Genomic DNA, 72,089 nt, shown 5'->3' with positions numbered 1-72,089 from the left:
GGCGTGAAAAATAAGGGAGGGAAAATGACGTATCTCTCTTTTATTTTCTTCAATAATCGTAAAATTGTAAATTTTGCGGAAAATATCTCCCTCTTGTTTAATATATTGAGATTTTGTACTTTTATTGTACATAGTTCAACTTTCAACTTCAAGGTTCGAGGTTTTTAAGAATAGTGAGACATCGGGATAACTTATTGTGCTGCGCTTGATTAACTTTTCAATCATCGTCCCATCAATTTTCAAATCTGATTCCCATGTAGTAGTCTGTAATATTTATCCTTTCTGTTCGTGTGTATTTCATATTATGGAGATGTCGATATAGTAGGAATACAAGATAAAACAACCGCGAATCGTAGTCTTGAATTATACTGGCGGAGCGTTAACACCCCAAAGTTCGTGCACGCCAACTGTCACAATTACTCGTGCATGAAACAAACACATCGTCGGTTGCGTGGTTCACCATTGATTGCATAGCTTCGCCGATCGCATGTATATATTCTGATACGAAGGAACGTACACGCGCGGCTGCTGGTTGCAGCTACAGTGGTTCAGTAAAACCGTCGGTTTGTTTCATGTTCCGAATTGACATATATCTTCTCTCCCACCCAGTATCAGCAGCACCAGCAGCTGCGATTCGACCGCGAGTCCGACTCGAGCATATACTTGAAACTATCAGCTCAACTGTCAAACTGGAATCGATAATGTAGTCGGCCACAATGGGTGCCTGCCCAGAGCAACTCTTGCGTACGACGAGGCAAAGAGATGGATTCCTAACTATCCGTAACTTTGCGGGAAGCTTGAGAATCGAAGAACTCGTGAGCGGGAGAGGCTTATGCTCTGCGAGCTTATAAGAGTGTTCCGAAGTATGTACACTAGCACATGAATTATGGACTAGGCGACGAGAGAACCGTATCTTCGAGTTATGCAAAATCTGGTTTTCGATGCAGTTCACTCTTCGATGACACGCTCGCACGTACTGCCTCGGCCTATCTATATAAAAGTTGACACTCCGGCTTTCTCGGAGTAGCATCACGGGTTTCTTTACTTTGCTTATAGATATATTTATAAATCCATCAATTATGAACATTATGCTACAAATATAATAAATTATATAATTTATTTGTATAACATGATTTGTTATTAAATAATATTACAAAAAATTGCGTATTATAAAATATTATATATTTCTATTATTGCGTCGTTATCTTCAATTCCGTTGCATTTATTTTTTCCTGATATGCTATACAACAAAAATATGTGTTTATATGTAAATATGTGCATACATATGTATATATTATATATATACACGTACAAAGACTTTCTTCTCTCTCTCTCTTCCTTTTTCTCTCTTTCTCAAATTGAATTAATGAAAATGTCACTGATTAAAGCAACTACAAAATTTCACCAAAGATCAGTATTTCATTAACCTTCAGTAAAAACACACACTCCTCCACTGCTCCTCCGTCTTATCTTTTTCTGATTATAGCAGTATAATTCACTATCAGAAAAATCAGTCGTTATCTCACTAATTCTTCTGAGTGACTTTTTTGTTTGCAGCGCTACTATTATAACTAAAACCTCTACGCATGTATATATACCAACATATAATACGATGTAATATGTAAATCTACGACAAGATAGCAAAACAAACAGAAATTCGACTTCTTCAAAAGTTTGCTACTCCTAAAGATATTATGAGTTCGTCGCGCATAATAAATCCACTAGAACATCGCGCGATACGTATTGAGAAGAAATTCGGGTCGTACTCGGAACGAAATCAGCTCAGGCGCATTAAACTAGAGTCGATAATATAGTCATTGATGGCATAACTTCGTCGCTCGAGAAGAGATCAGTAACAACTCGCAACTTCGCGGGAGAGCTTAAGAATTCGAGAAAGCCTGGGGCTTATAAGAGCCGTCTCGGCTCCGAAGTAAGTACTGTGATGCATGTATTATGCACCAGAAAACGTATACGAAATGTATCTTCGGGTTATGCAAAATTTGCTATACTTGGCATAGTCCTCTCACTCTCGCTCTTTCCCTCTTTACATTCCTGTCCCCGCTTATTCCCAATGAAAACGCGCAGACGTCCTTCATTCGTATTTCGATAAAAATGCACGTTTTTATTCGGCACCGTATCTGATATCAGCAAGATAAAAATTTAAATTTTTTTATAAAGAATTGTACTAGAGAAACTAGCATCATGACGTATTCTTTGTTGTGTATTTCTTCTTGAGTTGCGGATAAAAATCTTAAAAAGATAATTTTGATAGACTATCCTTTTTCTAAAAAAGCCACGAAACCTCGAACTCGAATATATTGAAACCTCTTTTCCGCGATGCTGATTGGCTGTCTCGCTTATGCGCTGCATCTTGCTTCATTCGTGTTATTTGCAACTATCAAATCATGCGAGTTTTGATAGTTTGACAATTTGTGAAAGAAAAAGTTAAAGTTAGGAAAGAAAAGTTAAAAAAATTGAAAAATGTCCATAAATAAAAGCGCGCGCCTGTGTTGTTCTAGTCATAATATAAAATGCAAAACAATGAATATATTGTGTATCATCTTTATACATATTTCAGTCTTATAAATTGCATAAAAAATAGAAAATAATACAGAATAATAGAGAAATATATATAATGCAGAATTTATTGCATTTCTTAACACATTGCATCTTCTTAATTATAGTATGTGTATATGTATGAACAAACATTAAATATTAAATTTTATTATACAATATTAAGTTTAATTTTTTTTACACTTTTAATTAATCCCACAAAAATTTACTAAAAATTTTAATTTCATTTTTTAATAAATTTACTGTTCAGGGAGAAAAAGAGAGAGAGAGAATTATCCGATTTAAAAATGTTACATACTAAATGGATAATACAATAAGCATAATACACATATTATTTTTTAATGGAATAGTAATTATCTTTAGTTTTCTCTAATATATTGGTATCAATCATAGTATTTGATTGTTTCAGCCACTTCATAGCATAGAATACACTCAGATCCCGATGAAATGTTAACACGATAGGATATGCATACCAAACTGTGCTCGAATCTCGACCGTTAACGAGACCGCTGAGTAGTAAATTGGAAGCTATCGCGCACGAATCGTTTTCACATATGTATAAATATATATATATATATATATACATATACATATGTATATGTATATCAATCGTTTCGTGTACATAATTAATACGCACCATAGCCTGGCGTAGCCAGTTGTCTACATAATAATTCTAACTAGACACTGCACTTTGATCGATAGACGTCGTTGATATTATAGGCAACGCAAACGTCACGGACACCAGAGACGTCATAGACGTCGGGTCACGTATCTAATGAGCAATCGTGGCTGCTAAGCGTTGCAATACCGTCATTATCTAACCGGGTTGTCTAGCTCGCAATATTCATCTAGTAAATCCAATCGCAAAATCTACCTGTTTTCTCTTAGGAGAAAGGTAGACGCACATTCTATTTCAATTGTCTCAATTCAGACGAAGCTAATAGACATTTTTGTTTGTAGACATGATCGAATCCCTAATGAACTGATAATTTTGCTAATGACGCACGATCGGGAACTGTTTGTTGTACATATGTCTATTGGCGCTTCTATTTGGAGAGAGAACAGTTTGATTAGCCGACAATAAGCATGCTTGTCATGAATATATCAAGAAATGTGTATGTCACAGATATATCGTAATATATTAAATAAATTGAAGCGACATATTAGATCGTATTCTCTCATTTATGTTGGTTAAATTATTACTTCGATCGATTATATCGCTTAGTCGATTTTCTAAATCGACTTATTGGCAGAATGGAATGGAACGTTGAATCAAATAAACCCAATTCGCAACTTAGATTCGATACGAGATACTCGTTGTTTCACCGCGATACGTGTAACAGAGTCAATCGAAAAATGCACTTTTCGACGCTACCGTCTAATCGATATCGCCGGAAATGGGCGCGTCCCTGCACTATCCTGAAATCTATTCACGCGAAGGGATGCCCGACGATGGCGTACGGTTACTGCACCCATACCTGCCTGCACTCGATGCAGAGACGAGTTTCTGGAAAGTTGGACAGGAGCGGCCAGTTGCACGTGCAGGCACGCAATCGAGCGGGAGATTTTTGCACGCGATTATACGCCGCGTCGGATGAATTCCCGAACGACACGACGTCCCTCCCAAGCCCATGGGATCTGATACGTGCGTTAATGCGACCGTAACCATTGCTTGTCGCGGATAAAAGTATTACACATAATGAAATCGTATCCGCGGGAATCGTAGGGACGCGGCTACTACTGATACCGTCAACATCGAATCGTAGAGACGAGGCTTGTTTCAAGATTGGAAAAAAAGCTCGACAAAATTGATCTGTAGTAAATGTTAATTCTCGAAAATTAAAATCAATAATTTTAGACATTTTTTGTACTATTTGTTTAACAAATTCCTTCAAAAGTTTAAATTTTATTAATTGATATTTGTTTAATAATTATTACCAATTTGTATTAGATTATATTTATATTAATATAAATGTAGCTTCTGGGGATAAATTGATTTTTATATTTTAGTCGGAATACACTAAACGTATTATCGATTGATGTACAAAATAACTCTTTCGATTAATTTAATCAAAATTTAACTATTCGTTTCCTAGCCATTTGTAGGATATTGATGGCTATAATTCATTAGAGCAGATGCCATATAGGCAAATACATCATTGCAGTATAGAAGAGTCAATATCTCATAAGGAAAGTATATATATATATTGAAGAGAGATTTGTGTGTGTGTGTGTGTGTGTGTGCTCATGATATTCACGCCGCGTTATTACCTTGTTAGTCGACCTGCATCAGTTTTACTCGCTCGTTCTCACGCTAAACTGAATTATACCTTAAGCTACAAATTAAATTTCCGCTGAGAAAAGTCAAATGCAAATTACTTCGCGTGATAAAACCATGTATTACGTACCGATGCTTTTTTTCGAAAACATCTCATACAGTTCATTCGACGGATAATTATAAACCAATTACGCAAAGATTAAAACCAGCTAGTTTCAAATGGTAAAATACGTAATGTATAATAGAAAGGTAAATTACTACAATGTCCGCCTTTCGAAACGCGCGCAGTTTTCTCTGAACCGTAGAATAAGTCGATCATCGAGAGCAATTACTGACCAGATATACACGGTTATATACGAACAAGTGATCGATAAGAGGGTGGTTTTCGTGATAAGAGTGAACCAGTCCTGTGGCCTCGGTGTGCTACCAATTGCGCACCTCCACCTTTAAATTAAAGTCAACGAAAGGGATCAAAGGCTCTGCTCTCGTTTGTCCACCGTGCAACTTTACTAGCTAGTTCTTTTCTCCGAATAATCTTATTTCCCATGATCCATATATTTTAATTCTTAGTAACATATGTGAGATCCAAACGGAAACCATGAATATAAATAACATACAAAAATTTAACCCGCGTTTCAACAAATAGCTGTTTAATGTGTCGTTCGATAATCAAAAGAATCGATTCGTTAAATGAAGTGTTTCGCGTTACTTATTCATTCATCCGCAGTATGCCGTGCGTTTAATCGCGTGTCGTATCGGTGCAGAACAAAATACTGCATTAATTAAAGTGTGCCGTAGTAATCAGTTGGTAGTAATTACCTGTGTGTCTCACATCACAATCCGAAGCTGCCAACTCTTTCTCGAGTTTTCGATCGAAATCGGATTGCGCGAGTCTCGCGAGTATTGAACGATCCTCTTATTATACATCGTCGTAACGATAGAAAAAAATAGTGTAACGTAACATTGATTATTGAATAAATTTACAAATTTCCAAATAATATATCGGAAACAAATTATTTCTGCTATCTGACAATAATACCTAACTAATTCTAATATCTCACGATGAAAAAATTATCTCAAACATATTATAAAATTTACGCTTGTTTAAAGGAATGAATTGTTTAAACAGGCGAATCTTCCTTTCGAAAAGATGATAGCTCTAGATAACATTTATATCTTTTACATTAACAACGTTCATATTTTTTTCATTTTTTCCCTATCTCATCGTAGAACTTCCTCTCGAATGTGAGACAAATCGCGAGTCGGTGATTTATCGACACTGCCGGACCACTCGAACGAATCGCTCGAGATCGCACCGACGGTAAATTAAGCGTTTCCACAGAGCTGTGTAGCCCGTAAATGGGTGACACTCGATTTGCTCGCGTGGCTTTTGGAGCCCAGCCGTAGATACGATCAAAGATACGATCCAAGATTCGGTTGAGGGTGCGTAGTACCATAGCTAACGAAGAAGCATCGTGCTTTACGTGGAAGAATAAATGATATAATAATGGAGTTCTTCTTTGTGATTAGTTGAGATAGATTATTAATTACAGAAAACATCTATATTTAATATCGTAATCTATCGTCCTTCCTTATAACGCTTAGAAGCACCGATCTTGAAAAAAATTGATATTAAGAAATATTGAAACATCTACGTGCAATAAACTCTCATAAATGTTGTAAATTGATAAGGATATGAAATTGTGATGTATCGGATGTTTGCACAAATTTATTTTATTTATTTAAGATTAAAAGATATTTCAACAAATTATGTTTTTAACAATGCAAATGAGTAGCAAAACATTGTTCTACACAGTAAGTTTCAATCGGACTTTAATGGAAATTTAACTAACATAAGACTCAGTTACCAAGATATTTCGTATTCAAATTCGAAAACTTACGACAAAAGATGGTGTTCAACTGTATTTTTACTGCGGAAGTATCGTCGCGTAAAATTTATCAGACAATGCAATTTTAAAATTTAAAAGGCAAACGTACAAAAACATACCTACCGTACCGCGCGACTTTACCGTCCAACTTATCTTTTATCATGAAACATAGATAAATAACTTCTTTTAAGATGGTTTCCAATATATCTTCTACGGACGAGCAATTTATTTCTGCAGGCATCAACCGGACGGCAATAGAGAACTGCTTGTACAAATCTGAGACGCGGTTCACCGCGCGAGTTTAACCGGTGGTTGAGCTTCTCCTCGTTGTTACAAGAATATATAACGAGTGCGGTGCCTAGTATTAAACCGACCACGCGCGTAACATTAATCCGCATTACGTTGTTTTACACGATCCTCAACGCTCAGCAAGAATAATGCGGGATTACGTTGTAAATAATTTCGCGCATTGTTACATGAATCATAACCACATAAGTGGGAAACTGTTTTCGATGCATTTTTATTGATGATGATTTACGGTTTAAATTATCAAGAAAATCTCAAATTTATTACACGACTTGCTTAAACGAGATAATGCCTGCAACGAGTTAATGTGCAATAAATTATGCAAAAGTTTTTTCAGTCATTAAAAAACTTCAAATTTTTCATAACAGAAACCTGTATTTTATTAATTTGCACAATACATGTCGAAGAGGATATTTCTAACAATTTTATTTGATATCTTTTGAAATTTTAAAAATCATACTAAATTTTTTTAAAAATTTTTGTACATTATTCTTGAAATAAGCATTGTAATTAAGCATTGTATCTGCAGCAACCGTTTTAACAAATAAATGCTGGATATTGTCCATGTTGTAAACTTAATGTCAAATGAGTCTCTTAATCTCGCCCTTTCTCACCCTTTTGAACCCTCAGCGAGACGAGAGCTGGTGCAATGACTATTATTTTCTTCAAATCGTAACAAATATAACGCGAGAGACTACATATACAAATCTCTTAATACCGGAACGAATCTTTCCTCGTGATACGACCGTTAAACGTTTAAATGGATTTCCATGGTGGCTTTAGAACGAAACAAGGAACACGGTGAATAGCGTAGAAGACAAGGTAATGCAAGGACGGGGGTGGAAACGGTTAGAGTTTCCGTAGTTTCGATATCTGCCTCCGCGAATGTTGCAGCGCTTAAATATTTATCGGACACGCCTTACATACCCAAACTAAAACTCCGGATTCCGGTAGTTACGACGTTATTAATGGGCCGCTACGAAATGCTCGTAAATTTTCGTGGAATTTAATGCCGACTCTCCCTTAAGCTATATCAGAGATCGCTGCCAAAGTTGGCAACAAAATTATTTATATTACTCATCAATCGTTTTTTCCTTACACACTTTTCTCGACGTATATAAATGCGATTTTTTTTCATGCTGAAAAATAATTTTAATCATTCTATTCCGATTAATTTTAAATCATGAATTTGAATATAAGAACGGTGTAAGAACGGTGCACACTTCTCTACAAACGCGCATAATTAATAAATCATATGCTGCTTGTGATACTCGGAACACTGCGCTTTCGCCGTTCCTTCATCGATCCTGCTACAACGAGAGCGATATAGAGTCTCTTATAAAGGTCGAAGACACTGGTCCCATCTACGTATAATGTAGCGTACAAGATTTATACGAAACACCGTACAGCTTGGTAGACTTATTCCATAAAACTTTTAATATTCCGATAATGTATGACGAAAAATTCATGTTGCAAGCAAACTTTGCAAAGTTTTAAATCTGCATTGAGAGAAATATAATTCAAAATTAGTTACGCAAGTTTAGGTACTATAATTAAAAGTAATAACAATTATGTAATCTTTTTTTTAATTATATTTATATCTTATATTTTATCCAGACTTATATATCAAATATTTATTTTAGACCACAAATAGCACGCGGTTTACTTTAGTTTTTAAATATTAACATAAACTGAAAAAAAGATGTTTTAAATAAATAGATAAAATAATAACATCCATAGTATAATAATATTATCTATCATTATCTGTCTTAATTTTTTTAATAATAATATTTTTTAGATTTTTATATATATATATATATATCAGCATTTTTTAAACCAAGGTGCCTTAAAGATCCTAGATAGTCCGCTGCAACTGTACTAGCTTTACGCTTCGCTTATTCGCATATTCCCAAGCGTTCCCGAGCATACACCAACGTAAAAGCATCGAAGACGAGACGACATAGGGGTTAAGCTCTTCTCCTCTCGCAAATAAAAAGTCGCTCTTCCAAAAGACGAACGTGGTTGTAACCGCGGATCCGTGGTTTGCAGTGACGAGTTGAAAGGGGAATCCTTGAAAGCTTCGGCTTGCTCTTTGAGAGAACGGTTAATTTGCAAATACTTTGCTGGAATATCTCCTTTCGTATTTATTTCGAGATATATGATAATCGTTCGGTTACTGTAAAGAGCGAATGCATCATCATGGAATAGAATTTAACCGAGCTAATTGTTTTTCCTGCATCTGCGCTTTCTTTTTGCATTTCCATGTGAAAATTTCTTATCTAATTCTTACCTACACCGTGTAATATCATCGAGAAATTACGATAAATTGGATTATTAATTACGATGGATGTGAGAGCAATGAAAATTTCTTACAAGCATGAATAATTCGCAAATGATTCTTATGTGCAAACCGTGCACATAAGAATCGCAAAGACGCTCCATATGCACGTTCTGAAGGAGGAAACACTCAAAAGTTGAGCCATCGACGTTTACCATCGTTTTCCCTTCCTGTGTCTCCGCGCGCTCTCCCGCCCCAAAATCACTACCAAAATCCATTAATAAAATGGAGCAAGCGAGGCAAAATGCGCCTGTACGTATAAACTGTACGTATTTATGTTTGCGTTCGTGTTTGTGCACGAGACGAAGAGTAGGATGCTGAGCTGGGGATGGGGGTGAGCTGCGGAGAGGGATTCGGAAGAGGAGAGACTGCAGGTAGACGCAGCGAGCCGCATAGCGCGAAACGGAGTATATAACGTGGATTGTATAGATACTTCCTATGCAGAGTATGCGCGCATAACACTTCGTATATATGTATATGCATATATGCGTTATACGCGTGGCACGATTCGCGCTATCGTGTTCTCGACTCGGCGCGCCACGTCGGTCCTTTCGTACTCGCAATATCGAAAACAATGCGATTTTACTGCTACGAGCGCGCGAGCAAAATGCACACCCCGTGTGCTCTCCTCCTCCACCTCCTCCTCTTAGCGACTACACTCCAAGGGCGCCACTAAAAAAACCGCATGCAGCTTTTTTTTTACGCACGAATAAACCGCGCGTCTCGCTATTATCGTAACACGCGTGTTTCCGGAGCACGGTCGGGGAAATTTTTGACGGAGACGGCCGCGATACCGCGCAAGTACGTCATTAAACTTAAGCGTTTCGTCCACCAGTTTGCATATAGTTGAAAATAGCTCTCCTCGCATAGCGCAATATTACGCGGATAACCGTGGATGTCTGCATATGTGCAATGTACGTATTAACCTTCCGCTGAAACTAAGCATAATTAGACGAGGAAAATCAGTTTAAGTATATATGTACGCGTGCTACTTTAAAATATTATATATGTTTTAATATTCATTAATGTATGTATATCTGCGCGTATATAATGGTTTTCGATTTTATTATTTTAACGCGTTAATTAAAATGGAATAAAATTAGAAAATATGAAAAATGCAGATGTAAAAACAGATATATCACGAAAAGTTTTTCATCCGAAACTTGTCTTCGTGTCTTTCTTGTTTTACATTCGTCATAAGATATTTAATTATAAACAATAGAGAATTACGTGTGATGCTGCTTTATCAAATATATGTAAAAAGTATTAGACGCAATCTTGTTTAGTTTCGCAAAATTATCTAATTCTGATTATACAAAACAACAATCATAATTAAAGACGATTATCATTAATATGACTTAAGGAGAAATCGTCTATATGTTGTCCTTATACTAGAAGAAAGACTAAAAACGCTAAAATGATAGCGGTGATTTCTCGGAGAAGATTCTATAAACGATGTCTATCTGCTGTCTATCTGCCACGGTATCCGTCAATCGACCCCATAAATTCCTCAAAGTATTCAACGAAGCTTGAAATCTCCTTGGTAAGTGACAGCTGCTCGCTCGAGCCAAGCAACGTGGTCTCTTTTTATGCCTGATTTGGTTTAACTTCGATCGAGCAGATAAGATTGAAATATGACGTCGATAATGCCGATATCTTGTTACATGGTTTGGCTGGTGTATCAAGTAAATTCGTAAACGTGGGGGGGGGAGGGTGAATGCAAATCATTAGACTAAAATGCATCACTTTTACGAAATCGAATCTGATAAGAATGATCGAGAATCAATTCGCAATTTGTAATTTTGGTAGCGATGATCACAATACACGTTTAATTATTACGCGTATCATTTTTCATCTATTACATGTAGCGTGATGATAAAGATAAATGTAGACTAAAAATTAAAATGCACTTTACATTAAATAGGAAAATTCAGACACAATTTACACGCAATATCTCGCTAATTTAGCTTTTTGCGTTTGTACCTTTGGTTCGTACTCCGTCACGAAAATTTAACGCGCGCATTTAGAACAAAGAGCGCTGTTATTCTGTGTTGCATGCGAAAAAGACATATCGCAGTTTTTTTTTCTTTTTTTACTCAACACTCGCAACACTCGCCATACGCGAAACATAGACATCCGTTACACGGACTACACGGCCAACCGCGCGCGGTAATTTTTCTTTCGCCGATCGGCGGATGTTTAATGATTAAAAGACCATTTCACGTGATACAAAGAGTTTTTCTAATGGAAGTCACACGGTGACGAGCAATATTGTTACCATCACCGTCGCTGGATTCGCGCCCGTGCCGAGAACGTAATTATTTCATCGGCGCTAACGACATCAAATAATGAAAGCTCCATCGATATATGGCACGCCCTTATATGTATATAACGTTAATAATTATGACGTCAGATGGAATATTATAGTATTGTATATTATTGAAAATAATATACAATAGCGTAGTATTGTATATTATCGAAAATAATATACAATAGCGTAAACATTTATGAAACGGCTCAACATTAAATATTGACATTCACGAGAGTTATAATATATGAATTTGTGCAAAATCACGAATATTCGATGAGCAGATAAAGTCATCAGATTTGTTATTTTATCTATTATTGGATTACAGACTAATCTGACTAAATGTTATATGGGCTAATAATGATATATTTTGATATGATATATCGCTTCTTTGCAGTTGATATTTTGTCGATAGCTTGCACTAATCTGCATCACGTATCGTTAAACCTGAACTTTTATGTTGCTGACATCAGACGAAAAGTATTATTATATATATATATATATATAAATTCTAGAATCTAAGAAGATAAATTAAGTAGGAAATTTTTTTATTTTATGCGTTTGCGCGCTACAATTTCTGCTCAAAAATCTCTCCTATATCTGTCGCTAGACTTAAAAATAAAAATAACAAAATATATTCTACCATTAAATGAGTACAACACGTTTCTATCGAGTTCTTTGATTCTATCAATTTTCTCTTCTGATTAATTTCAAAATTGAAACCTCTGCGTATCGAGCAAACGACGATTCAAGAGGATAATGTACATCCGGCATATTCCCGCTATTCAGATGCAAGGAAATCCGGTTCGTCAATAACCATCGCGAGAATGCAATACAGCAAATGGCGATGGCGTTTCTCGTGACCATCTCGTTAATTCGTTGAACGCGACTCTAAAGCATTTTCGCTTTAACATTCTCGTTAAAACGCGCTCAATCCGCGCTCTCTCGACGGCGCCGGCACGTATCGAGATGGGCGAAACTAATTTCCGCTTGGAGATGAAACAGCCACCGTCGTTTAATTCGTGCCTTAGTGTCAATGGGGCCATTAACGCTTTATCGAGGTGGTGGATATTTCGCGCGCCGTTTATCCGAACGTTACGCCGCCGTCGTTGACTGCGCTCAGTTGATTCCCGTTTTTTTTATAACGGATTCATTTCGTTTCATAACGCGCGATGTGAATCTCGTCACAAGGTCTGAATTTTGATACCGTAATGCCCCTCGTTCACGTCGAATGCGCCTCGTTACGCTCTCGGTTAATGATTCACTTCGCGCAAAACGCGGCTTCGAAATTCGAACACGTCCACAGCACCGGCTTTGTAGTCTACGGGGATTACAATTGGATCATTATTCGCCGTGTATAATAGCAAAATTACTAATTTCAATTAAGTTTTTACCAAATCTTTGATTGAATTTGTCGCCGTTAAATGAATCGATTGTGTGACTACGATATAGCTAATGTACGATAATCAATTAATCTAATTTTTTTATTTACCGTTACCCTTATGACTTATTATTGTTGAACAATTTAATTATGTCTCGAAATAATTAGTGCATTTTAAAAAACATCACGCAAAGAATTTAAATATAATACTATGATTTTGAATAATTATAAGTATTATACAATCAATCAATCTACTTCGATAAAAAGTCAATTCAACGTCCCTATGCGAGGAGAGGGTGATTATAATCTTTTAATCTAAGATACTTCAAGGATATGATGTTTTAACAAGCAAGGACATCGTTTATCCTATGCAGGAAGACGTCTTCGGGCGAAAGCGCGGCTTTTCCCGGTTGACGCACCGCATAAATGATACATAAACACTGGCATCGTAAGAATGTACATAAGCGGCGCGAAGCGTGAAGGCAATCTCTCTCCGTCCTACGTAACGAAGAAACGTCTACCGGAGCTGGGCAAACAGATGTGAAAATTGGAGCCGGGTGCTCCACCGCCACCGTCATCCCCTTCGCCCTGCATCCCCACGGTCAATAAACACCGACGCCTCCTCTTCTCCTTTTCTTTTCCGTATCATTCTCCTTCGGAAGTCGCGAATGATGGATCACCACGAAGTACGGACTCACTGCAAATTCGCTATAAGCGGATTTAACTCTGTTGTGATTACGTTCGTTGCGCATATTTATTCACGAGAGATGTTCCGGTACGGTGCATCTTGCAATGCACTTTATTTATCGGGTTATTTGTTGCGCTATTTTCTCCGAGATAGAATTGCAAAATGCATTTACGTATTATCTCTACGAATATTACCTATACATCGAAACATCGTCAATTCTGTATCATAATCTGCCGAGTTTCAAACTAATCTACAATATTTGCTTATCTATTAAATTTATCGTTTTTAAATTCGTCATTTTTACTATAATAATGCATAATTTTTTTAGATATATGCAATTAATATCTGATCTAATATTAATCTTTAATGCACAAGTAATACACGCATCTATCTTAATGTAAAAATCGTGTTATTACACATTTAAATATCTTTAAATAAAGAAATATTTCTAATTAAAATTGTTTTTCTCGTATTTCTACGAGATCATCGATCGGAATATTTCCAATACAAAGATATCCCAATACATCCATATTTTTTAACATTTTTTTTTCATTTATTCACGTCAATTCTCGGCGATGCGTTGATACCATGGAAATATGGTATCGATGAGATAGTAGTATGCGCATAAATATAAATATCCACTTTTTTATATATAAAGCAAGATATGTATGCTATATTCGTCTCTCGACGTTTTTATATTTTGCGCGATGCAGAGAGAACAAACGAAAAGCAATAGTGTGAAAAACAAAAGCCATGGTGACTTTAATGTTGCAAATTGTATTGACTTTTCATAGTCGTTACGATTGCAAAAAAGAGCTATGTTATATTTGACATTCTATGAAGTGATGTAATGAAACGTAAAAAAACTCGCACGTTTATTTTTAAAAACTTTGATAAAAATATGATACAGCGCACATAAAATACTGCACACATATATGTTAATAAAAGATTTAATATCTTGCGTTATTTTAAATACTTGAGATTTCTGATATTATTAATAAATTAATCCGGATAAAATTCGCTAAGTGCTTACGCGCGATGATCTTAAAGTTTTTTAGTCGCGATATATGTAATGCGCGAATTCTCCTAGAGTATAAATGACAGTTCCTACGATATTGCTTAAATGAGTTTCCAACTGTCTTTCTCGTTTACCGTATGACAGCGCGGGGTCGCTTCTAAAATAAAGCGGATATTGGGAAATGTCACAAGGCGACATCGAATCACATACTTCGCTCTGCCGATAGTTCTTCTGTTGTACTACTTTGCAACGCTATTCGACCGCTACTTCCTTACAAGAAGATCACTAACATGTGTTTCCGTCTTATGCCATTATTCTTATCTTGGTGTTCCGTAATTTCAGATATTATATTTTCTTGATTATTTGTTCGATTTTCAACTTTTATTATAAAATTTGTAATGATAATAGAAAGTATTCTAAAATTATGGACAAAACATGAAGAGAATTTCTATATAAAAGTTATTTCTCAAAGTCAAACAATTTAAAAAATTTAGCAGAATCGTGTTGAACGCGTAATTAGCGATAGTATAATTAAAAAGAAAGAAATCAGCACAATATTTAAATTATGAGTTACGATCAAATTTCTTCATTTTTAAGATACAAATGAGTTTATTTATTTTAATTTGAAATTTAGAATTCTCGCGATTTCTGTTTTACAATCTGTTTGTTAAGATTCTTATTGTTAATGCATCAACGATGAACTTCCCACCATCCTAAAACCGCTCACGACTCACGTTGCTCTTAGACGTCGTTCTGCGGTTTCTACGTCTCTTGGCAAACTCTGTAAGGATAATACTGAATACAATAATGGCAATTATATGGCTCGGAGTGCCGGTAATTGCCAGACGTAACTCACGACTGCCACGACATTCGCCGCACGCACCAAGTTCGCGAGCGGGTTGAGGAAACTTGCCTCATAACGCGCTTACATAAGGTTGTCCTGAACCGCGGACGAGAAATGTATGACAGAAATAAATTAATTTTCATCAAATGTGATACGCGGAGAACGTGAATTACGCGAAGCAATAGAATACGTTAAATGGCCGAAACAATGCCGAAAAGCCGAGTAATCTGCGATGTTAAAATATTTGACTGTTAATTGAGTAGTAATAAGCGAATCTACAATTTATCTATTTTTTTATATTATATATTTTAAATATTTGCACAGGTATATAAAAAATCAAGAACGTACCTTTAACGACGTATGCGTTATTATCGCACCATTAAAATCTTTAATTTATCAAGATTTTTAATAAAATTTCACTATTCTATTCTCTCAATTCATAGAATGTCCTTGGAACAGATATATGGACCGTTTATTTTGAAAGTGGTGTAAGTCCTTTTTTTAAAAAAATGAGATATGACGTAATTTATGCTTAATGTAGTGTAAACTTTTTGTTTATAACTAGTTAGTATTTAATATCTTAAAAAATGCCAATGCTTTGTTCAATTTAAAATTGGCCGGTAAAAGAAATTGCGTAACCATTGATTATGAAAGTGGTGTAAGTCCAATTTCCATCACGATGCCAGGCCTATTACATACGAAAAATATAAGAATATGCAGCAGCTATTACCTTATATATCTCCTGTGCATCATGAATATTTCAAAACACTGCCACATGAAGAGCATAAATAATTAATAATACCAATATCTTGTGTTAAGTTTAACAATATATAAATATAATTAACGTTCAAAATAAAAAATACTAATTCTATTTTATTTCTTGTTATTATTTATAAACAAAATTGGATTAATATGAAATATCTTTTAAGTGATATTTGTTATTTCAAAATTGAAATTAAATGATATTTACAATTGACTAATTATGAAAGTGGTGTAAGTCCATTTGCAGCCTGGAAATATATATTATTTTAGTTAAATTCGCCTAAAAGAAATTTATATAATCAAATTACATATTGATAAATTAGTACAAACATTTCCAGACTTCATATAATTAACCTATATTTTTTAATTGCCAGATCTGCTAACATTTAATTTTCTCGAAACAAAAGAAAATGGATTTGCACCACTTTCAAAATAAACGGTCCATATATCGCACATGATATTCGCAGTGTTTTTTAATGATTTTAAAAATGTTAAGAATAAATATGTAAAATTGTACTCTGCGTGCAGTTAAGTAATGTAATCTTTGATATATATTTTTGCAATCGAGCGATAGGAGAAATCACATATCTTGTTACATACAGTTACATTAATGCTTGTCATTTTATTATACGTCGCTCTCAAACAAGAATCGCATTCTCTATCGGTTGAAGGTCTCCGAGGCATTTAGATGAAAGTTTCACTTACGCGATAATCTTGTCATGATCCGCAGAACTTTCACTCGTATAATACTTTCTATCGAAAAGGTCTGTAAATATTTTTCAGATATTTGAGAATATTCCTTCTACATCTTTAGCGATAAAACTGTATCGGATTAAAATTTCTTTCTCATAATAGGAAAAAGATTATTTGATTATTTGATTAACATATTTCTCGCGCGTGTGCAATGTTTAAATTTCATCTCGTAAATGGCAGTCGAAAGGATAGTTTCTAGCTGATAATTTCGTCTATGTGTTTTGAATTGTTCCGGCTAAATGTCAGTGAATCTCAGATTATTCGACGTATGTACATAGTATGTCAGCTGCTACTTAGGAAGTACCGGCAAACTTGCACTCTGCGTTTACTCTGCTAAGATCGTGTATCCATCTACCGACACGGATATCCCTAGCTGGTTTAGCCGCGTGTGAGAAAGTCGCGCAAATCGAGTGTCTTGGAAGTTCTCATCTCAATGATCATAGCGTTTACATAAAAACTTTGAGAGATCAATTTTCACTTTGCTTGTGAAAAAAAGCTATGAGAGATACTTTCGGTTCAGTAAATCTTCCTACAAATCTGTCAAAAAAAAAAAAGATATTCACGTATAGTGAAAACACATTTTTTTCTTCAATATCGCAGGAAAGGATTTTCAATTAACGGTTAGTGATATTTAAATTGTTCGAGTCTCAGCAGGAAAAACTGTCGGAAGACCACGAAAGAAGGAAAAAACATCGAAAAGTTTAGCTTAACACGGCGTAGATGAAGCGTAATACGCTATCACGGTACGTTCATTTGAGAAAAGCACCTCCACTTAGAGAAACATTCACGGAATTTATCTGGATGAAATGTAATATTATTTCAATTCGAGTATCTCTGACTATCATTATAAATTGAAGTATTATATGATCAATGTGTTATAATAAATATATTATCCATCTGTATATTAATTATGAAAGCAATAACTGTTATTTAACAAACCATTTGTTAACGTTGAATATGATTTTTTTTTTTTTTTTTTTTTTTTGTAATTATACATATAAATATCCGTAATAATAATCATTTATAATTTTATAAAATAAATATGTGTGTGTGTGAATACTTTGATGTATTAAAGTCTTCGATTTTTATAGCGATTCGTAATATCTCTCTCTTTTACTGTCTTTCAAGTTTACAATAGAAATGACTTTATACAAGAAAATGCTCTTGTTATTTCTAATTTTTATTCTTTTTTGCTCGTTACCTCATTCATACTTAAGTATGGACAATAGTTGTTGCTTGTACGTAAATCATTTCTCCGCTACTCTTTTCCGTTGTTGCTACGAGAGTAAAACCATTTCTTCCTATGTTCTTTTTACTGAATATCCCCTACAGTCGGCTATACCTTCATATTTTTCTCTCCCTCGCATACGCGCTTTGTCGTTCTTTGTTAGCGTCGTCGACGCGCATTTTCTTCGCATATTCTTCCATCGTCGCTGGTCACACTAACGATAAATCTTATGTATGATTCATACTTAAACTGAGTTATAGCTGGATTTAAAAAAAAAAATCACGAAAGATTTATAATACTCTATTAAAATTTTGGGTTATTAAAGTTTGCGCAAGAGATTGGTGAAAGAGCGAAGAGAGGGAATCGTATGCTGATAACGGCAATGAAATTACTGCGCTCCAGATTATATCTATGCTCTTTAATCTGCTAGATTGGAAGATACTAAGGATGGTCGGGGTATATGCTTGTAAAGGAAAAGCCGTGCAACAACAACGGCGGGTTGTATCGCCGCAACCTGTTCGTATCCTTATTCCAATTAACCGCCACATAAATTCTACAACCTTCTAACAATGTTTTTTTACTATTGACAAAGAAAATATTTAGATAGCTTTTCAACAACTGAAAAATGTTATTTCTTCTTAAATTATTCAACACATCCCTTCTGTCTATCCTTTTATAATTACAAAGCAATTGATACAATTTTTATCAAATTATTTCGCGATTCCAAATCATTACAATTATTACTTTATTGATTTATTCTATAATTGATAAAAAATATTGATACTATAATTTTTATTTCCTTTTTATCCCAAAAGAATTTAACTCTCAAATATATTAAAATTAGAAATGTCGAAACATTGCCAAGCTAAACAAACGAAAAGAAGACGGCCGTTCCGGCTGCGCATTATATGCTTCCGCGATAAAACTCCTCGAATAGTCGGATAGTCGTCGTTTTTGTACTCTTTAAGAAGTACGTAGGGATAGCTTCGTAGCGAAGAAGATGTGTGCCAAGGGCCGAGAAAACTGGATCGTAGGGAACTAGTCTCGATGGTTTCCTTTGTCGCCGCGATTCTGCGACAAGTCTTTTCCATCCCCCATTCGAGAATTTTATTTTATCGCGGACGGTTAAGTCGCGTCGTGGTGCGAGCTACAAATATTACCATTAATTGGACGAGAGGGAGAGAATAATGCCGCGACGCTACGTTTCTATGCCGGATCTACGTTTTCCTTATTCTACTTGATCCTGAAACCATACACGACTATTGTATCCACCCATCGTGGTCGAGCTCGCGAGCCCCGACGTTACCAAGGAAATAGAATGGCTGCAATTAATCTCGTGTGGTACAATCGGACCAAGAAGATGCGTTTTACGTTTATTACTGCAATATCTCTCGCTGATGACGTTTGCCGTTCAAGCGCACCTCTATCATGTAACGTATCCGCCACATAACGTCATTATGGATTCCTTGTATATAGTTTGTTTATAATAATAAATTGTCGCTTGCAGTTTCCTGATTTAATTTCGATTAGTCGATAGGAAGAGAGAATCATTATCAGTGAAATAACTCTAGCCTTTACGCAACATAAAAATTTGCGTATACTTATATAATAAAATATCATGAACACAGAACAATCTGCAATTGTGTTTGTCAAAAATTCTTATATGTATGCTCTTTAATTTTTCTACGCGTATAAGTAATGATTTCGGAAGAAATATCATAAATATATTATACATATATGAATTAGTATGCAAGGTGTAAGAAAAAACTGGAAAATCATAATATTGTATTGCGCGTAAAGAATTATTTTGCTATTAGTACGGTTGTACATTATGACGAAGAAGAATAGAACCATTGTGCGGCCCCAGAACTTCCGTTTATTCCAGTCTCGCATCATTACGTGCGCATGCCATAAGAAATACGGCTTTTCAGTTTTCGGCGAAATTTCCGGTGAAATTGGAGCGCGTGGATGGTGCAGAAACACATCGGATAACTGCCGCTTGAGAGTTTCAACTACTTCAGCAAGCAAGAAAGATATCTGTTCAAGCTCGCGCAGCAGGTGAAGGCGAAATAAGATCGAGAACGGAAGAGGGACTCTTCCAGCACAGCTGTTAGAAAACTTTACAGACCTTTGGGGTAAATAATCTTGAAATGGTGAGGGGCACTAGCGAAAGGGAGAAAGGGAGAGAAAATCTCGTTTCTCAAAACTGTCAAGTTATGATAATTCTTGCAGTTCGATTGATCGCACGAATGCGACTAGAGACGATAACAGATAATTACTAGAAAGTTTAGAAACTCTAATAAATCGTATACCATTCGTTAACCGATTATAATTCGTGAAGCGATTAGAAAATATAATGAAGAGAATGAGATTTAAGTCTATAAAATATTAAGATATATAAAGATCGTCTAATAAAATATAAAATAAATGATATAGTTAGAAAATACAGGCTGTTTTAATATTAAATTTTAAAATAAAAATAAAAGTGAAAAACAGGTACATGGATATAGATACATATCAATATATGTGTTATCAATTTATATCGTGATATTTTTCTCATTTGCCTATCAACACTGTCGCAAATACTTTGTTTTTATTTATAGTTATTATAAAGTAAATAAAAATTGTTTTTCTGTTTATATCTCTTAGCAGTTGTGAATTTTCGCAAAACAATTCTATGGAAATATAAAAAATTGAACGAATTTACAAAGACCGCTTTGATGTTCTTTTCCTCGAATGTATTATCCCATTGTTCTAGGCATAAGTCACTTTTACAGAGAAGCAATCACGTACATATTTATTCGGATATATACATCTTATTCATATATCTATTAGAGTTAAATTGAATACGTATACCTGCTATGTTCCTTTCACTTTATCTCTCTCTTTCTTTCTCCTTTTTACTATTTTTCGCATTACTTTGTTTTTTTATCTAATAGTCTCCCCTTTAACTTCTTTTTTTCAGCTTCTCACCGACAGCGAGAAACTTCGTTTCGCGGAATAGACGTTCCCAATTATTATTATGAAAGCACAATTCCACCCACCACGTCCAATTATATCCCGCGAAACTAATCCGCAACTTTCTTTGCTAAATTTCGCGCTCGCAACTCGTAATAGGATTTTGAAAGCATAACTCGGCTCAAGCTCCTACGAGCTAGTCACGCGAACGAAATTTTTGCTGACAACGAAAAGCGGAAAAAATCGGATGACGTACATTATGTAGCGATGGGAATATTTCGCGATAGACGATCATTGCTCCAACTGTGTTATTACTATAGAAATGAGAAAAGAATTTATACGATAATTTGCATGTGAATTTAAAAATAGGAAAATTGAAATTATTTTAAATTATTAGAGATTTTTTTCAATGCGTTAATATAAATTTCATACATTTATGTAAATCAAGTGCAGACAGAATATATAATAAAAGCGAAAAAAATAGTTTCAAAGCTAAATCTTTTACATATATAATATAAAATATTATAATATACGCAATTTCATTATGTTCACATCCCACACACACATTCACATTTGCCTAATAACAATTTATTATAAGATATGCATCCTTTTATCCAAAACTGCTAACACAATAATTGTCACAAAATAATTATGCACGCAAATAGAGTAGAAACGTCTTTACATGTGTTCTTCTTTTTTCTTAGAGTTGCTTTAAAAATAAGCATCGAAATATTATCATTATGCTGCATTTTCGCGCCTGCGGCTTCGAAACAAAACGATCCTTATATCGCACATCGAAGAGTTTTCGCGTTTCTTTCTTGTTTTCAGAAGGAAATATACAAAATCTGTAAATAATATTCCCCATATTTCCTGTATCTTTCTCGATGTAATGAGTGCAAGTCAGCGCGGCGGTATTACATAAGAGAGAACGTGCCCAGAAATATGCCTTCGTTGATACTGCTATACGCGCAAAGGCGAATGGATTGTGGTGCCTGGAAACTTTCACTTAAATAGTATTTTCTCATGTAGACGTACGATTTTAACCAGATAGACTTCTAAAACTATGGGCTTCATAAATAGTTAAGATATTATTAATTTTTTTATACCAGAAAAGATATCAAATATGAATGATTCGTAAAATGAATAGATATTGTACTATTAATATAATGTTGACACAAACTATTAATAGATTGAATAAAACTACATGTAACAAAAATATAGAAAATAAAATTAAAATTTAAGAATGCAAAAATTTAATTTAATGTAATTTTAAACCGTACAATATATAGATAATTGTGTGTGCAAACATATTTATTAATCATATTAATTTTAATAATCTGTTATATAAATATTTTTTGATTGTTTAGATTACATATATATAAATTATATAGACGTTTCATAGACATTGTGTTCTTTGTATTAGAAATTTTTGCAAATTAAAAGCCTGCCTGTATCTATAAAGATATTCTGTATATATAAAAATCTCTCAATTATTTATGTAAATATCAAAATTTTATTCACGTGACAGCAACGTACGTGAGCCAATATATGCGACGACGAACATTACGGGCGCGTATAACAAGAACAGATGAATAATCCTAATGATTTTCAGATTGTCCTCGTTCACGCAGGACTTCTGGGTGGCGGCTGCAGCGCAGAGGAGATAAGCCTCGATGTCAACTTCCGCTGTGACCGGAAATACATCTCGATCTGTCGCCGCGAGACGTTGCTGCAGCAGGTACACGCGATTTCTTTTCACTGACCACGGTCTCGATGAAATTGGCTTCAGGGATTGAAGTGCATTACGAACTCTCTCGTACTCTGCGAGAATCCTAGGAAGCAGCAAAGGTTTTATCTCCATGACCGATAGTTTCTTTTTTCTTTTTCTTATCGTTAACGCTTGTCTCGCCTGATCTCGAACACTCGACTATTTGCGTCTTTTTTTCATTCCCTCCATAATGTAATATTTTTCTCTATTGTTTAGATCAAATTATATTTGTTTCCGGATGTATATAGACTCTATACATACAGTAGAACGAATGAGATATACTCAAGATTGATTTTCAAGTAGCCAATTCAATCGCAATCGAAAAAAAATATCGTAAAATACCATTAAGCGCGAGGGGGATCATAAAAAACTTTCTTCGTTCGTCGCAAACTATATAATTTCCAATCCAACTTATTACGAAAGAATCGTGGCAAACTTGATAGGAGAGCTGCCTTTCAAGGAAGAAAGTCCAAGTTAAGTTACCGCGCAAGATTTATTCCGTACACATCTGATAGAGTAAATGAAAAAGATCAGAAGAGTATTTGACAGATTGAATCCAGAAAGCGAAAATATTTTCGTTCGCATATCAATTTGCGAAAGGAATCGATTTCTATAACGGCCGTATTTTTCTCTTTCCTTGCTTGTCCTTTCTATTGTGCAAATAAAAAATAAATAGTAACGATTACAAAACTATTATATATATAGTTGAGATTTTATCAGTAAGAAAACTCTCCTGAAAAAGTACGAAAGTTAGAAAGTTAGTTGATCGTCACCGTTTGTCATTAACAAGTTCGTTGAAAATAATTACAAAAGTATGCTGGCCTTGCAAAGTAAATAGTAAGTCGATACGCCCGAATACCTTCCGAGAGCACGTAAAAAGCGATTTCGATGGGACATACTGTCAAGATTTCCCGAAAGTTTTCTCGTCGCGAATGCGGCATCAAACCTCATTTCTCAAAGCAATCAGGCATCGAGCAACTTTCGCGATCGAAGAAACGAGTTTTTCCATTCGAGACGCGATTTTCCTTCTCTCGAGGTTCACTCGCGCGCGAGCGAGAGCCGGTAAACTTGTTTATGTCGCTTGCGCCTAAAATTTCAGTTTCAAATAACTTTTACGAATTGCGACGCGTTAAGCGAATGTGTGAACGACAACAGCGGAAAGTTGAAGAGACCGAATATAAGCGTTGGCGATCGCGATCAAACTTGCACGCGGGTCTCATCATCGAAACTTACTCGCAAACGTGAAAGTAGTTATCAGCGTAGTTCGAAATTTCATGTATGAGCGGCTTTAACCGTTTCTTAATGCTCGCGAATGGAGCGAAAGATTATCTCCGAAATGCATCGAGGTTTAATACCGGCTGCGATCGTGATCCGTGATCTCTCGAATTTATAGTCGTCGCGATATTATTCGCTGAAAGTAGAACGTATATTCAACTGTAGATATCGCACGAGAACGTTGCTATAAATAATATTCTAATATTTCCTATAAATAGCATAGATAGAGTCGTATGAAGCTAACGTTTCTCATCAATTGGTTGCGAAAATAGCGCATAATTTCTACTTAAGGCTGCATATTTTAACGTGATATATAAGCTATCCATAAATTATAAATCGTGCCGTAATATAGCGTTATGCTTTCTTAGAAAATGACTTAATGTCTTTAATAGCGTTGCATTTTCTGCACGAGTTAATGTCGCAAGCAAATTTAATATTACCAGCTGTTGCAGAAGCGCTATGCGAAGCCAACTTTAAACTTAGACAATGCTCCGATGCAAGAGTAGCTTACTCGTAGCCTCTCGATTAAGTATCTAATATAAGAAGCACGTAATACAAGACTAATAGTGCAATATTAGACAAATATAATTAGCAAATTACGTAATTAATACGCCTTATTTACATTAAATAACAGTAAATTGCAAAGCAGCTAAGACTAAAATAAAAGGCGAAAAGAATCCTAATATTTTTCACATTTTTCTAGTAAAATTAATAATAGCGGCCAAAACATAAGGCTGTTAAATTTTCCGCGAGACTACGCAGTAACGACGACATTGACGAAACTATGACGATAAATTCGTGACTCGTGAAATTTTGCGATAAATTTCGCGCTCGTACCTCTGTTTTCTGCCGCACAGACCGAGCACTGTGTCGCAGAGTACGGATGGTAGCCATTCAAGAAGCAGCACCAAAATCCAGTACAACGGCCCGATGGATGTCATTCCGCGAATTCCGAAAGTCGGATAGGGAAATCTCCAGCTGGCCCGTCGATTATTTTTAATCAGGTCCTCCCACGTGCAGCCCAACGACACCGCGTTATAAGCTACCGGCTTCGAAGCGTTGGACCTGGGTGAAAACAAAAGCGAGAGTGCAACGATACCGGATACTTTTCAATCATTTAACAACGTACGATAATTAACTGCTCCATTTGCGATCAAGTGTAGCAAATGTTTTTTCTACATAGAGTGATATACAACAATATATTTACGTAAGTTGAGTATAAATATGTATGCATTTGCATTATTAATTTTACAAATCATCCAGTTTATAAAGTGCTGTTGTATACATATATGTAAGTGCTACCATGCATATATTTTCCAATAAGTTTTTTTAAGCAAACGTAAGCGATAAATCCGATACTTTGAGAGAGAGAGAGAAAGAGAGAGAAATTCGAATAATCAAAAATCGAACAGTGAAAAAATGCATTATATTGCAAAATTTGATCCGTTAGAGTCTTCGATTTTGTTCATATGTGCATGTGCATCGTTAATCAGTTTAAGTTTAGATTTGTTAAACAACTTAATGAGAATTTATACAGATAGCCAGATTATAACGCACTTCCATTTTCCTTATGGAAGATTATTTTTAATGATTATAATTAATTACATCTCTGACTAGTGTAATTCAAATACGAATAGGACAATCGCTAAAGACGAAAAAAAAAAACCATGAAAGGCAGATGTATAGTGCCACTTCTCTTTTATAAAGCGAATGGAATCAACTTATTTGCAGTTCAATCGTTTGGAAATATCACAAGACAAAGCAGAAAGATACACCTGATTGAAACTACTATTAAATATAAGATTTCTGAAAAAAGTCTGGAAAGACATAGCTATGAGTTTTATCCGATTGGTTTTTTATCGGCTGACTGAAATAAAGTTTGCAATTTAAGAAGCTTATCTTAAATCTCACTGTGCTCGTCGTCTAATTAAAACCTCGTATGAAGCGAATAAAGAAGTCTTATCGACAAGATGCATCGCGATTGTAATCGAAATGCTTTCTCTCGCGAGCCAATATTTTCATGATATTGCTTTCAATGTTCGTTTCATTTACCTTTCATTTACGTTGAACTTGTTTTCTCGTCGATGTGTCTTATATGAAAATCTATCTATATCTTCGGTTTGATAAACTGACTTAACATAATTCAATTTCTTCCTTCCAAGCATGGAGCACAATTTAACTATCGATTACCCGCTTTCGCGCGCACAATCTCTATTAACCGTTTCCTTCGAATAAAAAACATATTTTTCTATCATACTTTTTATAAAAGCCGAAAATATAACATCAGAAATATTCAAAAGTTCAGAAATAAACAGGAATTCTAAAGAATCCTAGTCAGCACATAACTCTAAAGGAACTCTGAAGCTCTCAGTCAACATCTAAAATTCAGCAATAAATTCAAACTCTCATTTGTTTAATCATTGTTTAAAATAAAATGCTGTCTATCACAGTATTTTAACGCGCTGTAATAGCGTACACGTGTACAATAAATGGGTTAGTTAAAAACAATGGAAATTAAAGCAAATAATTGCGAGTTTTATATATATAATATAAATATGTGTTATAAACTCAACTTGAAATAATAAATAAAATTATAAAATTATAAAACAATAATACATTATACAATATATTTTCAATACAAGAAGATACCTTCTTAAATAGATCAGATAATATAGTTTGTTTAAAAGAACTAATTGTTTCGTTTTATTAAGATAAAAAGTAAATTTAATATTATTAAACTATTAACTGGCTTAGAGCTCAAAGTAATTTAACTTTTTAACATAAGAAACTTATAATACATTATCAAAACAGAAGTAACAATCCTTTTAGCAAATTGCAGGATGAATCTCGAACAAAAACTGAAAGGAACGAATTCCGTTTTAGACAATTGAAGCGGAAACATCGGATGCGAGCAAAACAGTAATAACTGCGGAAACAGCGCGCACATGTAAAATGTGTTTGTTCGTATCCAATTTCGCATTGGAAAACTAGATAAGCCGTGTCTACAACAAATTTCAATTGCGATATGTTAAAAACTGCAACGGATTGCGAGAAAGGTTTCATCCCTTTTTTTATTAACAATTTTATTTACTTTTTTTTTTCTTTAATATATAAAACTAATCGTTTTTCACGGAGATCAATCTATAAATCGGGTATTAATCTATCGTACATGAGATTTTATACGGATCAGATCACGCTCGTTAATTTTTATTGATTTTGTATTTTCTACTTCTGATAAAAATGGATAGGTGAATAGAATTGTCGATACTAAAAATAGCAATACTACTTTTCTGTATAACAATTTTTCATTCGTATTTGATATCATTTTACTGATATTTTCTTATAAAAATGAAGAAGTATGGTAATAAAAATCTTTTAGCAACAAGATCTCATTAAGAGAAACGCATGTATCGATAATTATTTCCCCAAGTAAAAACCTTTACACGCTTACAGAGCAAAAGGAAGTACACAGGTTGCACAACTGTGAGAAAATAGAACGATATCGCTATATTCTGTTTCATGTCTCGTAATTAGACGATGTTGATTATTGCTGTTCCGTAAGATTGCATAACACCGTACACGTACTGTTAGACTTTCTCCTCTTAATTAAACATTAAACGAACGTAATATTTAAGCACCTCTTGATAACTCTTACGTAAATGAATATATTAATGCATTTCCAGTGCAGAAATTAATTTGCTACTTTAAAACAAACAACAAGTTAACTTTGATTAATGCAAGAATAAAAGAGAGAAAGTTCGCAGCAACGAAAAAGAAGCTTAAATATTTTGAATTTTGATTGCTAAATTAATGCTTTCTCTTTAAAGATTGTTAAATGTAATTATTTTTAATAAAATAATTAAAACTTTTAATATTTAAGTATAACACAAAAAAGAGAGAAGATAGGAATTATTTAAATATTTTTTAAACAATTTATAATTTATATCCTTTTCTTACGTACATCCCGATTTCCCATGCGGCCGCGATCATCGTGTTCACCGCTATGTCCATCGGAATAATCTCAGCCTGAAACGATGAGTTGCCGTACGCAAAACCTGCGCCAACCATAACGGCAGTGGGTCCTTTAAGAATCTCGACAAAGCCAGGCTTAGGTTCTTTGTATGCCGGTCCGACAAAGGGAAAGCGCACTAGGGCAACTGGTAATTCGGGAATCTTCTCGTTTTGCAGATTTTCGGTTACATCGCCGCGATGCCTGAAAATACTTGACGCTACGACGATGCTCTTGAGCTTCAGTAATTTCTGACAATATTCCAGGACAACTTCGTGCGGTCCGCCGGCATGAAAGGCCACGGTAACTTCCTTCAACGAGGCTTTGTCCTTGTCGCTTAGGCCGAGCTCCTCGTAAAGCAGATTGCCCTCAAACGTTTTCACGCGCGAGATCGCGCCCGGCATCTCCTGCTTCAGTCGCTCGTACCTGCCGGGCGATAATAACACTGGTGACACAAATCGGCTTTAGTATTTATTGCCAGGCCGCTCTATCAAAATAGGGATGCATCACGGCGTGAAAAAAGCGCACGTAATGGACGACATTAAAAATGTAAAGCAGTGTTTCAATGATATGCAGTCTTGAATTACGCAACGCATCCTTGAATTTATCTCCCAAGCGTATAGATACAATCAACATATTAATTAATTGAATAAAATTAACGAGAAAAATACGCGATGTTGAGAAAAATTAATTATGGATAATGATACAGTAATTAATATTTATCGTCTTGAAAAAGCAATATCATAAATGTTATCTCATTTCATTTCGAAGCGTTTGGCATATTAAATTAAGTTTATCTCATACACGTAACTTTTTTTATGTACCATTTTTTTCCAGCCATCCAGGCTCTATCATTTTTTTTTAAGTTTGATATATTCAAAAGATAAAAAGAAATATGCGGATTTCTAAAATAGTCTTCGATTCCTGCTGTGTGTTTGGCTGGACAAAAACGCAAACACAGCATAATATCTTGACGTTCCAAACTACGCTGCAGAGATTTATGCAATCAGATTTATACACCGTAACTATTTTAAACGGGGCTGTAGAAGGAGTCGCAAATAAGACGTGAAAAATCCGGCAAGCAACCGCAACCGAGAGCGATTTCAGCCAAATATAATAGCGTCGAAGTAGTTGCGCCTTGAACATTCGAGCTGTGCTCATCCATTTGCATTTTCTCATTTACGCGCCGGGCGATTCCCTTTTTCAAGCGGAGAGAAACGCAACGATCTAATGGTAACTACGATTTTCCAGGGGAAGACAATCCTTTCGCGTGGATTTTAATTTCGCGAAATTCAAAACGCGGCGGATGAATTTTCCGCGCGGTCGCGGATTTTGCGAGGGCGAGAAAGAGAAAAAAGATAGAAAAAGGAGAGAAGAGCGACGCGCCGCGTATACTTCATAATCTTTCTAAAGGGAGCGCGGAGGCGTGTGCTAATGAAAATAAATCTCTCTCTACGAGCTTTAGCCGTTCTCTGCCTCGAGGGAGATGCCGCGCGATGCAACGGCGCAGAGTTTCGCCTTCGCGTGAATCTTGCGATGCATCCGAACGATCGTTACGATGAACGAGCACGTAACGAGGCAATCGGGTTTACGCGTCCGACTGTATTTCGCTCCCTTCCTCGTCTCGATGGCATTATTATTGCGGTTGCAATTTCGGCCGAACGATCGTAATGCGACCGCAGATGCATCGGATTCTGTCACCACTCCTTTGAACCGACCGATATTGTTCGCCAGCTTACGAAGTGAAGAATATTTTTAAAATATCAGCGCGAATTATAGATGCCAATGGAAGATCTCGCTTAATTTTATTTATATTTTTAATATTAATTTTTAATTGATAATTAATTATATTTTAAATAGCGAAAAAACACTAACACATTTTCGACATATCACGCACTTCGAAACAAATATTGATGCAGGATTAAATTTACGTTGAATGATATAAAGTGATATTTGATAAAATTACATTTTTATTACAGTATAAACAAATCTCGGAATAAAATTTTCCAATTTTATGCAACATCGTAATTTTTTAATCATGATAATGTAAATAAAAGTAATAATTCGGAAAAATTTCCAGAATATGTCATTCTATCGGTCGCGGCCACATGAGCATTCGCCAAAATCTAATTCCACAATCGATTCCTGACATAAGGTACACCACATTCCCAGAATTCCCGCGGAAAGCCACCGGGTGCAGAGAGAAAGAGAGAGAGAGAGAGAGAGAGAGAGAGAAGAAGGAGAGAAGAAAAGAGAAGTGCCTTTTTCGGTTCGACGTCCTCGAGAATAAATTCGGCGCACGCCCTCAACCGGAATCGCGGGTCACAATTTAATGCTCACAAAGGCGATATCGAGCGACCGGCGCGATTTAAAGGCACGAGGTGAACGCGATGGGTATAACCCGTTCGTACCCAGGTGACGCGAATATCTTCTTCAACCGGTCCTCGACGGTGAGACCGTTCCGGGATCTGAGAACGACGCACACCGTGACGTTCGGCAAGCATCGCAGGATCTTCTCCAGCAGAACACGTCCTAATTCGCTGGTGACTCCCGTGAGAAGTACCGCGCGATTCGCGTACCATTCGCACAGAGACATTCTGAATGACTGGGGCCTGTTGGAAAAGGAAACCGCTCCGGCACCGCGGCGAGCGCGTGACGCTCTCGAATAATATACCACTTGGTAATAGTATTGCAAAAGAGAGAGGATAGGAATTTGCGCTTCGACTTGACATATAATTTCCAAGCCAGGCGAGCATTAATCGGAGATTATTATAGTGACTAAAATATTCTTCATAACATTGTGCGTAATAAAACAGGTTTTGCTATATAGAGTGTCCAAAAGAAATATTTTAGACGTATAAAAATTCAGAATGTCTTGGGTTTGAGGAAGTAGACGGATCAGCTATTCAAAAATAATTAATGAATTTAATACATTACGTGATTCATAAATTGCTTGCACACACGCACGCACACAAAGCACTTTTAGCTTTTTAAAATATAAAATCAATAATTAATTTGTGAGTTAAAGTAAGATTTGCCTTGTAGAATATAATTTAATTTCAAAATTGTAAATATTATCTTATATTAAATTAACTTTTTTGTAATGATTGTACTATAAATATTTCATAGTGACTGTACGTAAAAATTCACGGAAATAAAAATTTAAATTCTACAAGGGCAAATCTTTACTTTATCTCATAAATTAATTATTAATTTTTTATTTTATGAGACTAGAAGTATGCTTTTTGCGCAATGTCGAATACAGTAACAAAATTAAAAATCGTATAATTGATATCGTTTTCTCTCTACAAATTTAAAAAAATTAATTTGATTAATTGAAATTATATATATTTACAAATTACATTCACACATTAACATCAATCTTTAACATATCTGAAACATTGATGTATAAAGCTTGGCTAGACTATGGCAATTAGATTTGATGAAACGTGTCTTCATTGTTGCAAGTGGGTTGATGGACCGGGACAAAGGGATCGAATTGCCAAGACGGCACAAGGACGCTTCATCGAGGTCGCTAGTATCCCGATGTAAATGAGAGCAACGTTTATCGTAGCAAAGTTTACCAGGATTGCCGATTATCTGAATCTTAAATTAGCATAGAATCCGTAGCTTCAATTGTGATTTGTTGCATTAAAAGTAAAAGTAAGTCTCACGCTATACGTATAATCTTTTATTTTTACAAACGAGTGATAAAAATGTCTATTGTTTCAACACGCGCCTATTTATCATATTTCGTTGTGTAATAAATAATAATCAATACATTAATACATCAGCCAATACTATCAATCATAAAAAACCAGACATTTATATTGACGACTTAATGATTAGCACCACGAACGAATGTTTTTGTATTCTTCAAGTAGATATTTTTAGAAGGAACGCATTACCCATATTCATCCAATACAATTATTCGTAATAAGAAGAAAGATCGCGCTAATCTTTTAAAATAATATTTTATTTTAAAAATGTATGTGTCAAAACATTGACAAAAGCATGACAATTTCGTCGACTGTTCTACTATTTTTTCTGAGTATCTGTGCAAAACCTGAGCCGAATTCTTTTAACATTGAAAATTATTTAAGTTTGGAAATTATTTACGTTTGGAAATTATTTAACTTTAAAATTAATATTGATTCTTAGGAAAATCGCGTATTATAGCATTTATTGACAAATTTGACAAGGAAAATATATTGTCAACAAAATAAAAATTTTTATATATAATAAAAAAACTCTAATAAATATTTATGCAAAACTTGATGTAGATCCACTTATTCATTTATAAAAGTTATTTATTAAAAATTGTAGACAAATATTATCTGTCTCTCTTTCTGCAAATTATACGTTTTTCTTTTGTTTCTTGCAATGATTGCAATCTTGATTTCAGGCGTATAATCACGATTAAAAGTTTTTGTCATAAATTAGGAAATTAAATTTATATTAAAATTACAACTATTTTCTTTTAGGAAGATATAAAAACCATATTATTTTGTATATATATATACTTACTTTAATTCTTTTTATAATCCAAATTTATTTATTTGATTTTTCAAACAATATAAACGTAAGAAATGTTTCTTTTTTAATTTTGACAGTATTTTTGCTACTATTGTATAGCCAAAACAAATGTTGGATACGTTTGTTTTGTGAAAATACCTATTTAAGCGAAGGCATTTATGACATTAACGATATGAAATGACATGCTCCACTAACGCGATTCGTAATTGATGTTACGATGGTCAATTGGCGCAAATAGCTGCGACGCAGGAAATATTCGGGTTTTCGACACGTCCGGTTATTCAACGCGCGATTTCCCTGTAACGCTGCCCTGCACCCCCGGCCTCTCGTTTCTTTCTCCTCCCCCTGCTCTCCCCGAATGCACCATTTCCATGTATGAATATGTGCATTTGTTTTGTCCCGGCGCATGTTTCGTTTCATACATGCCCGCGCCTGCCATTGTTTTCAATGCCCGAGCTCGACGAATCCGCGCCGGTCGGCACGCTGTTTACGAATGAAAAATCCAGTCAATTTAGAACAAACCGTAATTTTACACGCAAATGAAAACTCGCGAGATGCGAGATTTTCAGCGATGACGATACCGAATGTCATAAAAACTGATCAGAAACGTTAATATACGTAATGATACCATTTGCGTGCGAAGTGCAAAGTCTCGCGCGTCAATTATTTTCCGATGAGTTAGCAGGTCGTGCGATATTATCTATGCTGAAGTTCCATTATATCTGTCGTACACATTATTAATAATAACAATAATATATACTAGTAACAAGAAAAATATACAATAACAGAAGCGTCAAGATACAACATGTATAATGTCAATCGATTTTATAATAAAAAGATCAATGTCTTTTTTTCAGATGATTGCTTGATGATGCATAGAGTGCAAGAAAATAATAAGCACTTAAATAGTTTTTCTTAAAAGTCTGATGTGTTTGACTCAGAGACTTATGCTTGTAATTGCGCGTAAATTAAAAACTATACATGATTTTATAGGTAAAATGTGTTGACCGAAAAAGGTATACAACCATAACGCCCGGTTTGCGTGACGTGTATCGGGATAGAACCGGTTTAGCGCGTTGTTGTATAACGAATCGAGATAGAATGAAAGTGCTCGCGATATCGCGATTTTTGGGATTGGCACGGCCGAGTTATGTAAACCTGCAGCAGTTTCTTTCTCCTAATCCCTCGCACGCATTTTATCTCGCAAGAAACGGGAAATATAACGAAAAAAATAAGATCGATAACGCGAGCACTACGTTAATGATTTGCTTTCGTTTCGACCAATGCAATCATATTTTCTCCACTACGTTCCGCTCTACGCACACATCAAACTTTCTCATTTATACAATTCCCATACGTAAAGGCAATTATTTTTATCAGAATGCGCAGTCATCGTTTCATCTCTCGTCCAATACATCAAAATCAACAATTGGTATATCTTGACGATTATACCTTGATAAATGATATTATAAAATCGAAGAAATAAGAAAAACCGCGCCGTGTGTTTTATGCATTTATGTATTACACTGAGCGGAGAGTTCCTTAGGTGAAAAGATGTGGCCCCGCAATTCGAACGCGTCGATGAATAAAACAGTATTGCCAGACTTTTTTTCGATTGATCTGCCTATATTTTTTTTTATCGCTCAACTCGGACATGTTCCGCACGTACGGATTTCTCCGAGTCGACGATATTTCTTCACGTTATAAGATTTTACAGTAACGGAAATCGTGAAGTAGGTAGCACGTAACACGTGTCACCCATCTCGTTCTCTGGATACACATACCACAAAACTTGGATTGTGCACGTTACACACACGCGATAGAGCATCATGCGGAGCACGCTAGCTCCAGGAATATGTTTGCTTAACTATTGGTTAATTAACGCGACATAAATTAATTCACGAGGTTATCTAAAAAAATCAATGAATTTATTTTTATTGAAATTGCCAAATGACACAACGTCCACGTACAACAGAATGCGATAAAATAAAATTACGTAACATTGACATTTATGTCATAGCAGATATCGCTGTTTGGTTTTGACGGAATTTTAAAGATATATGTCATATTTGGATACACATATGTTCGACAATTTGATATTAATATTTTTTATTGTTCCATGTAAAACCACGGAATAATATAAAAAAATAAATAAATAAATTTCGTGGAAATAACTTTCCTTTCCAGAATTAAAGGAAATGGCGCATTACTCATTCCAGAAGTGTTAATGCAAGGGATAATTGCTGTTCCATGACTTTTAATATCTTTAAGAATTTTCATCTTTCTTTATTTCTCTCTCTCTCTCTCTCTCTCTCTCTCTCTCTCTCTCTTTCTCTTTCTCTTTGTTTTTCTCTCCCAAATGTTTTCGAGTGTTCGGCCTCTTAGTCTTGTCCGAACTTATTTTACCGTTATGTTAAGCATAGGATACGGCGTACTCGAGAGCATTGTTTTTCCCTTAGCCTGGCAAATAACCGTTAAGAGGAGCCGTTTGTGATAGCGAAACACACGGAAATGCGCTATTACGCGGGCAAGATTAAAATTTAAGTTGTTACGGATACAAATTTCTACGTTGTGGCGCATCCTAAATAGTCGGATATTTCTAAAAGGTAATATCCGCGCAGTTCATAATGCCGATATAGATTATCATGCACATTGTTATTAAACAACTATATTCGTAGCGTCCGTGTGTTAATCCGGTAATAGGAACTACATAACATTGCTAACGAGCTTCTCTCTCGTAAATTACGCACTAATTTCATTAAATAAGACAGCGATCGCAATATTGCAAATTGTTTGTACTAACCAAAGTACATTATCGTCTGAATGACCGATACGATAACGTTATATTAATTTTCTAGAAACTATTTAATTAGCGCGAAAATTCTACGTTGTATAAATGCAGAAAATTCAATGATTATATAAAGCTTGCATCCAATGTATATAGTTAAAAGTAATTAATTAATCTTTTAATGTTAATGTTTTTCAAAAATTACCGAAAAGTGAGATAGATATTTATTGCAATTACTACATAATCTAAATTTATGTATTTTACATTTATACACATTTATATATTATATACTCCTGTTATACATACATCGTACCTAAAAATATTTTATCATGTACCAAAATGTGTTATTTATTTATGATTATATGTACAATATTGCTGTTTGACTTATTTATAGATGTAAATGTAATAAAGTTCGATTGAAAGTTTAACCATTTTTTATGTATCGCAAAAAACACTTGCAATATGCAAGTTTTATCTGTAAATATATCTGGGGGTGTGTGTGTGTTGATGAGATTAATCGCGTTCTTGAACAATAATTCATTGACACAATCGGATTCGCATAATAATATATCACGTACTACAGAACGTAAAAGGTTTTTAAAATATTTTTTCATTTTTTATTTTTTATTTTTAGAATGGCGTTATAATAAAAAAATTGATTAAATTAAAAGATTGAATTAAAATAAAGAGAAAGGATTTTGTAAGAGTTTAAAATTAATAAAAAGTTGATTCTGTAGCCACATAAAAAGCTATTTCCAGCGGATCTGGTAATAGTTCGAACGATCTTGGTGAACAGACTTTCCGTTTTAGCTATTTTTGGTTCGCGCACGCCACCCTTCAGCACTCTGTCAATGTCCGGATTGTAAACGCACCGTTTCATTTCCGGATTATATACGTAACCGAGTCGGCAGATGCAAGCGTAACGACCAGGCAGATTCAGGCAACTCTCGTTGTTCAACATGCAATTATGTGTGCCGCGAACGCATTCGTTCACATCGATACACAGCCCGAATCTAGAGGACCACTCGTGCCCCGGCCGATGGCATTCGCAGCTCACGTTTATCTGATTTGCTCTCAGCGCATGGAAGTCGCGATTCTCGTCCCGATTTAGCGTGCACCTTCGATGCGCTGCAAAGAAAATACGGTATCTCTGAGAGGGGAAATACCCCGAGGGCGATGGTAAGACTTATAAAGCATTGGTTTGCCGCGTTTGTCGTAAGACAAAACGAGAATTTCGTCTGTGGAGTTACATGCTTTCGAAGCATATTTCACGATAACACGTTTCTAATTTATCGATATACATTGTAATTGTATATTTAAAATGATAGTATCATCTGTAACGAGTCGACAGTCTTATAAAGTTAGGATACGATTGACATTAATTATTTGTTTTTAATGGTACATCCATCGTGCAGCGTTTTTATCGACATAATGAGGCGATACCGTGATAAAATATATCAATAAGGCGTTTGGGCGAGAGACAATTCCATGACTATCCATGACTACGCACCTGGTTGATTCTCAGCATAGCAAGGATTGCGTCGCGATTGGAAACAGTCTTTCAGATACCGGATGTGCTTCATGGGGCAACAATGGTCCGGACAGAAACTATACAGGGCGCAGGCGTACGGTTTCGTGTCGTCCGCTCGTGGATCCTCGTTACGAATGCCGTATTCGTCCAAGCAGTTCGCGTGATTGTCGCAGGGCTCACCAAAGGTAGCTAAGTCCGAAATGCCCAACATCGTGTACCAGCACATATAGTAGCTGACAGTAGTACGCCATTGGAAGCGTTCTAAAAATATAGTATTCAATTATCTTTTCGCGTGCGTGTAAGGTAATTAGATATTATTAATTATGTCATTAAATTAATAAATTTATATCGGAATCGAACGATTATTTTTCTGATATTACAGACTGAGCGTATATTTTTTTTACATGAAAAAATTATTTATAATTGTTGAACCGTGTTTGTGATACATATATGTCAAGTAAAAATTCAGAGAATTTTTTCGCGTATTTTTCTCTGTGTGATTTAGTTTAAAAAAATAAAAATATGTTTTACTGCAAATTTAAAAACGCTTATATATATATATCCCAATTATGATATTTATAGCGAAATCTCTTAATTAGTGGGATTACTTTAACTGTCTATGAAATCTCATGCGCAATTAAATTAACGTGAAATATATGCTCTCTCGACCTGTAGCGTTAAATGATACGATCAAATCTGTCGCACAGTTTGATTATTCGACCGGAAGACGATTTAGACGCTAGCGTATGTAAATCAAATTTAATGTCCCGGCGTGATTAGGGATGCTCACGGCAAATCGATGCACTTGCCGATTGGACCCTGAAATGGAACCATAGTGAGATTGTCTCGCCTTTGGGCTATCTGGCAGTCCCTTTGAGCGGCTAGGATCTGCTCGGTATTGTTCGCCGAGTTCCATTTCTGCTCTCTCATGATCGTAACGGTGTCATCCTCGCGCCTGAGGGCCGTGAGTTTAATAATCCTGTCGAGATATTTCAGACACTCGACAAAACTCGCGTCGCAGTGTTTACGCACCTCCCAATGCAGGGATCTCAAACCTGGTCTCGGAAAGTCCTCGTACGGCCTGCTAGTGGCCTCTTCCACGCTCTTGTAATATCGGCGATCGTAGTCGTGAAACTTGTGGGCGCGTATGAAATAAGCCACGTCGCGAATCACTCGGTTCTTGTCTAAGCTGGAATCCGGCACGTCCGTCGACTCCGGATCCACGTCTGGCACATCGCTCACCCGTATGTTGTGATCCATAACCTGCTCAGTCAGAGGTACTTTCGGCATGTCTACCTTGTCCTCATCTTCCGTTGTCGTTTCGAGATCAGCAACGGTGGATTCCACGATAGATTCGATTGTCGGTGGTGATAGCGTGGTGATAGTTATTGTTAGCGGTACATGAGAAACGATGAGAGAAATATAGATGAGATGTAGTACGTATTTTTCCAACTCCATCTTGAATTTTTCTCTTTTGCAAAAAGTTTTTGTTTCATCGCAAAGGCGGAATTCCACGTGAAATTTCTTTTCATAACATTTTAACTTATATAATCCTACTTATACATATATCCTTCCTTTTTAACGGATTTATTTTCCCCGATTTTTCTGTCAATTTATAATAAATCTTAAAAAGAGAAGAATATTTTCATACCCCAGATTTATAATAAGTATATTTTTTTGTGAATAAATCTTGGCTGAACTGGCATTTTCTTTTCTTACACGGAATATATCAGACGGATGGCACGAGAAGCGCGATGCAACCTATTACCTGACGCGCAGATGCGCGTTCAAATTACTTGAATCGCGAGGAAGCCGCTGCCGCGTATCCGTCTCCTTATTGACGCTGAAAAGGCAAAATGAGAAGAAGGGGGAAGCGCGGGAAGAAGAACGAGAGTACACGGAAAAAGTTATTAAGCCGTATCCACTGCGCTCGGGCGTTATTCATCTCCCAGAATCGTCCACCGACTTACGGTTTACCTGCGGCTTCTCGCCAGTGTGGGTAAGTACCTTGTTATATTTCATTCAGTCGCGGCTTTATTCGGCCGGGTGACTCTGCGACCTCCCCTCAGTGTCTTAGCGCGGACTTACGGAAACTTCATAAAGACTTCGTACAGCAACGCGTAATAAGAGGCACCTTCGCGAAACGAGGTGAATCAACTTAACCGGTTCCCTCGAAAGCGACTACTTCAAGAGTGCTATCGGCTTTACGTAAAATGTGTTTTATAGTATACGGATGCTGATAGAAATCGTCTAAATAAAGCTAACTCTTCGGAATTTATTCGTTGTTAGAAGAGAAAAAGTTAGCTAAGATTATTTTTCACATACACATTTCAATTTTCGATTATATATAAAAATTAAAATATTTTATATAATCAATTGTATTTAAAATTTGATAAAAATTAGAATTTTAAATATATATTTATTTACAATTTCAAGGAAATATCTACGCTCCATAAAAAGGTGTCAGTGCCATACTATTGCGCTTCATTTTCCAATGAAGCTCGTAAATACACAAGCGTAAATTAGCGCGCGAACAGCCGTAGGTGAATAACTCCCATCGTATTTCGTATCTGGAAGTCCAGCGAACTCCTGAGAGATACCGCGTGGAAGAGAAAGAGACTGCGGACTGGCGCAGCCCCTAACTTCTCGCTCATCGTGTATTCCAGTCAGTACTTTCGAAAGACAGACTAACGTTCAATCAGACGGCGAAACTGGGTCAACATTTGCTCGGTGATCTGAGAAAACGGCGAAATACGCGCACGAGGAGCCCGACGGGCGAGTAAGAAACGTCCGCCGCCCCCGTAGAATTTCATTTGATGCAAGAACGATTCGAAAGTTTTGCCTCATTCTATTCACCGAATACCCCATCGTGCCGAAGGGCTGCCGTTTATCTTGGATAATGGAGAGCAAAAAGGCTCGGAGGGATGCTTCGCGATGGTGCTTATTAATTCCTTGGCGGAGCTGACTGCGGAAGTTGGGGCGAATTACAACGATTGGCTTCATATTCTCGATTGCGATTCGTTTGCGCCCCGATTATTATCACGGCGTGAAAATTAAAAGAGAATCTTTGCGGATTCGTGAGAAAGACGTCTTCTTGTAACGAACGGATAAATGTCAAAGAAAAAAAAAAAAAAAGAATTAATTTCACGACACATTTCTCGCAACATCCCGCAGTTTATTTTATCGAGACAAGCATTAGTCTAAAAATTTAATCTCGTTGATTTGTTCTTTTACTCTATAAAATTGTGAATTATAATGGAAGCTAATGTATGCTTGGTATGCGTGATGTCGCATTTTGATTAATGCATATCACTGTTCTGTGAAAGGTACGTTTCGCGAAAGAAACGCTCGCAAAATCCGTTAAAAGTTTTGTATACTGGTGTGTATATTTCACAGGGAACAAGCATTGGTATATACAAATAGCGAAGCTGGGAAAAATATAAGTGGATCATATTTGCGTGGCGGTTCGGAGAAATCCGACGTGTATAGCTTTTGATGCAACAATGGCGAGTGGCATTGGCCGATATGGCTTGACCATCAATATCGTATCAAAACTTCTGCAATTTCATCAATACACTGAAATGATAAACCATAATAGAGCGATGTGTGTGATTGCATCCGTCCGAAAGCCGCTGTGCACAATTGAAAATACAATCTGAAAAGACGGATTTATGGAAAATCGGAGATTCTTAAGGGCTTAAAGAAACGTTGACTGTAACGTATTTTTTGTAAAAATTCTTCCTTTCTTTATCTGCCACAATTTTATCGAACGGATTATTACAAGAAAGCAGAATTTTTATAGAATATCTCGCTAGTCGACACAAATATCATGATCAAAATATGCTGAATATTCATATTGATCGTATAATCAAATTAATCTGTTCAGATGTAGCAGAAATTAATTGATATTGTAGTAAGAACGTCGACGAAATGAAAGACCCGTACCGCAAATCATAAGTAGCCGAGCAACAATTGTGTAACTTCTTTTCGTTTAAGTAATATCAAAACTTTGCTCGCGATTGTGTGAACACACGTGCGCAAGGCGATGCGGGAGAGACGTAACTCAAAATAAGCGCGAGTAAACATTTGCTCGGCGAAAGTAGAAAAGTACACGCTACCGTTCGCGATTCCGACCTGCCGCGATATTGATTCGACTGAGAAGACGACCGATTGGAAACTGCGCTGTACCATTCATCCATTTTGATTCGCGAAACGATAAACCATAATGGAGAAACTCGTTTGTCGCGCACACGCTCGAGATTACATATCCGGAATATCCGCGCTTTGCTGGAATATTCCAAAGGCTTTCATACATTTCTACAGATATATAATAAAGATTCGGTTTTTATTTAGACCAACGGAAGCTCTTAACTCCGCTGCTTTCTTAATTTTCAGTTTTTCTCTTTTTACAGCTATTTTAATTTCTAAAAAAATATTGAACGCAATATGTATGTGTATATATATGTGTAAAAATATTAAATGCATGTATATATATATATATATATATATATATATATATATATATATATACATATATATACCTCTATATGTATCATATATATGATAGAAAATAAAAATTAATTTCTGATGTAAAAAATTGAAAAATTTAGAGTTTACATTTTGTACGTTGAAAATTTAATTACATTTTTCTTTTTTATAGTCATTAAGTAATTTCAAGACATATTATTATTCTAATGAGACTTTCGCGTAACTTTGCTCTTGCAAACTTTTTTACACTCCTTCTGCGCAAGCATGTTGAAAAATTTTAAAACTCTTTTCGCGTGAACCTTGTATAAATTTAGAAACACAAAATTAGAAGAAATTTTCATTAAGGAAATGAGAGATTTTCACTACTCTATGCGTCGCATTATATAACATAACTATACACATATGTTTTGCTGATGATATCTAAAATTCATCAGAAAATTCAAGTGTTCTTAATATTACAACTTTCTGATCAAGTTGAATTTGCTTTAAAGGAAGCTATGTAGTAAGTATACGTCGAAACTTTTCAAACATTCAAATGATTGGACGCGAAGAAACTAGTGTAAAGTATTGTAATGCAAACATACGTGATACAGTAGATATATCACGAACATAAATATATGTGCATCTTGTGCATATTAATTTGTAACTCCGCTGTAGTAAACATGTAGCTTCAAAATAATAAAAAAAATTTTATTTACTTGCGAGCTTGAAATTTCAAACCAAATTTCTGTGATTTTTCATCGCTTAAAATGCGAAAACTGTCGATCGTATCGTCGAGATAAATTCTTCGTCATTTGAACTTCAGCATTTCTTATCGAGAGACAGCGTGCGACTTCCATGTGTACGCAATTATGCACAAGATGCCGCATTCTATAAGCTATAGAAGCGCGTATATAACGTGCTCTCGACACAACCACCCTTTTCACGAGCATATCAGATGACGTTCACTCCTTCTCTGTTTCTTTCGCTCTCTACGGTTACGTAACAGCACGTCGCAGCTCCTCGATAAAGTCGACTAGCAATCCCAGATTGATTAACAGTACGATCATCTCACGGTAAATGCTATCTATATCTATCTCGCTTATGTACTTGTAATTTCTTCCCGCAGCCACCCATGCGGAAGTTTGTAGACTTTACCTTATGTTAGATACTGAAGAGGAAAGCCGCGAGCTTCCTAAACTTTGTTAGATAATACAACGTTAATTAACTTCTCGTTTACCTATCCGACCGCTTAATGAAGCTGAACGTTCCATATCGTTATCGTATATCTTCGATGTCTGCTATTTGCTGTAGTACAACAACGAGAGTCGAGTATTTTTTCCATAACATTTTTCATTCTTATAATAAAATTTTTTCTTTTAAATAAAATTTATTGTAATAATATAAGAGCTTTTATGAGAGAAATTTCCGATATTAATAATTACCACGATAATAGTGATGATGACGATAATGGAACTATCAAATTACCCGAAGAGGATTACTAAGAGGTAATGATATCAGATTTCGTTATGCAAGAGGGCACTCGACAAATTCATAAAAGCCATTCGAGACGGTGCTGGCGTACCTGTATGAACGTCTCGAAGGTCTCTCTGACTCTAAAAATCCGTAAGGAAGAATGGAGCGATTACGTGAAACCTGGGCTTATCGGCTATGCTCGTCTACCTTTCGCGCGAAAGTGGTTCAAATTAAGTATCTAAAGGGATGCTGGCTTTTAAACGAGATCCTCCTCTTAAAGCGTGGCTGACGTTCTCTCGACTTGCGGAGAAGAAGGGAGGAACTTGAGGCACGGTTCAGGAAAGGGGGATAAGGGCAAATGGTTAAGTAAAAAAAGTGGAATCCGCGGAAAGTTTAATTGCTTTAGAATATCGATGAGTGTTGCGCGGCGCATCGTCTAATTTGGAAGTCAATCGCTAGGCGCATTTTCCCATTGCGCGCCTCGCCCCCGTCTCGTCTTCTCGCGCGCGATCTTATTTATTCTCTCTCTCTCTCTCTCTCTCTCTTCTCTAAGTGAGGAAAACTCGCGATAGTCGGGCATTAGCGTGATCGAATAACCGCAAACTACCACCCGGGCGCATCGCCGCGATTGAACGGTATAGGAAGAGGTAGAACGAGGCCGAACGGCGACGACGATCGAAGCCATTATCGGGAAAAGTTATCGCTCGTCGAACAATCCTCGGGCCATGCATTCGCGCTGCACTTATCGTTTTACGAACAGGATCTCGGCGTTATGTATCAACATCACATGCTCATGTCTTTTTAAAACAGTTTAACGGTGTCTCTGAACTAACAATGACTCAGCGATAATCTATGTAATTATCGCTGTTCTGCAAAATAATTTATGCAACCATTTTATGCGATGAAAAATCTTTTGATTTCAAGCAGGTGAAATTATCTTTACTCCCGATGAATCGAGATACTTGACAAAAGCAAAATCTGATATCGCAATTTACAAGATAAAATGTAAGATGAAGTATAAGAAATGTCCGATCATGAAATAGTAATGCCAAATGTAAATTAAATTGTAAGTAATAAAAAAAATATATAAATGATTTTTCTCCAAAAACTTCTAAATTACTTTTGTCGCAAACTTACTTTAATTGACGAATCTTTTGTATATTATCAGTCGTAGAAGAAATAGGTAATGAATCAAAGGCTGGATAATGAACATCAAATAAAAAAAAAATAATAATAATAAAAGACGTTTCTTTAAGCGAGAGATATTACGACCAACATCTATAAACATTAAAATTATCAACGCGAAGCTGCGAGGCTAAGTTTTTATTATTATCGTGATGACCTTTTTACTAGTCGGTAATCATATTAAAATGCTAATAAATTTTATATTTAAAATTTTTTATTTTTTTTTTATTTTTAACAATACATAAAAATTCCTTTCGGAATACATGTTCGTTTATACGTCATAATTCTTCCTCTGTCGCAAAGCGTAATATCGTATAACGATATTAAGAGAATAAAGTATATGTTCGCTCGTATATATTAATAAATGTATACATTTTCAAAGGATGAGCATCATAACATGGCTGTTGACTCGTTTTCGCTCGCGAGACTAATCGCATCGAGCCGATAAAATACGATTAATACGAGCAACAAAGGCGAGGCGAATCTTCCGATGAAAATCACATCGCGAATATCGGGCATATCGCGAATTCGCACATGATACGCACACGATTACGCGAGGGTGGTTGCGCGCACGTGCTCGGCTGCGCGTGGAATTCTTTATTCTCGCCTCGATACGGTCGTGCATGACTTCTATGGGATGTCGCGTCGCCGTGCTATTTTGTCGGATATTAATGGAAGCCGGCTTGATAAATGAGCTGGTCGTGGGAGACACGCGAAAAGATGGGAAAGACTCTCCGAATTTCCTTCTCTTTCTCTCTTTCACCCTCTCCCTTTTTCTTTCCGTCTCTCATTTTGTGAGCAACCGTCTCCGGGCTTTAAAGAGAAAGAGTCGGACTATACGGCGCATATAGGGTGTCTATGATTAGCGGCGCTTTTTCCCTCAACGATAGATAATTTATATATTTTTCAAGATACATTTCTAATATTAAATATATTCAATAAGTTTGAATATATCATAAAAATAAATTAAAAATTTGCATGAATATTATTATAAATTCAACGGAATATTGTTATAAAAAAATCGATAAATCCGCATATTTGCCAAATTTCTCGTAATAGTTCCATGATACTCGATAGAAGACACGCATATAGCTTCGCATTCGCTATCTTCAATTTTTAGCCATGATAATCTCACAAGACTCGATTTTTGAAAGCGCGACGCGTTCCGCATCATCGAGCAAAATGGCAATGCGGAGAGATATTTACTTAAAAAAGATCACAGGTTTATCCATTTGACATTGCGATTACGTAACAAAGTTGTGCACGGTACTATACGAGATATGAGAGATGAGAGATATGAGCTAGCTCTCAATGCTGGGCACGTTGCGAACTGCGTGCGCAAAAAGGATTAAGCTTCGACTGCTGCGAGGCTTTATTAGTTCCGCTGTATGCGTAATGCTCACCTGCAAGTGCAATAGACGGATTGGTTTGCAATACGGACAACATGTGTTCATTGGCCTCAGTCGCAATTACAACCTGCCAATCAGCCGGACAAATGTATTCGCCGGCTTAACTACATTTAGAGACGCGATCATGAGTATTGTTATATACAATATTAGCCCGTGGCATTTGCTGAACAATGTATAGTTCTTCGATCTCGAGAGAGTTATAACATTATTTCCAGTTTGAAAAATGTCATCGTTTATGACAATGGGTCATAAAAGTTTATATCCCAATTACTCGTAATTACGCTTGCAAAAGCTCGACAACCTAAATTACTGCATGTCGAGTAAACAGAAAAAAAAGCATAGCCGTAAACATAATTTACGCAAAAAAGCCAACACGTTCATAAATTTTTCAACGATATATCAACGTATAACCAATTATATAAACGTCGCAAAATATGTCGTTTACATAAATCTCGATTCCATTGGTCATTTTTTATAGTCTCGTCAAATCATACGGTTATCAACGTCAATCTTAACATACATATATTAATTAAAAAAATATAAACAAAATATTCCTATATTTTCGCCATTTTATTCATTTCGCAGTTACACTCGACTGTTATATTAATTAAAAGATTTATATGTATTCCATCACTGACGTTAATGTCGAATTGCTCGCTATTTCCAACGGTGGATTCTCAACATTAATTATTAGCTCGCTATGTTTCGAATAATCTATCTTGTAGAGGAATTACCGCGTATATTAATATCGGATGTGACTCGATTTTCGAATGGATTAAAATGAGCCATTGTAATAATAAATTGTAAAGTCTCTTTAATTTTGTCGACAGCCAGAGGATTATTTTAATAAAGAGATACCACTCTCTTTTCTCCAGAAATTTACTGTAGAATCTTTAATAAGCATTCTCGCTAATAAATGCGACATAGGTACGAATAATCGTTATTAATACAATATATTATTGTCACGCAAACAACAGATACAGTTCGTCGTATCAGGAGATCTTGAAATTGTTAGGCGTACAGAATTCCGCGGATATTAATCGGAGTTGGGGAATTAATTTCTCTCCTATTGCGAACGGTCGGAAAACTTGATTAGTATTCCCCGAGAGCGGCGCCGACACCGCTGACGGCGGGTTTCTACGAATAGTTGGAAATCGAAGGTATAGGGTCACATTTGCCATACTATCTAGCAAGTCGTTCATCGGGCCATAGAGAGATTCCTTCTCTACATCCCTTCATTCGTTATATATCGAGTAAATGAGACGAATAATTTTGCAAAACTGCCTCTATATATCCAGACAAATAAATTATACCTGAAACGACAGGGTGTTAAATTCGTCTATTTATTACAGAAATTAAACGCGGAAGAATAGAATTTCAATAATTCTAAACCATTGAGCATCCACTGGCGAGAGAAAGGGAATTATCTACTTTAGTCGAGATATATATTCTATCATCATAAATTGAAGCAAATTTACATTCTAAAGATATATATGGTAGACATTGTAAAGAGGCTATATATTACAATAAGAATAATAAATCGTATAAATATATATTAAATATACGTTATTAATAATGTTATTGAAAAATAAAAAAATATATATTTTAAATCAACTCTTGAAATGAGATATTTCTTCTTCAACTCCATTGGCGAGCTCTCAAAATTCCCGAATAACGGCAAGCAACGAAAGGGTCGAGTTCGCGATGGTCAAACGAAGAAAGCTCTTTCCTCTTGATCGAGGATCGCGACGTGAGACTACCGCTAATAATTCCGCGCCGTTTTTCCTTTTCTAGACGAGAGCATCAATCGCAACGAAATAAATCGCGAAAAGTTGAAGCGGCTTCTCGGTCTCTACGTGTGGCACGAACGTATGGGGTTGGTCCGAGTCAAACTTCTTCGCGGCGATCAACCCGAAAGGATTTTCGCAGTCGCGTCGTGTCCTGCGCCCCAGGGACTGCCTTCTTCGAATCAAACTTCGACGCCCGAGACGCCATTAGTACTCAACGAGTCTGCAAGTTTTCTCGCTCCATCGGCGTAGTCGAGGTAAAGAAACGAGGAAAGACTGCCTCTTGTGTAGCCTTTCCTCCTATTCTTTTCAGGGTTTTTCGGGAGTTAAAGAGGTCGTCCCGCGGTATGTGCGTCCTCCCATTTCTTGCTGCTTGAGTTTTTTATGAGCGTGGTAGAATTTCAAGCGGTATTTTACGTGTTAAAAAAGTCCAATTCCGATATGCGTTTGTATTTATAAAATAGAAGCTTTTAATTTCATTTTAAATTGTACGAGTATTAGAAATCGATTTAAAGATAGACACTATATGATAGAATTAAATAACTTAACGCGCAATTTTTATTTTTTCAATCAAATTTCTTTCAAATGCGTTAAAGAAAGCGTTAGAAACTCCGAGATATAACGATTATTCCAGAGCGCAAGCATCTTCCAATGTATTCGCGGTCGATCGACAGACATCCCCTCGAACGTTTCCTCTTCCCGTTTCTCGACGCGAACATCGGTGCGATATCCACCAATGTGTTATCAATCAATCGGTGGACATCCTCGTACCAGTCCGAATTTGCGGGCCGGCATTCAAGGATCATCGGGCGTCTGTGATTCCTTGGAGTGCGCGCTACACTCTCCCATCAAACGCCGTCAGCATCCTCCGCCTCGGACTTCTCCGCTCAAGCATCATGAATGGGTGTAACTGCGGAGCCGATTGTGCCCTGAATAGGCTTTCTCACCAATCGAATTCGCCATACCTCTTGGCAACCGCCGTTGCTGTCGTCGATGAAGAAAGGGAAGCAGCGTACGAGCTGGCTGATGAAATTGAACGCGGCAAGCACCCTTGAAGACGTTCCATCCTTGGAACGACTGACATGAGTGAACGGGGATGAAGCGTGGGTGAGATAGTCGAGGTGTTATCCGTGGAGCGGATACGAAATACGTGGAGAAGGAAAGCGAGGTGACAAAGGTAGACAGAGGAGAAGATGTAAATGGCACGCTTCATTAACGTGAGTTACCGTCGCATCCATTATTCGCGGTAACCGGGCTGACAAGCGCGATTCCGCTCTGTCCAGGGTATTACCGTATGGAAGCAGGACGGAAATTTCGCGCGCGTTTACTCCTCACGAAGGTAGGAAAAGGACCGACGGCAGCCAAATTGGTATGAGACCCTTCCGCCGTCGCCGAAGTCGCCTGTACGCTGCCGGGTGTCGTCCCGGAAAACGTTCCGCGTGGAAGCGGCGTATAATCGCGCGATTCCGGAGTAATGGAACCAGAAGGGAACCGCGCAGGCAGAAAGAGAGGACGAGAGATCGCGCGAGCGAGCGCGAAGACGCACATGAGACCGTTTTGCATACCCGATCGGATTCCACGTCTTGGTGATTAAGATTTTCATTAGTCTTGTTATCCGACGAGTGTGCCGTGTGGCGTCGACAGAGCAGATATTGTCGCAGCTTCGATATGCCTGCCGCCAAATGGAAATCGGTAATGCGATAGAGAGATGGTTACGACATGCACGCGGATCGATTGATCAACCGAAATTAAAGTTGTGTTTATCGAGGATTTTTTCATGATGAAAAAGAGTCAGCAGTTTGCGTGAATAATCGGACAGGTTTAATTATTATGGAAAACATAAAAAATCGTTTATACATCCTCCATTGTCTTCAATTATCTATTATTCTCCGCAATTTTTTTGCTTGTTATCTTCTTGTCTATTATTTCAAGTATATTTTATGAAAAATAACGAATACATATAATCTTGCTTTCTCTTTCTCTCCTCTCTTCCTTTCTTTGATATATAGTAATACATACAATATTTTATTTATTCCATTATCTTTGCAATTATGTCTTCAGTAAGCGAGCGTGACTCGCTTTGTAATTTATATCAATGCCGAAAACGTAACCGTGATACGGCACGAGTATTAACCTGCTCGGTTAAGTTTCCAGCGTTTCATAGCGATATATACATTGTTACATGGCTATATTTAATAAAGACTTGCGAGCGTGCGAGCGCCGTTGTATTCGTAACTTCAAAGTTCCTATGATTAAGATTTTCATTAATCTTGTTATTCATCGGTGTGACACGTCTCGCGTGCATTAGCTTGATACAATGCTGGTGACATCAAACAGACGCGATCTTTCATACCATACATAACTCTTGCAAGCTGTAACGTCATATTACTTCATTCTGTAACGTCAACTTAGACCAGATTATATTGACCTCATGTATATTTGTGTAAAATAAAAAACATTAATTAAACAGATATATTATATATGTATAAACCTGAAAAAATATAAACGCCGATGTGCAAAGTGTTTTCGCGTCAAGAAAGCTATGCAATCTTATTTAACGACTAGAAAATACTGCTGTCAAGCTGTTTTCGATTCTTTTTTCTTAACGTTTTTTTCGTTATTTGACGAGAACGACAAATCATCTATATACATTTGTCAATGTATCTCTAGATTCTTATCTCTAGAAATGTTAGATAGAACATTGTTATTCTCTGATGCCAATTTGTCAGTTTCGTCGCTATCAATACTTTTCCGATAAGAATAAGCGATATAATGCTGCTCGTAAATAAGTGAATCGTGCCTGATGCGCGAGAATTTGTGAGAAAAATTGCAAAAAGACATAAATTCAGGAGTTATTACCTGATTTCTCATACGACGAAATCCCTTACGAAGACGACGAATTAGAACATTGATCAACGTAAGATTTTTCTCCGATCCTATCGCACTTTAGAGTTATACAGGTCCGCACTTTTTCCCGCCCGAAAATATCTACCGAGATAAGAGGCCGGGGGACGAAGTTCGGGATCGTAAATCAGAAAACGGGGCGGTCAGTCGTGTGGCACAGAGCTTCATCTCGTGCATGAGCGTGATTTATGCGGTCACTAAATGTGTATATGTGCGTGTGTGTGTGCGTTGTGTGTGTTGTATGTGGTTGTGGCTGCACTACGGTTTCGAGCCGCCTTAGAAGTGGTTTCAGTGTGCCTGGTTACGTTATACATGCCACGGATCAAATCAACGAATTTAGCAGCTCTCCACTGCACAAATGAAAATTTCTATGAAATAAAGAGGATATCTCAAAAATCAATATCAACATTTGCGCGATGTGATTTAACTTTTTTCCTTTGCATATTACTAAACAGCAAAGTTTTTAAAATTAGTTATTAAAAGTATTAAAGAGTAAATAAAGAGTAAATTTCTCCTCTGTGAAAATAGCATTAATAATATATAGAAATAAAATATAGAATAAATTATAGAAAATATAGCAATTACGCTGAAAGTTTCTAACTTTAAAACCAGCTGATTTCAAGCGCTGAGGTAAATTTGTATTTTTCAATTTTTTTCTTTCTATTTTATACAGGGAGAATCCATTAAACAATCGCGAAAATAATAGTTTCTGAATGAACTCGAATCTGCAGCGTCGAGGGAAAAGGCTACACAAAATGAAATTCTGATGTAATCGGTAGTGTGGAAGATCATAATGGAATTATATTACGGAACTATTAAACCGAAAGAGTACCGTCAATATCGAACAGAACAGAAAATGGACGTTCTCGATCAAATATTCCATATTTTAATCTCGGCCGATTTATTTCCTTTCATCAACCTCATTCAGTCACCGCTATATTTTTCAATAGTATTCTTCGCCCAGAATAATCCGAATTTTATTATTGAGCAATCTAATTATAATAATGACGATATTTTATAATATATCTGTTTCTTAACGTCAATACTTTATTAAATACATATGCATATTTACGCAAATATATGTGCATCGTATGTATACTTGCTATATTGTTCCGATGACGTTCGATAGGATGAAATAATGCACGATTGAATAAATTCCATGAGATAAAAATTATTTAACGTGGATTTTGTTAAATAACGTTTGTACAATATTTCGAAATGCTAATAGGGTACAATTCAGTTGCGCATGCAGTCATCATTCTTATTTCAATTCTTTCGTTTATGGAGGTATTACCCTTGGATTTCATCGCGCAATAAACTCTTGAACCAAATTACCGTATCGTTCGAAGACGACCTTATTATTTCCAAGATTAATAACAGCGCGTCGCGACCTAAGAACGGGCGCTATTATCGTTGTAATTAAACGAAACTGCGTCGTCGCGGCAATGTGTCGGCTATGAATGCCGAATGAATGCGTGAAATAAGAACCGTGCTCTCCTACAACGACGGAGTACTCATTCATCCCGTGATATCGCCACCACTTTTCTCATGACTCGTACCCCGAGCTAATAGAATTCATTGGATTATGCATCGGAGGGCACTTAAATATAAGTGGTTAAGCGAATTACTATGCGCTACCCCTGGCGATTCGAGCCCCTTCCTTCTCCTATCCCTCGTAATACCGCACGAATATTATTATGCTAATCCATAACGTTGAAACTTTTATGGTAGTCACGATCGCGTAAACACTGTCGGCCGCTACTGCTTTCTATGGCGTCAAGTTCGCGGAAACTTTAATTAGATCGCAAATTAGCGTGCGCGGTTTATTCGATTTCACAAGTATCCTCCTACCCGAGCTTGAAACGTTATACATCGTTGATAGAACGGCTGAAGATGTGTTATTAATGAGTAGATTACTTATGTTACAAATTGATTAAAGTTATCAGTTCTTCGTTATCTTTAATTAAATCTTACTAAAAATAATTTTTATGTTCCCGCTGTGAATAAACTTCTCTTTAAAGTATAAAGCTGTTGCGGAACTTCTAATGGCAAATGTTACATGATGGGTATGTTTCCTTTGCGAACGTGCAATTATTCGGGGACGAAGAAAAGAGGAAGACGAAATGAAAAGGTCGGTGATTAGAGGCACGAAAACGAGAGATTCTTTCTACGACAAACTTTTCTGCATTTGTCGTTTCGCTTGTCTTTTCAGTTTCTGGAATTAAGATGAAGTTTGTAGTATGTTTAATAATTTGAGCACAAACTCACTATCTTTTCATTACTGTTCACATTTTCTGTAAAATATTTGTTAACTGCTTTAGGATTCCGCGAAAATTGTTCTTCGTCGATAAGTGACAAGGATTTGAAATAAATTTTAAATTACTTATAATTTCTTTACGAGAATAAAAGAATATCTCGTTAATTATACAATACATAGGCAAAAAATGTTAATTTGTTAATTATATATATGTATATAATTAATAGATATTTATTTAAAACAATAAATGTTAATAATATGTGCCACTTATCGATTATTCCTTTCCGATTGATACGATTTCGTATGCGACATGTTTCATAAATCCAGATACCGTAAAGCAGGTCGATTTCAAACATCAATGGGGTCACAATCGTGTTGTTGAACGTTTATATCCGTAATGTGCGAGAACCCATTCTCCCGTTTGAAAATCTATGCACGATTCGATACTTTGGTTGAACGGAGAAGCGAGAGCATCGCGAAAGAGAAAAATTGCAGCAATGTTCGCCACAACCAAGCCATCGACTTTCACTCGCTCGACCCATTACGCATATTGCAAATTTATTGGACGGGCGACAAATTTCGCGAACATGTTTGCGGGCGTATCGAGAGAAAAAGGAACAGAGAGAAAAAAACCAAGAGGAGAGAAAATTAATGCACGGTTGCACGAGAACGAAACCTGATGCGAATAGAGAAGAAGCGACGACAAAAAGACAGAGAGAGAACGCGAGTGTCGATGACAAAGGTGGGTTACGGTCTGACGAAGTCTGTCGCAATATCCTGCAACCAAAGCCAATAAATAAAAGACGGCTTGGCCGCAGAATTAAAACACATACATCACGATATTGGCTACACGTCGCCGCGTTTCATTTTCTAGTCTCGGCTCCGCCACCTTTATCTTCCTTCTGTTTCTCATTCACCCTGCATCTTTCGACGAGAGCCGGCTACGTGCCGACTTTACGATGAAATTAATCCCGATCGGATACTGATTGGAATATAATTTCGCGATCACGGTGATCTTTGTTCGTTACGATCGCTGAATGATGCGAGCGCTTTAGCGGATTCAGTTTTATTTCTCTGTTTTAAACGTCCGACAACTCTCGGTGGTGTTCTAATATCTCGACGCCCTCATCGCTTATATCGTAAAACGAAAGGTGACAGCTTAATCCACGAGATAGATGATCCGTCATTCGATGCGCATTACTTATTGAGATTTAAGTGCTTCGATGAGACGCACCGAACAGATATGGAAATTAATTATCGCATACACAATTGCGAAAAAAAGTTAAACGCTTTCTGACTCTATGATAAATTTATCAAGCGGAATTTAATTGCAGTTTAGCAAAACATAATATATGTATTGTATATATGTATGTATATATATACAAAATAAATATTAATACCAAACTTTAACAATCTGCAAGATACATTTGGTATTAATATTTATTTTGTTTTTACGATATATTGAAAAAAATATATCTAATTATACATCATCGTGCTGTTCATTTTACTAAAAAGCGAGATTAATTTAATCGTAAAATATTGCGCGCAGACTAATATAAAAAAATTCATCGGTAATTCTCGTAAAGTTCAAGAAGGGGGAGAAGATTGGCTACATAAATAAAAAATTTCTAGAACCGAGATGAAGCAACTCGTTATATCGCCGATAAAATTACGATGGACGGGAAAAAATAATCGCAAAAGAATAAATACTATAGTAAGTGCAGTGAAATAAAGAACCCCCAGGAACTACGAAAGTTTAAAAATCCTACCTGTGCTTTGCACGAGCTTGCTGATTCCGGATTTCAAGCTGTAATATCATATTTTGAAATTCTCCTGAGAAAAGAATTGCGGCAGAAATTTCCGGCAAAGTTTACACATGCAAAAATTGTATCATAAGAAACTGAAAATCTTCCTTTGTGCGTGTGTGTATGTATGTGTATATATAGTAACTTTTATAGTAAATTCCCATACATATATCGTTAAGATATCGATCACATAATTATCCCTTACGAGAGGAAAAGTTTTCAATTTCCATATGAATTTTCTTTCTTATTCGAAAAAAACTTAATCGGATGAGATTGAAGATTCAATGCGACGCAAAAGATAAAAAGTGCAAGAGTCTGTTGATAATTACGCAATGCGGTCTCTGAGCAAGTACTAATGCGCCACCGAATACATAATACAACGCGAAAGTTCCATTTTCTCGATGAAAGTACCAAAGTCCAATAACGACTCCAGCTGCATTCGTCTCTAGATTCCGTTCGAAGCGTAACGCTCGAAAGTGTTTCGCAGGTTGAGCCAACGCAATAAAACTTTCCAAATCTCTTAAGGGTTTCGAGAACGATGTAACGTTCCGCGCAGCCTGCTCGGAGCATGTAGAGAGCTCATGAATATTTAATTCCCGGTAGTGGCGAATCGAATGTTAACAGTGTGCGAAAACCGACAGCAGAGAGGACAGGGACGAATAGGGAAATGCAGGGGATGTAGATACGGACGAGAATCGAGATCGTTGCTTATACAGCACTCTATATAGTCGATATCTAAATAGTTGCTGCAGCGACCGTCTGTTACATGCCGGAGATCTCATTCCAACAATTAATGCAAAGAAAATCACGACGTCGCTGTCTCAATAAAACGCAAATTATTTTGCTCTTTCTTTCATCTCGAATTGTAAAAAGCAATTAACCCGGAGAAACGGGTTAATTAATTCGGGTTAATCATTAATTCAATCTGCCTCAATTCTAATTCTGATATATAGAGCTCACATTAAGCCATATGTAAACGTAAAAATGAAAAAAGATTTAAAGATTGCTAATTTTTTGATTTATTCAATTGTTTTCACAATTTTATAGAAAATAAAAGAAAAAATATTACGGTTTGAAATATTATATTTTTTGCCACATTTGATTTTTCATTATTGTTGCATCTTTTTGTTCATCTCAATATGGCAAATTTCAAGTTTATGAATAACTATAAACTTATAATAATGCAATCCAGAAATAACTGCTTTTCACACAGACTATATATAATCACTAGTAGTCTAATTAAGACGTTGTTCTTGCTTACATTGCATATATCCCATCGCCAATCGCAAGCACGCATTGCAATCACTAGTTGGAGATCAACAAAATTAATCAATAGCATCAAACATTTGTCTTCATAATGTAACCATATCGAATGCCGTATTTGTAAGCGGTTTCCTCATTACAATGAACGATCATTCTCACAAATTTTAAAATTTTCATAAAACTGAGTCCACAAAACTGTTATCTATTTTCTAATTAAGAGAAAAAGGCCAAATTTAAATTGATTATAATCTATTATTAAAATTTATCTGACAGTTTTTAAGACAGGCCACATGTTGCTTTTGGCTGCGTGATAAAAACAATCACCGAGTTCGGTTAGAGCAGATTTGATTTTCATCCACGCGTCTCTTTGACACGTCGCATCTCCGTCGAGATTGACCCGAATTACGTCAACAAACTTCTGCAGGAAACTTGCGACACGTTAGAGAACGCAGGATATGACATAATTAACTACAACGACATACACATCTTAACTTTCGGCATACTGTGCTCTTAAACTATTACATCGCATTAAAAATGCATAGACTTTTAAAGAATTTCTTATTTCTATTTTTATAATTTAGATAATTGTGCTTATTGTTAGCTCGCATTAAGATAAGCCAATAAACAATTTTTTATTTATTTTTTAAATATAAAACCTTTTCACAGACAATTTATAATTTGCAATAAAATTTAAAATAAAATTGTTTTTATAAATTTTATATATCACATAATACAAAAAACATTTTAACATATACAAATCTATTGATATACTATAGTATGGTCTACGCCGTTCAGGAAAATATGATCGGCCAAAAGAGAGATAGCGATTGGTAGAGATCAAGCTCTGTCTCTTTCTATTCAATAGTTTTAAAGAGAGCAATTGATCTCTATTTCGTTCTCTCTTTGTCTAATTCTTCCGGACACTTTTCAAAGGGCTTCCATGTAGGAATCGTGCAGTTCATATTATATGTCGATGTACAAATCAAAGTATTCAAATATATATGTACATTAAAACATGTGTGACGCATAAAATTATAAATAGAATTCTATCTTAAATTTTATCGCACATTATAGACCGTCTAGAGAAAATCCTCTACACAAGAATTCAAAATGCACTCTCTCTTCTCTTGTCAAAGGATAAACTATAATTCCGAGACAGATAGCAAATTGTTAAACTTACTTAACGCATATCAGCTTATGTCACGCAATAATTAGATCTCTCTATATTATTGTATTACGTAATAGACCAAGCAAGTCGTCATGTGCGCCACCTTATTTCTGTCAGTCGCATGGATTCGCAAACAATTAAATGGTTACATGTACATGGGAGGTGACAAACGCGGAACGATGAATTTTGGTTTGTCGACGAGGATACGAAATTGCGACATAGCGAACTTTAGAATGTAGCGCATAGTTCTGCTAAGAACTAATTAACGAACAGTTAAAATTAATTTCACGGCCGGTGAACCAGAATTATTCGCGCGATTGGCGGTCGTCTCGGCGTAACTACAAGTCAGAGGAAACCGGGTAATCGCGAGAAAAGTGATAATTTTGTGCATAAATTAGATAGAAATGTAAAAGTTTGTCATACGCACTTACGCCGCGAGCGATCCACCGCAGCAGCTTGTAATGCGCTTCGAAATTTATCCGTTCTTTGGCTGTACCATCGGGCTTCTAAAATATGCCTGCTTTTTACATCGTCTAATATCTAATATACTGTCTGCAAATTTAAATCTTTAAATATGAATAAAAAAAATTTTAATTATACAAAAATTTATTAAATATATATTTATAATCATAGTCAATTTAATAAGATTTTTGAGACACTATGTAGAAAAAAATAGAAAGAGAAATATATAAAATCTTGAAAAAATAATTTGATTTGAAAAACCATCATTATTTCCCTTAAAGAAAATAATTTTTTAAATCATGATTATCTTCAGAAAAAAATTGATAATTATCGGTATAAGAATCATTTGTATTGGCAAAATGGAATTCCATATTCATAAATCAATATTTTGCGTATCAAAAAAGTGTTTTTCTTTTTTTTTGCACACGACTAAAGAATGTTGCTAGAAAAAGGACGAGAGAGAGAGAGAGACAGAGAGAGAGATTAATATATTTTGAGAAATTGCTGAGATTACGGACACGCGGCGTCAGCTTCTTCGGCAATGTCTTATGAGCGGGAAGGAAAAAAAGTCGCCCGGTATGTTCGGCCATTTCTGAAACGCTCCGAGCGGCAATGTCTCCGGGTTATGTTCCGCGGTACACGGAAAGAAGCTTATCCCGAAGATGCATATCCGAGATGCAGCGCGTCTCGGGCACTTAACATATAAAATGGTATCTGTTTTTCAACTTTCACGCGATAAGCTCTGAATTATGGGCGTGAATACGAAACAGCCGGTCGATTATAAGACAAATTTTTTTTTCAACAATCCCAAAAACGTTACTGCTTTCTCCATCGAGATCTTCGTTTCTTGCAAAATCAAGTGCTATCGATATCTTTGACAAAAGCCAGAACGAACAAATTATTTATTCACGTAAAATTGATATTGTCAAGAATTCGAGAAATTCTCATATCGATGGAAAAAAAGATCTCATAGTTTCAAAATATAAATTTTTCGCCGTCTGAAGAGAACAGTTTTGATGTTACGAGCAGATTATCGAGCAGCGCATAAATGATTCGTCTCATTTCCTGAAAATACACGCAACCGTATATATCGCCAACCACCTTAATCCGCAGCCCTAAATCTAGTAATGGCCATCTGCGTTGTAACCTTGCCACGTGATCGTGTTACTCTGCTATTAGTCTGAAATAGCCATTAATTATCTCTCATGAAATAGTACGATCCAGCAACCGGACTGACCTCCCCTCGAGCGATACATCGTCGGGAAATACATCCAGATATTTGATCATTTCGAATAATTAAATAAGTTACTATGCTGATTACATACTTCTCGGTTTATCTAATTCTGCGATTTGTTTGTAGATACGGCGGAATGCTAAATGTTTGACAGGTCGCGAATTCCACCGGCAGATCATTCAGAAAGCTTCTGGCAGAGACAACTTTGTCATAAAATTATCTTTTAATTATTAGCATCCATATTTGAATTTCAGCAAATGTAAAAACGAAAAACGTTTCTTTACGTTGTTTTTGATATTACTATTAAAAGTAAGAAAAAAATGCAATTACAAATTCTTATTAATACTTTATACGAATGTCGCGCAAATGTGTATGTGTGTGTATGCGTGCGGAAAAATTAATTAAAAACCACCGGAATTTTAATGATTAAGTATGAAATTAAACTGAGAACGACATCATTAATGGAACAATTATTGTTATAACGCGACAGTATTTCTCTACAATATATAATATGCATTAAATTTCGCAGATATTCGGATCAAATGGAAAAATTTATAATTGTTTTTTTTTTGTGCTGTTCTATTGTACAAACAGCTGAGAAATTATTAACAAATAAAATAAATAGTTTTTACATATCTTGCTTGTGTATATGAAATATAAACATTTGATAAAATTTCTGTATATATGAAATATAAACATTCGATAGAATTTATGTGCCGATATTGCATGAGAAATCATACAAATACCTTTTCAATATAAAACGGGCAAAACAGACCATTTGAAAAAAAAAAGAACGATAAATAGCTCTTATTGTGTGATTTACACAATAACTAATATAAATTTTACACATCAATCTTTTAGAAAAATAATTCACATCATTCGCGAAATTTTATTAAATATATATAAAAGTATTGGCAATAATATTGCATACTATTGAGTGCAAAATTCTGCATATTTTGATTTTATTTATCGGACGCAGCAGATGTTAATTCGATTACGTAACAATTGTTACACGTGTATTTAATCGAATTTCATACAGTCTGATATTGTACTTGGCGAATGCTGCTCAATAATCATTTCAATTTTATGCGATAGCAAACATGATTTTAAAATTATATATATATATATACTGTGATAATTAAATTTATTATACTTTAAATACCGCGATGGCTTTGCAATGTGCGCGGTACAATATCGGATTAATTCATTAGCTTAATATACATTATTATCAAGATTGTGAAAGATGTTAATAGTGCCGATCGGAATTTACTTACATCGCACAAAAGTACTGATAATAATTTTATAAATAATTATAAAAATAATTTCTGCGCCGAGCAGTTCATATTAAAAAAAGCATTAAACGTTAATACAAAAATAATGTCAAGCGATACAATGGCTTTTAGTGAGATGGCATAATTCGTTGTTTATATCGGAATTCTATTAGTCAGTTCGAATGTTCTTAGTATCATCCGAGCTTTGAAATAATTACAAATTGCAATTACCTGTGCAAATCTGTGCAAAACGTGTAAATTTAATTGCTATATAATAAAACACTTCTATTGTCATTAATTGGCTCTTTGAACGTCAAGTATTTACACGTTGCGTCATTAATCTCCATCCAGAAATTGATGCCTAATTTAACATTTGTTTAAAGCTAGTATTTACATTTACATACATATAAAGAGAAATTTTACATAACAAATGAATAAGTATGTTTATTCGTTTATACCCCATTTTATTAAAGAATATTTTCATGTACATATTATGATCAATATTCTTTACAAATTCATATTGCATTTATATTGCAATCCTATTATATGTACAAGATTTTCATGTATTCACAGATTCAGACATTTTATATGCTATCTGCATGGTTGCAGCTGTCAGTAATGTGGATAGAATCGATCGCGGAAACAGTATCTCGAAACCGACAAATAGACTAACACGGTAAAGGGTATGGCCGCAAACTTTCGCCATAAGTTAGCTCTTAAAACTATTTCTTGAGATTCTATCGAAAAATTCGAGACAAGAAATCGCCATGCCGATTTTATCGATCATACATTGTCTTTGAATAAAACGATAAAGTTAATAAATTATTATTTTAATTTTGTTTTTATTATTATTAAGAATTATACTCTAGTCATCAAACGTATAGGATACTTTTATGACAAAATTATATTCTTTAAGCTAAGTTAATATATCTTCAAGTTATGGGGCTTGCGTGTTTGTAAGAAAAAATACAAGATATTTGAAAGTAAACCAGGATAGAGACTTCATGTACCGAATGTCATTATCATTAGAAATCCCCATTTAATGTTCGAGATACACGAATTTTTGACCGTATGTCAGATAAATACGGATTGACACAAAAATAGTAGTGGAGAAATCTACGGGGAACGCGGTTTCACGTATCTCAGCATGTGCGAGCACAGCGTATTTTCTTTTACATTTAAGTCACGCCACGTGGTTATATCGGTCTCGAAGGAATCGAAGTTCGCCGGAACGGAAGATTTCCAATCCGTGATAGACGCTGGCTCGTGCTCAATATTATCGTTACGCATAGTCAGAAGTTAAAAAGAAAGGCGATGGGAGATATATATACATATAAATGTTCATAAAAAATTATTGCATATTTTTTTATACTATCATAATCGCGTCTTGAAAGATAATAATACAACGACTCTGGAGCGGCACGCACTATTACCTGCCTGCTTCAAAATTTATTATGATTTATTACGATTTATTGAGAATTATTTCTTTTTGTCAAAATATCAAATTAATATTCGTATACAATAACTAATAATAATAATCAATATAAAGTATAATATTTTGCGACAACGTCAACCGTCGGTTTTTTTTTCTTCTTCCTCTGCCATTTTCCCTTTTTTTTTCTGTCGCTCGCTATCTTTCTCGCGCAATTTATTTTATCGCTGGCGTTAAGAAGCTTGCAACGTTTACGGCGGATTCTTTGCAACGCAAAAATTTTACCTTTTTGTAAAACGCCTGAAGATTCCAGCGCGGAAACGAAAAACCAACGGTTATATCTATTGAAATCTTGATTTTTTTCGATGAAAAATCTAGACAACGAGAAATTATCCGCGCATTTTCGGAATACATTAAAACGTTGTGTGTTTATCTTCATCATCGTCTCGCATCGTTGATAATTATATGCGCTTGTCTCGCACATTATTATGTTAAACTGCAATTTTCTGTTGTGTATGATTTTCAAACCAATAGTCAATAAAAAATGTCAAATAACTTTTGTTTATTTAATTATAAATTCATACAATTCTATACCTAAACCTTTAAAATCGATGGCATAGTTTTCGAAATATCAAGCTGTTAAGAATTATATACAGATCATCCTATATATTCGAGAATTTCTATGTGAATCTAGCAATGATGAAAAAGATATATTATATTGTATATTGTACTTTTGCATGATTATTGTAAAATATATATTTTAAAGGAAGTCATGATAGAGCGTTTAATTATCGAAACGTTTAAGATTCATCATTGTTAGTGTCAGTTTGTTTCGCTAAAATATTTCTAACAAGTCAACTATCAATTATAATTATCGAAGACGTTTCAGAGCAATTCTAGTCTCTATAAACTTAGAAACTGCAACGACGTGCCACTTTAAATTTTAAGTGGTCGCATTAAATTTAAAGTCGGTCTTAAATTTGGATTCGACCAATCGTTGTTTTCGATCCAACACTGTAAGTTACGCATTAGACCCTACTTAAACTTTAAGTAAGGAAACTTCGTCTTGGGGTCTCAGACGTGATCAATTTTCTATAATATCCATTTTCTCAAGAGATGGCGGAGACAGAAAAATCTTAATGCATGTCGTTACGAATTATTTATCGTTAACAATGTAAAAAAAACACAAAATATATTGTTCTCCGCATTCTATATTTCTGTTATTTTGTTTGAAAACTACAAAAATAAACAACTAAAAAATTGTTTATCATGGCAGAATCTTTGGATTGGTATCCATCATTCGTCCAAAATAATTGTTTATATTTTGTCGTGCTGTAAAAATAAACAATCGTTAAAATGAAATTGAGAGCATAGATCCATCAAACGAGTTAAAAGCACATAGAAATATTGTTCCTTTTATTATACATCAAATCGTACATTCAGATATAAATAAAAATAAAAAAACATGAATTTAAATTTTGAAGGACAGTACATACATCATTTTCAATTCTAACGTTAATCAAAAGCAAGAGTGGAGCCTATCGTTCGCGATAACAGGAGGAAAACTCAAATCGACACTCATCCTGACGCGTATTGACAGCTTCTCACTCAGGATTGTAATCTCCTTCGAATTTGTGTGTCTGGAATTATTCAACCTTTAAATTGAAGTTGGTATACGCACGAACGCGAAATCAGCCGTGCGATTTAAATAAAAGTAGGAGAGGGGATACGACGAGATATTCTACGTAAGAAGGGAGGAGAAGAGAGCGCCTTTCTTCCCTTATTATTACTTCTCATACGGGAACATCACTCGCGCCGGCTGACGATAAATCTGAACCGGAAGGTAATTTGTACCGAGCAATATATATTCTGCGATATCCTGCGCTCATTTGACGCGTTGCACCGTGCCGAATGAGTGTTTGTTTTCCGTTTATTGTGACGCAATTATTTTTCCCGCACGAGCGATCATGATCCGCGAATAAGCAAACCATTAATAATACTTTGCATTAATTTGCGAAGCGAACCGTACCGCACGGCGGTATTTTTCTTGGCGATTAATTCGCTCGTTATCTCTATCCCCCTTTCCTCTTTTCCCGCATTACGTTTCTCGAAACAGTCGAACGCGTCTTCGGACGATTAAATCCCGACGCGGATTCGCGTGAAAATGAATAGCTTTTTTCGCGCGTCATTATGCAAACGAAAATATAGCTCGCGAGGTGGCGGGCGTTGTTCGGTGCAAGTGTGCCATGCCTGAGAGACCCGCGATGAACAGCTCGCTTTTACTTTTATATCGATCGTAATACTGTGACTGCTACTTAAACTAGCAACTATGATGTGACGCGATAATAATGATGTTTCAATGAAATGGCATGTAACGGGATACATGTGTAAAAATAATTTTATTTAATAGTAATTTTATTTAAAAAATAAAATGAAAATAATAAGTAATTTATTTAAACAGTCTTCTTTTTTACAAGTAATACATTTTGGCATTTTTTCTAAAACTTTATTCGCGATTGGTAAATTCACGCAATCGAGTTTTCCGATATTGAGAGAGAGAGAGAGAGAGAGAGAGAAGCCGAAATTATGGGATTGTTAATTGCGCTTGACGAGGGGCCGAGGTTAAAAGGCGTGCGATGTCAATTTTTCAGATCTCCTTCAATTAGATTCACTCTCCCGATGGGAGAGCATTAATCCGTTCTTCGTGAGAGTGCGAGGTCATGGGCGCCGTAATAAATGTAAAAGAAACAAAAGGGAGACGGCGGCCGGACACGGCCAATTACACGGCCGTCGCCGAGCAGTGCCTGGTAATGACGAATCCGTCGTAAGGGAACATTAATCTTACGGTCGGGCTCGACGACGTCGAGGAATGAAAAATAATGTTTACGATTACGATTAGTCGCCGGCATAATAAATTTTCCGTCACGAAATGACAGGAATGAGAAGAGTGTTGAATCCTGATTTTAAACGCTGATTTCCATTATTATGCGGCGGTTAAATCGCGGCTATATGCAAGCGTTTTCCGTTAATAAATCAGTCACTAATGACGCGATCCACTGAACATCCTCGTTTAACGGCGTGATCGATCCGTCGATGACCGTCGCGCCTATAGTGATTATAATCAAGTGCATTATGCGATGCTGTTGCGGTTAACGCTAAATGCAATTATTAGGTTCCGACATGAGTCTTCAACAATTTGAGAAATAGTTTAATTATAAGCAATATACATATTTCTATCCTTATCTCAATGTGCCGTAAACGTCGATATCGTTATATCGTTCAATTTCCGATAAAAATAATCACGATAATGATAATAATAACAATAATAACGGTAAGCATAATTACTAGAGAGTAGAACGCTGTAGCGGAACCGCTTTCGATGACGCATATTTGCCGCACTCCAGAGTCCGAGAACCGCAAATTTGCGAATGCGCGTCTGGCACTTGAGCTTGCACGTGCACCCCAGCATGCACTCGTACCAGTGCAACGGCACCAGCGAATGCAGAAACAGTGCATTAGTCCGGTACGGACTATTGGAAAAACACGAAAACTTCCAACCGCGCGCGTCACCGTTCTATATAACCGGCGATAATACGCCGTGCAATCGTTAATCAATTCGAAATTACATAACGCTGCGCGCGAAATTTCTGCGAAGTAGCGTACTGTGTCATTGCGCTTTAACGCGATTAAACATTATTTTTTCGCCACATTTTTCTCAAATCGAAATAAGCGATACAATTTCAATTCCCATTTCTCATATATAAAAGAAAAAAGTTTTATCTAAAAAACGCTGTTACTAAAAAAAGTTTCATGAAATTTTCAATTGTTTATCAATTACCTATTATTTAACACAACTAAATTATAATATCAAATAGAGAAGAAGGCATTGTATAATAATTTAAATTCAATTTTTATAAATGTAACATTTATTTAAAAAAGATAGATCTGCTTTTATATCTCTATTACTGAAGCATTTATTTAGGAATAAATGTGAATAAACAAAACAAAGTCTTTAATTTTTATTAGACTCCTAAGAGAAATCATGCCAACATTCGTGCAATCGGCCAAGAAAAATACTGTCTCTGCCCGTGGGAATAAAGCGAGTCGTGATGTTTACCCTTCGCTTTTGAGAAAAGTTCAAATTGCGTTTGCTGTACTTTTTATAAAGTGGTATGGAGAAAAGCAGGATAAGAACATTATTTCGTAAAGTGCATTCTTAAATTACATCTTTTATCCTAATATGTAAATATTTGTAAGTAACGGAAATTCATATTGTATGAAATATACCTTTCGATCTTTGGGAGAAATCTTTTGAAGAGAGAAAATCTCTATCCGTTAATAAAATATTTTGATTCTGCCAAATTCGAAGATTCTTGCGGAGGAAAATATTATTGGTAGACAGTCAGATTATAGGGTGTGTTGTACGCTTCCCGATGTCTCTCGAATCGATGAAAAGTTGAGCTTTATTGTATATTGCTTCATGATATGCCAAAAAATATTCCGACAAATATATATTCAGATAAACATCAATAAATATTTTCACTGTGTCAAAATGCAAAATATAAAAAATATGTTGGCAAAATATAAATCTTTTTTTAATATTAAGTTTCCTTATTTATACAAATATTACATAAAATAACTATAATATTATCGAGGATTTATCACAATGTGTTTTCTAATTTAAAAATCTATTATTCCTCATCCTTTAACTACTAATATAACGAAATTTTATATATTTGCATCAATTTATTCCGCTGATACAAAGATTGTCCGCAAACAAAAAATAAAACGCATTGTTTCGCATTTTTATACATTTTCAATGTACAATTATTCTAATTTTGACAGCTTTTTCTCTAAATGTTTGCGCGTTACATTTATGAAACCCCTCAATTAACGTAGGTGTAAATTAATTTAACTCTTCGATTGTTAAATTGCAAATTGTTCATTCAAGTTTCAATTAATACATATTACTACATAAAATTATTATATTTGTAATAAACATATCAATAAATCTATAGAAAAATATATTAATATCTTATACTAAGATTAATGAATTGTATTGATTAGAATAATCAATATCAATATTGACTAAATATATTTAGTTATTTTCTCGCAAATACGTCACAACTAACAATGAGCATCAATATCGATACGAACTTTTGAATATTCCCGAAAGAAGAGAAATCTACACAATACTCATTCTAGTTAAATTTTATGCAGCAAATGTACTAACAATGACATTACGAATCACGGTGTATACGTAAGTTAGCTAACTACTATTCTCGGAGAGTCAATAGACAATATCTGCCAATATATTGTCTATATATATCATAGGATCAAAAAAACTAATTAAGTTTCTGAATTATTTTTTCAAGATTTCCTTGCATCTCACTCTCATAATTTTTCCATCTTTATGTTCAAGATAAAGACTTAAAATAAAGATCGTATGCGGGAAAGAATTTTGAAATACATTTTTTACGATGCAAATACACGGTTTTTTTTGCCTTTATTTTTGAGGATCGTATTTTCGAGCAAATGACTTGTAACAATCCGGATGGGACTCCATGCAATGTCCGATGGGATAATATAACCCGAGGCTACGGTCATCGCGCGTGGAATGGATTAGTTCTATTCCGCAAAATAATATAGACCATACAAAAAAATATCCGTAGATATGGAAAATGTGTGTTTTGCATTTTCCATATACGCAAGCATTGCCTATTTATCAGAATCCACTGGGATATAAAAGTAAAGAGATGTTTGTTTTGTGTATATCTTCGATGTAAAGCTATCGATAAAAAAAATTTTTAATAGCATATTTCATAATCGGATTATTTATGCCGTACAGTATTACTCGCTTGTGCGCTAATTACACAACATAAAAACATAAGTATGATAAATTTTTCGATACGAAAGAAATAATCTGATTTAGATATCGCAAATTTTTTTTCCTCAAAATTAGATACTGATTTACGAAAAATATTATTGATTGATATTTCGAAAATATGCAAAAAATCGATTTACTTTTTTCCTCGACTGATCATCAGTTAATGACCGCTACTGTATTGATTAACATCACTGAAATTTACGCATTAGACTCAAACTCTCGCGCGTGCTACAAATTTCACCGACATCCTATTTCCGGCACGCGCCTACCAACTTAATTACTATTATCGTCCACAGGCTGATTCGATAGAAACAATTTTGATAATGGCAGTTCGTTACCAGGATGCTCTGAAATTTCGCGTTGCAAGAAATTCCATAGCTCCGGGCGACAGGCGCGCTCGTCAACCCGATCACGTGCCGCTCCACGAGACGGCCGCTTTGTTGTCTGAAAATCCAACTAATGAAGACTCGTTAAATCGGCAGGATCGATATCACGGTTCGCGCGAATACAGATGTGCCCGCGAATTCGACGCGCATTCCGAATAATGACGGTAATATTAATAATAGTTACGATAGCGAAATATCAGAGCGTGCAATAACCGTATCCCCATTAACAATATTGTTAATGAAATTCATCGCAATTCCTCGTGCTGCAAGTGCAATAATTAATGACATTTGCATGACCGCACAGTAGACCTCATCGCTCTCAGCTCACGATCGTTAAACCAATTATAGAACATAATAATCAGATTATTCAGGTACAATAGAAAAATAGACCAAAAAATAGTTTGGGCACCAAATATACTAGGTTTCTTACATGGCTATTTTCGCAGTGATTGTAATCACATTGTATGGCTAATTTTCTAATGAGACCAATATTGCCAATCATTAATCTTTCGATAAATATGCGTGCACTCCTATTCACTAAAATATCTATAATAGACTTTATAGAGTGATGCAGCAAAGTAAATATGAAATGAATTAATATAATGTTGGCAATAATGAAACCGATATGTTATCGACCATATAATAGTTCAAAAGGAGAAATTTGAATGGCATCATTTGAATATTTTTTTAATGCAATCTCCCAGGTTGCTGTGACAACATCTCTTCCTCGCTTTCCCTCTATATCAGATATTTACCTTCGCAAATGCAAATATCTTATACGGAAAATAATTATAGTGTATTTAATTTTCTAATCGCGTCTGATACTATCAGACATGGCGGCAAATTTAGCATAACACCCTGGCCGGCTCATTATTCCCAAAATAAAAAGCGCATACCTCGAGGCATACCAAATTGGAAGATACGCGGAATTACACCACTACACTATCAATTATGTCATATTCCTGCGCTCTGTGCCCAGATTTAATCTGGGAACGTCAGCCAATGAGCATCGCCTACGTGACCGGGCAAAATTAGCCCGCGCGTTGGAAATTATAAATATCACGAAATGCTGCGGGATCCCCTGCGATTCCCCAATATCGCCGAAGGCAACGGTGGAGACGATGGGACGCAGATGTCGTTTGTGGCATCAGGTATACGCGTTGTCTCCGACCGAGTACAATTTCATTTAACTGTCGCGTCGCTACGACGAGTAGGTAGCTAGCTAAGAAAAACTGTGCTTGAAAATGCGCGATATAATTTTGAAAAGAGAAGAGTCGAAATTAATCATTCAGAATGTACGAAATCGTGATTTAAAAAAATTACTTTATTTTTGCACGATTATATATGCGTGTTCAATATATATGGCATGAATATTTTGATTATTGAATCGATGATACAGCGATATCTATGTTGCAACGTGGAAAAGTAAACGCGTCATCAGCGGTTAGTTTTGATTGTCACCATTCGAAAACGGTGAACTCGTGACATTCTTTCAAATACAGTTTTTTTTTAGCTATTCCCACAATAGCCATTGTTGAAAGAAGAGACGATGGTCAGAGAAGAATCTATGTGAGGAAAAATCAGAGTGGAATCGGGAGATGAAACCAGAGATAGCTAATGCTGCATCAAATCAAATATGCTGCTGTGCATTTTCAGTCTGTTAATTCTTAACAATACATCGCAGAGTACTTTTCGCAGAAATAACCAGCCTTACTGTTACCGTTTTTTTTTTTTCTAATTTATTAACCTATCGACCACGTACAGGACACGTGAATATTATAATTATACGGTTGCGGTTATTGCGATTTTTTTTTCCTGGATTTTTCATCAAGCTATATTTTTTGTGACATTGCTATCGATGATACAGGAATATTGTTTGTCATATACATATATATGTTCTAATATCTAATGAATGTATATTGCGATCTTTATGAGATCGGTTTCGAAGCGCGTTTCCTCGAAACATATTCCATGTATAAAGTACATACGTTTTTTATTATGCAATTATCTTATTTTTAATGTTCTCTAGAAACATTTCTAGAATTATGAATAGAAATATATGAAATTTATTTAAAGTCTCCAGAATCGCGTTTAAATACCCTATCTTTTTTATTCTTAAATTTAAGTAATAGTTATTTCGTTTACGATTGCCTTTTAACGACCATCGTGCTCGATATTATAATTTATCGCAAATTGCAACTGCAGTGAGAATTTAATTGCGCGATAACTGCAACTCTCTTCTGGTCGAAACCTCGGTAACGATAGTTTATTCGTAATAACTTGGTCGTGTTGTATTCTAAACTGCAGACAACAGATCTATGAAGAAAAAAAGAATAAATGGTCGTAATATAGTATGTGTGCAATAACATTCCGTTAACACGAAACGCTCGATGAAAATTAGATAACGATCTCGTTAAAAGAAACTCGAGCTTTCTATTTTTCTCTATCTCTTTTTCTTCTTTTCCTCTCTTTTTCTATATCTCCCTCACCTTTTTTTGTAGCAAAAATTGTGATTTATGAACCACGATTATGCCAATTAAATTCCTGAAAAATTACTGCGCCTGACGCGAACAGCTCAAAGCACTTTAGTAACGAGTGGTGGGTCATGTTGAGGGCAATTTTATGTTGAAATTTGCCTCCTTTACAGGTACAAAGTCTAATGTGTATGAGGGTAGCTTGCGCTCAACGGTTCTTTCTCAAAGTATCGCATAAACGCTAGCGTTCCTTTAAATTGCACGTTTACGCAGAAAAAAGATGCTACCAAAACCACACGACAGCTCGTTTGATTCTGCTCTTTGAAGCTAATCGCTGGTCATGTCTAGGATGTTAAAACTGCTACGCACACGACAAGCTTCAAATCGTATTTTTTTTCTTAAATTAACGCAATCAACGTTACATTATCAATGATCTTTGACCCGGTGTTCAAACTTGTGTAATAGTATTAAAAGCTACTTAGGCAAATATGCAAGAGTTTAATTAGAATAAAATATATTCGAGTGTTTTCTTTCTATATTATATCTATATAATATATTTTCCTCTCTCCCCCCCTTCCCACCTCTCTCTCTCTCTCTCTCTCTCTCTCTCTCTCTCTCTCTCTCTCTCTCTATCTTTCTTATACTAATTTTTATGACACATATAAATGACTTTTCCTGTGTAATACGCTATATAACACGCAATGATCTTTATATTAGCATCACATATCAGGTTTGATATACTCTATACTCATCTTCTTCTATCATTATAAATTTTATTACACCTCAAACTAAATTATTATTAATTTGTATACAAAATTTTTTTATTTCTTATCGTTCTATCATTCCTCGATTTTCGAATACTCGTATATAAGTGTCGGAAAAAAATTAGAACGGATACAGGTAGAAGATCGCTTGCTGAAAGCAACGCGGGGGTTGCAACGCAGTCGGGTAGAATGCAGCTCTTCAATTAAAGATAGCATCGAGCGTATGTCGCGCATTGAAATTGCCCGACCGAATTTACGCGGTTTTCAGGACGTGGCATGCACGTAGCGCCCGAAAGACGCAATTATACGTGGATATCCGCCGGGATGTGAGCAACCACTCTCTATGCTACTCCGACAAACGTGTTCGCGTGTGCAAACGATGCGCACTCGCGTGAACTCTGCGCATGCCGGCGCATGGCGATTGCATGTAAATCCCGGAAACTACGTGCATGCACGCGAGAAATATATATATATATATATATATATATATATATATATACAAATATACGTATACTTTGGATATATAACAAGTTTGTGCGTTCGTATGTACGCATACAGCGATATATATACGTAGTATGTAATACCTATGGGCGAATATTACATACATACGTACGCGCACAAGTTGAATATATAACCGTTCAAATATATACATATAGCTATATGCATAAATATATATGGGATATCCTCGGGAGATATTGTCGCGCGTGTACATATGCTAACTAAATTTCGACGCGTATACGTGCATTGACTTACGCGCACGCATGTTCACGCATTCGCGATTCGCTCTCCTAGATAGACTCTTCATCTCCAATTATGCGATCACTCGAACCATTTTATTCATGACGGAACTGTTTTCTCAATCTACCGTTCGATATTTGTCCCATAATTTCGATAATGATATATATGGGATATCCTCGGGAGATATTGTCGCGCGTGTACATATGCTAACTAAATTTCGACGCGTATACGTGCATTGACTTACGCGCACGCATGTTCACGCATTCGCGATTCGCTCTCCTAGATAGACTCTTCATCTCCAATTATGCGATCACTCGAACCATTTTATTCATGACGGAACTGTTTTCTCAATCTACCGTTCGATATTTGTCCCATAATTTCGATAATGATAATACACTTTTAAACACGTAAATTTTATATGCAAATTAATCATGATATCAGAAGTATATAAAAAGATTTTATTTTCTCATATATATTGTATATAGATA

At 35.7% G+C, this 72,089-nt stretch overlaps 2 protein-coding genes across 2 annotated transcripts; both read right to left on the bottom strand.

Annotated features, from left to right (window-relative positions):
- Positions 1 to 20,779: 20,779 nt before the first annotated feature.
- LOC138938130 (putative fatty acyl-CoA reductase CG5065) lies at positions 20,780 to 30,973 on the bottom strand. Its single transcript, XM_070304893.1, has 4 exons — positions 30,789 to 30,973; positions 28,330 to 28,803; positions 25,206 to 25,433; positions 20,780 to 23,157 (listed from the first exon to the last, which is right to left on the bottom strand). Exons 1-4 carry the CDS (start codon positions 30,971 to 30,973, stop codon positions 22,839 to 22,841), a joined length of 1,206 nt encoding a protein of 401 aa, XP_070160994.1. The 3' UTR covers positions 20,780 to 22,838.
- A 5,392-nt stretch (positions 30,974 to 36,365) lies between these two features.
- LOC138938384 (uncharacterized) lies at positions 36,366 to 38,690 on the bottom strand. Its single transcript, XM_070305299.1, has 3 exons — positions 38,042 to 38,690; positions 37,212 to 37,493; positions 36,366 to 36,829 (listed from the first exon to the last, which is right to left on the bottom strand). Exons 1-3 carry the CDS (start codon positions 38,688 to 38,690, stop codon positions 36,366 to 36,368), a joined length of 1,395 nt encoding a protein of 464 aa, XP_070161400.1.
- Positions 38,691 to 72,089: the final 33,399 nt, after the last annotated feature.

The sequence above is a fragment of the Polyergus mexicanus genome, unplaced genomic scaffold, assembly GCF_030449975.1.
Source record: "Polyergus mexicanus isolate NDT 795.1 unplaced genomic scaffold, iyPolMexi1.0 SCAF_12, whole genome shotgun sequence".
In the NCBI taxonomy this organism is placed as follows: Eukaryota; Metazoa; Arthropoda; class Insecta; order Hymenoptera; family Formicidae; genus Polyergus; species Polyergus mexicanus.
The sequence above is the reverse complement of the archived record's forward strand: the minus strand, read 5'-3'. Positions and strand labels throughout refer to the sequence as shown.

What these genes read in the sequence shown, in the direction of transcription:
- LOC138938130 (XM_070304893.1), bottom strand. Translation starts at nt 30,973, where the DNA reads ATGTCTCTGTGCGAATGGTACGCGAATCGCGCGGTACTTCTCACGGGA. An exon ending in AAGATATTCGCGTCACCTGG is followed by an intron (nt 28,804 to 30,788) that starts GTACGAACGGGT and finishes ATCGCCCGGCAG; the next exon opens with GTACGAGCGACTGAAGCAGG. An exon ending in GCCGCATGGGAAATCGGGAT is followed by an intron (nt 25,434 to 28,329) that starts GTACGTAAGAAA and finishes GTTTTCACCCAG; the next exon opens with GTCCAACGCTTCGAAGCCGG.
- LOC138938384 (XM_070305299.1), bottom strand. Translation starts at nt 38,690, where the DNA reads ATGGAGTTGGAAAAATACGTACTACATCTCATCTATATTTCTCTCATC. An exon ending in TCCATTTCAGGGTCCAATCG is followed by an intron (nt 37,494 to 38,041) that starts GCAAGTGCATCG and finishes CTATATTTTTAG; the next exon opens with AACGCTTCCAATGGCGTACT. An exon ending in CTATGCTGAGAATCAACCAG is followed by an intron (nt 36,830 to 37,211) that starts GTGCGTAGTCAT and finishes TTTTCTTTGCAG; the next exon opens with CGCATCGAAGGTGCACGCTA.